Source organism: Erinaceus europaeus, chromosome 17 (genome assembly GCF_950295315.1).
Source record: "Erinaceus europaeus chromosome 17, mEriEur2.1, whole genome shotgun sequence".
In the NCBI taxonomy this organism is placed as follows: domain Eukaryota; kingdom Metazoa; phylum Chordata; class Mammalia; order Eulipotyphla; family Erinaceidae; genus Erinaceus; species Erinaceus europaeus.
The window spans coordinates 51,376,528-51,448,616 of NC_080178.1; the positions used below are offsets into that span (position 1 = coordinate 51,376,528).

At 42.7% G+C, this 72,089-nt stretch overlaps 2 protein-coding genes and 1 long non-coding RNA gene across 3 annotated transcripts in view; all 3 read right to left on the minus strand.

Annotated features, from left to right (window-relative positions):
• Positions 1-18,553: 18,553 nt before the first annotated feature.
• Positions 18,554-21,405, minus strand: LOC132533781 (coiled-coil domain-containing protein 81-like). The gene is made up of 4 exons (XM_060175801.1): positions 21,148-21,405; positions 20,144-20,316; positions 18,930-19,008; positions 18,554-18,724 (listed from the first exon to the last, which is right to left on the minus strand). The coding sequence occupies exons 1-4, from the start codon at positions 21,220-21,222 to the stop codon at positions 18,554-18,556; spliced, it is 498 nt and encodes a 165-aa protein (XP_060031784.1). The 5' UTR covers positions 21,223-21,405.
• A 2,234-nt stretch (positions 21,406-23,639) lies between these two features.
• LOC132533782 (coiled-coil domain-containing protein 81-like) lies at positions 23,640-38,035 on the minus strand. Its single transcript, XM_060175802.1, has 8 exons — positions 37,565-38,035; positions 32,021-32,082; positions 30,887-31,040; positions 30,594-30,774; positions 30,361-30,481; positions 24,873-24,952; positions 24,398-24,495; positions 23,640-23,719 (listed from the first exon to the last, which is right to left on the minus strand). The coding sequence occupies exons 1-8, from the start codon at positions 37,692-37,694 to the stop codon at positions 23,640-23,642; spliced, it is 906 nt and encodes a 301-aa protein (XP_060031785.1). The 5' UTR covers positions 37,695-38,035.
• A 28,288-nt stretch (positions 38,036-66,323) lies between these two features.
• Positions 66,324-72,089, minus strand: part of LOC132534010 (uncharacterized) — an 8,179-nt gene continuing 2,413 nt past the window's right edge. Inside the window, exons 2-3 of the long non-coding RNA XR_009545729.1 lie at positions 66,623-66,769; positions 66,324-66,405 (exon numbers count right to left, since the gene is read on the minus strand). This is a non-coding gene — a long non-coding RNA (uncharacterized LOC132534010). The remainder of the gene's footprint in view (positions 66,406-66,622; positions 66,770-72,089) is intronic.

Consider the following 72,089-nt stretch of genomic DNA (forward strand, 5'->3'; position numbering starts at 1 on the left):
AGGGATGGGCTCTATGAACAAACTGGGATGATGAGGAGGATGCACAGAGTGGGGGGGATGGAGAGTCCTGCCTCACCTCAGAACTCAGAGACAATAAGTGCCACCAGTGGTGAGTGTGTGGAGGGTATGGGGATGGGTGGTTACTGAGGCACATGGGGGAGGGAACCCAGATGAAGTCCTAAGGGAAAACATCCAGGCCTGAGCTGTTCTGACTGGAGGCAAGTGCAGGATGTTATGAGTGGAGGGGAAATGTATCCTTCCTGCAGAAAGTTCTAGCATTCAGGATGTCTCAACCCTTTCTGAGAGTAGAGTATAGTGTAGTACAGCATAGTATAGTATAGTATAGTATAGTACAGTACGGTATAGTATAGTATAGTATAGTTTATACTATCACTGACTTCTCTACTCTGATATGAAAACCACTCACTTGTCCAGATTGAGGACTTTGCCAATGCCAGTGCCTTCCTTCTGATAAATAAGTACTGAAACAAGTACTGCATGTACAGTGATGACATCCAAGGTAGTTTTCTCCCTGGAACTGAGTGTCTGGGACTGGCTCCCTCACACAGGACCAGGTGCTGCCAGCGTGCCACTGGGTATCCACTGCCTTGTGGCTCAGGCTTTCCTGTGACCTGGGAGAGAGTTCAGGGGCTTTGCTAACCCACTGCTCCCTGGTGTATACATTGGAGACCATGGCCACATTCAGGGAAATGATTATTACATTACTGAATATATCTGTGACGGTGTACAAGGATGTATGTTTGAGCCTCTGGAAACCACATGGGAGCACCTACAAGAGGGAAGCTTGTATAGCTTTCTATGTTACCTCTTCTTTCAGTCACAATATTCCAGATGCTAACATGATGCCAACAGGACTTCCCTGGGAAGACAACCCCACCAATTTGTACTAGAGCCCCATTTCCACAGAAACCTGACCCATTAAGGAAAGAAAGAGACATGCTGGGAGTATGGATCAACCTGTCAATGCCCATATTGAGCAGGGAAGCAGTTATACCCCACAATGACGTTGGGTCCATACTCACTCCCACAGGGTTAAAGAATAGGAAAGCTATGAGCAGATGGGATGGGATATGAAGATCTGGCATTGGGAATTGTACCTCTCTTTTTCTATGATCTTGTAAGTGTTTCATTTTATAAATAGTATTTAGAAAAAGAAACAAAAAATAAAGAAAAAAGAGGGAAGTTTCATGAGCAATGGATCAGTGTCATGGTGTCACCCCTCTTTCTGTCTGTCTCACTCATAGTCTCTCTCCATATCTTGATTTCTATCACATATATGCATTCAGCCCTAGAAAGAACACTGGTGAAAAAAAACGAAATTAAACATGTAAAGATCTTTCTAAATAATACAACCAGCAAGTGGAAGATGGAATAGGACAGAACACTTTTGTGAGTCACAGTTTCAGCCTCTCTCCACAGAATAAGCTAACAAAGACCTGGGGCAGATATAGTAAATGTTTAAATTGCAAATGTATGGAGTTCATACATGGTGGCATGGACATTAGATCATACAGGTTATGAGGCTCAAGGACCCAAACATCATGAACAGTGAAGCAGTACAAGAGATTACTCTCTCTCTCTCTCTCTCTCTCTCTCTCTCTCCCCCCCTGCCTCTTTTTCTCTCACTGGGAGCAATACTGTCATGTGGGAAACAAACTCCAGTGATGATCTTGGTGGCAAAATAAGAAGAAAAGGGGGACACTTCTGGAGGTTGGGCTACAGAACAATAGCAACTATGTTTCTCTCCTCTCCTCTCCTGGGTCAACTAGGAATACCACAGGAGACTCCCGGGACCACATGAGGACTAGAATGACTTTAACTTCAGGAACCCACCAAATCACTGGTAAGTACAAACATGTATGGCTCGTGGACAGAGATGAGCCTAAGGAGAGATTAAGTGGCTGGTTTACCAGTTTAAGTGGCAGTTTAACAGTTTAACAGTTTACCAGTTTAACAGGTAAGTGGCAGTTTACCAGTTAAGACAACACCTCCACTCTGTTTCACCAACAAAGAAATGGTTGAAGGGAGGAGAGGACTCTCCTGAGACTCACCAAATGCAAGTGTGTATCTCCATTGTTACTGCCCTCAGAATCTGGAGCAACAGCATAGAGGCAGTGTGCTGACACCAGGGGACAGAGAACTAATGACAAAACTCAGCAGAAGATCTCTACCTTTGTGACTTAGTGGTGGGACTATGAATGTCTCTTTGCAAAACTACTGGATTATCTTTGTCACACCTTGCTTTATCTCTTAATCAGGAGTCAGTGAATAAGCAAAGAAGCCTACTTAAAGTTTAAAAGCACTCAGGCTCCTATAGCCTACAGGGAAGAGAAAGAACAAAAGAGGCTTTTAAGCCACTGAATTCCAACTCAGGGATTAAAATACTATTGAAACAACAGTCAATTTCCACAACTGTGAACCCTATAATTACCTTAATTAGACACAAGTCAATACAGGCAAGAGTGATCAGTAATTTGAAAATTACTGATAGAGGGACATCATAACATATATAAAATGGTAAAACCAACAAGAAGAAATACTGAGGAAATGAATGAGGACAAGAGTCCAACTAAAAGTCCCCCAAAGGTTGGATCACAAAATAATGAGGTCAACATTCAAACACTAGTTAAGGAAATACTCACCCGAGTGAGTAAAGAGTTTGAAAGAATTGTAATCAGAAATGCTGAAACACCAAATGAGACCCTGGAAAAAACACGAATTATCTCAAGGTTATTAGAGAACCAACAACTGAAATAGCTGAGCTAAGAACACAACAAACTGAACAAGCTAAAACAGTATCAGAACAGGGTAACAAAATAAGAGAACTCCAGAAACAGTATAGGGGAGGGGGAATAGAATAAATGAGGCTGAAGACAGAATTTGCAGTATCAAGGAAGAATTAGAGATGACTAAAAAAGAAGTAAGATCTCAAAAAGACATTAAGAGATATTGAAAACAACAACAGAGACCTATGGTATGACTTTTAAGGAAACAATATATGCATTATTGGCTTAGTTAAGGAAGAAAGAGAGAGAGGGGAAGAAAGCATTCTTCAGGACATAATAGGTGAGAACTTCTCTAGTCTAGACAACATCAAAGACATAAAGATTCAAGAAGCCCAGAGGTTCCCAAACAGAATTAACCCAGACATAAAGACACCAGGAAACATCATATTTATAAATGGAAAGGAGGAAGGATAAAGAAAGGATTCTGAAGGCTGCAAGAGAAAAACAGAGTCACCAACAGAGGAAGTCCCATAAGATTAGCAGCTTAATTCTCCACATAAACACTACAGGCCAGAATAGAATGGCAAGATATCTATTAAGTGCTCAAGGAGAAAGGCTTTCAACCAAGACTATTGTATCCTGCTAGACTGTCATTCAAACTAAACAGATGAGATGGAGGCATCAAAATCTTCTCAGACAAGCAACAGTTAAAAGAATCAACTATCACCAAGCCTGCCCTGAAAGAAGTTCTGCAAGGCCTCCTATAAACATTCAGACCACCATAAATAAGACTTATATCAGAACACTCTGAAACTCTACAAGAATGGCATTACAATACCTTCAATCTTTGATATCAGTAAATGTCAATTGCCTGAATTCACCTATGAAAAGACACAGAGTAGGAAGATGGATCAGAAAATACAACCCAGCAATTTGCTGTCTAACTCAACAAGACAAACACAGACTTAAAGTGAAAGGATGGATAATTATCATACAAGCCAAGCCAATGGTCCACAAAAAGGGGCAGGAACAGCTATTCTTATATCTGACATGATGGATTTTAAAATAAATAAAATTTAAAAAGATAAGAATGGACACTAATTAATGGTCAGTAGATTGGTCAATCAAGAGTACTGAACAGTTACTAATATCTATGCACCCAATGAGAAGCCATCTAAATACATAAAACATCTACTGAAGGAGCCACAGCAATATATTAACAGCAACACATTCATAGTAGGGGACTTCAGACACGATTCTCTCATCTTAACAGATCACCCAAGCAGAAAACCATAAAGACATAAGGGAGCTAAATGAGGAGATAGATAAAAAAAAATATTGGACATTATCAGAGTCATTCACCCCAAGAAACTGGAGTACACATTTTACTCAAGTCCCCATGTGTCATTCTCAAAGATAGACCATATATTAAGCCACACAGACAGCATCAGCAAATTCAAGAACATTGAAATCTTCCCAAGGATCTTCTCAGACCACAGTGGAATTAAACTAACACTTAACAATCAACATAAGATTAGAAAGTGTCCCAAAGTATGGAATCTCAGCACTACTTAACAAGAGAAAATCAAGGAAGAAATCAAGATGTTTTGAGAGGTCAATAAAATTTAAGACACGAGCTATCAAAATACTTGGAATACAGGTATTGTTATACTGAGTGGAGGTTCTTATCCACACAAGCACATATAAGGTAACAAGAAAAAGCACAAATGAACAACCTGATTGCATATGTTAAAGACCTAGAAGAAGAAAATCAAAGGAACTATAAAGCAAACAAAAGGAAAGAAATCATTAAAATTAGGGCAGAAATAAATAAGATTGAAAATAAGAAAATGACACAAAGATCAATGAAAACAAATGTTGGTTCTTCGAAAGAGTGAACAAAATTGACAAGCCTTTAGCCAGACTCAGAAAACAGAAAAGGGAGAAGAACCAAATAAATCGGATCATAAATGAAAAAGAGATATCACAAAAGACACTGCAGAAATTCAAGATATCATGTGGAGGCGTTTATGAAAAAATATATGCCACCAAGATAGAGAACCTGGAGAAAATGGACAATTTCCTACATACCTACAAACTTCCAAAATTAAATAAATGGAAGTAGACAAAACGAACAGGCCCATCACAGCTAGTGAATTTGAAACAGTTGTCAAAAAACATTCCCAAAAATAAAAGTCCTGGTCCAGATGGTTTTACAAATGAATTCTACAAAACATTCAAAGAAGAACTAACACCTCTACTGTTAAAAGTCTTCCAAAATATTGAAGACACTGGAATACTTTCTTCCAGATTTTATGATTCTAATGTACTATTCAACATAGTGTTGGAAGTTCTGGCCCTATAAATCAGGCATTTTACTATAGTAACAAAAAAAATTCACAAAATATCTAGGAATAAATCTAATGAAAGAAGTGAAAGTCTTGCTTACTAAAAATTATGAGTCACTACTCAAGGAAATAAAAAAAGACACCAAGAAGTGGAAAGACATTCCATGTTCATGGGTTGGAAGAATTCACATCATCAAAATTTATATACTAGCCCCCCAGAGTCATATACAAATTTAATGCTATCCCCATCATGATCCCAAAAACATTTTTAAGAGAATAGAGCAAATGCTATAAATGTTTATCTGGAACCAGAAAAGACCTAGAATTACAAAAACAGTCTTGAGAAGAAAGAACAGGACTGGAGACATCATCCTCCCAGATCTCAAATTGTATTATAGGACCACTATCATAAAAAATTCTTGGTACTGAAACATGAATAGACACACTGACCAGTGGAATAGAATTGAGAGCCCAGATGTAAACCCCCACACTTATGGGCATCTAATCTTTGACAAAGGTTACCAGACTATTAAATTGGGAAAACAGAATCTCTTCAACAAATGGTTTTGGAAAGAATGGGTTGAAACATACAGAAGAATGAAACTGAACTGATATAGTTCACCAAACACAAAAGTAAATTCCAAGTGGATCAAGGACTTGGAGGTTAGACCACAAACTATCAGACAGAGGAAAATATTGGCAGAAATGTTTTTCACATAAATTTTAAAGACATTCTCAGTGAAACTAATCCAACTACAAAGAAGACTAAAGCAAGTATAAACCTAAGGGACTACATCAAATTAAAAAGCTTCCGCACAGCAAAGGAAACCACTACCAAACCAAGAGACCCCTTACAGAATGGGAGAAGATCTTTACAGGCCATACATCAGACAATAGGCTAATAACCAGAATATATAAAGAGCTTTCCAAACTCAAAAACAAGAAAATAAATAACCACATCCAAAAATGGAGGGAGGAAATGGACAGAATATTCACTACAGAAGAGAACCAAAAGGTCCGAGAAACACATGAAAAAATGCTCCAAGTGTTAGATTGTCAGAGAAATGCAAATAAAGACATCAATCAGATACCACTTCACTCCTGTGAGAATGTCATACATCAGAAAAAGTAACAGCACTCCTGTCATGCCCACAGAATGTGAGATCAGATCTAGAGGAATGAAGAGGTCACACAGGCAAATAAGCTAATTATGGGCCCCAGACAACATAACATCACTGGAGTTTGAGTAATATTTATAGCCTTGTCCCATATTAGGGAGGTACTCTCTTCCCTGATCCAGCTTTCTGATCCTTTTACCAGCCATGACATCATCTCTCCAGACAATAATTAGGATCCTCCTGCATATCAGATTTCAGACTCAGGCAAAAACAACAAAAACAAAAAAGAAAACACTAGTATAGCTACAGGCCCTTTGCCCTTTGAAATATAACTAAATTATGCCTACTAGCTATCTACAAAATGGAGGACCCCCCCAACTCTTCATCTGCACTATTCCAGACTTTAGGTCCATGAATGGTCAACAATTTGTTTGGCTTTGTATATTAACTCTCTTTTCAGCCACCAGGTTCCAGATGCCAGGAGGATGTGACCAGACTTCCCTGGACAGACAATCCCACCAATGTATCTTGGAGCTATGCTCCCCCATAACCCTTCCTCGTAGGGAAAGAGAAACAGGCTGGGAGTATGGATTGACTTGTCAATGCCCATGTTCAGCAGGGAATCAACTATAGAACCCAGACCTTTATCCTTCTGCAACCCACAAGGATATTGAGTTTATACTCCCAAGGGGTTAAAGAAGAGGAAAGACATCAGAGGAAGGGATGGGATTCGGAGGTATGGTGGTGGGAACTGTGAAAAGCTGTATCCCTCTTATCCTATGGTTTTGTCAATGTTTCCTTTTATATAAATAATTATTTTTAAAATGACAACGTAACAGCAGCAAATGCTGGAGAGGTTGTAGAGACCAAGGAACATTCCTGCACTGCTGGTGGGAATGTCAATTAGTTCAACCTCTGTAGAGAAGAGTCTAGAGAACTCTTAGAAGGCTAGAAATGGACTTACCCTATGTTACTGCAATTTCTCTCCTGGGGATATATCCTGAGGAACCCAACGCACCTATACAAAAACATCTGTGTTGTTCACAGCAAAAGAAACCACTACCAAACCAAGAGACACCTCACAGAATGGGAGAAGATCTTTACATGCCATACATCAGACAAGAGTTAAATAACCAACATATATAAAGAGCTTGCCAAACTCAACAACAAGACAACAAATAACCCCATCCAAAAATGTGGAGAAGACTTGGACAGAATATTCACCACAGAAGAGATCCAAAAGGTTGAGAAAGACATGAAAAAATGCTCAAAGTCTCTGACTGTCAGAGAAATGTAAATAAAGGCAATAATGAGATGCCACTTCACTCTTGTGAGAATGTCATACATCAGAAAAGGTTACAGCAGCAAATTCTGGAGAGGGTTTGGGGTCAAAGGAACCCTCTTACACTGCTGGTGGGAATGTCAATTGGTTCAACCCCTGTGGAGAACAGTCTGGAGAACTCTCAGAAGGCTAGAAATGGACCTACCCTATGATCCTGCAATTCCTCTCCTGGGGATATATTCTAAGGAAGCCAAAACACCCCTCCAAAGAGAGCTGTGTATGCATATGTTCTTGGCAGCACAATTTGTAATAGCCAAAACCTGGAAACAACCCGGGTGTCCAAAAACAGATGAGCAAGTTGTATATATAGACAACGGAGTACTACTCAGCTATAAAAAATGGTGACTTCACTGTTTTCAGCCAATCTTGGAAGGACCTTGAAAAATTCATGTTAAATGAAATAAATCAGAAACAGAGGGATGAATATGGGATGATCGCACTCTCAGGCAGAAGTTGAAAAACAAGATCGGAAAAAGAAACACAAGTAGAACCTGAACTGGAATTGGTGTATTGCAAAAAGTAAAAGACTCTGGGGGTGGGGTGGGGACAATACAGGTCTAAGAAGGATGACAGAGGACCTGGTGGGGGTTGTATTGTTATATGGGAAAATGGGGAATGTTATGCATGTACAAGCTATTGTATTTACTATTGAAGGTGAAACATTAATTCCCCAAAAATGAAATTTAAAAAATAATGTAAGTAAGTAAATGTTAGAAAGAAATATAAACTACATTTATGTGAAATATATATACACATGAAATATATGTACAAGAAATTTTATATAAATATAAGAAAGAAACAGGGTTAGGGTGGGGGCTTTGAGGGAGACAGGCAAAATAGCTCATTCGGATAGTGCGTTCCTTTCTCCTGTGCACAACCCAGGTTTGAGCCCAGGCCCCACCACACCGGAGGTGCTACAGTCTCTTTCACTACCTGTCTCCCTCCCTCTCTCTGCCATCAGGGTTATCATTGGGGCTCAGTGCCTGCATGACTCCACTGCTCCTAGTGACCATTTATTCCTTGAGATAGAGAATTAAAGACAGCGAGGGAAGGAGAGATACCACAGTACTGTTCCACCACCACAGAAGACCCCACCCCTCTGCAGAAACTCCCTTATGGTAACTGGGGGACTTGAACCCAGGTCCTTATACATGGTAATGTGTACACTCTACCAGGTGAGCCAACTGCTGGTCCTCCTTTCTATTTTTAAGTCCTTAATATGTGATCCAAGAGCCCCTGCTCCATGAAAGTCACTGGTGGAAAAAAAACACCCAAACTTTCTGTTGTAGGGTTCAAGACATGTTGTTCATCATTTGAGGTTCTGGGCTGTAGTGTGTGTGGGTGGTGGGGGTGGGGGGGTAACTTCTCCCTTCAAATGTAGCCTCAGATGGCACCCTAGGGTACCAAAAGGTCTGGAGGCTCTGGAAGTCATATACACTGCTGGAGCAGAGTGCCAAAACTTATTTTAAGATCAGGTGCTGTGCAGAGGCCCAGAGAAAGTATACTTGGTGACCTGGGCGATCAGGCTGAGTGTTAACAGTGCAAGGTGCAAGGTAGCAGTGGATATTATCAGGGTTATTCAGATTCCAGCCACCAAAGAACATGCCACTCACAGTACCAAGGCCCAGCCTTGGAAGCTGTTCTACTGATGGTCTTTGGTGCCATTTGCTGGTCAGAACGCAGTCGCTCATGCAGCAGGCAGAATGCTGTGCTGAAATAGATTCCCAGGCTGAGGAAACTCTGAAAGTCTTCTAGGGCAGATTTATAGGGGCTCAAAATAATCATCAGGGTTGGCAAAAGCACATCTGTGGACTCCAAGAAATTCAGATGAAAGAGGGTTGGGAGGAATACCTACCCAAAAAGATCTCTGCACCCCTAAGTTCGCAGCAACATAGTTTCTTTTTTAAGAAAAGATTTTAAAAATATTTATTTATTTATTCCCTTTTGTTGTCCTTGTTGTTTTATTGTTGTAGTTATTACTGTTGTTGTTGATGATGTCATCATTGTTGGATAGGACAGAGAGAAATGGAGAGGGAGAGAGGAGGGGAAGACAAAGAGAAAGATAGATACTTGGAGACCTGCTTCACCACTTGTGAAGCGACTCCCCTGCAGGTGGGGAGACAGGGGATCAAACCAGGATCCTTAAGCAGGTCCTTGAGCTCTGTTCCACCTGTGCTGAGCCCTCTGCATTATAGCGCATCTCCCAGAAGCATGATTTCTAAGAGCCCAAATAAGAAGTAATCCAGATGTCTACTTATTTCACTAAGCATGGTCACCTCTACTGCATCCATGTTGTCCCAGAGGTCACAATGTCAATGTCATGGTTTTTGGTCAAAGAGTAGTATTCCATGGAATACATATCCCAGAACGTCCTCAGCCTGTCATCTCTTTTTTTTTTTTTTAAGAATTTGTTTATTTATTCATGAGAAAGATAGGCAGAGAGAGAAAGAAACAGACACCACTCTGGCATGTGCTCCTGGGGATTATAATCAGAACCTCATGGTTGATAATCCAATGATTTATCCACTGTGCCACCTCCCAGACAACAGCCTGTCATTTCTTGATGGGCATTTAGGCTGCTTCCACTCTTAGAAGACTCTGTACTGGACGTGCTTCATGCATTCTTTCTGGACAACTCTGGGCATTCATAAGAATGGCTGTATTTCACTAAATATTTATTTTGATGCTGAGGGGGGATTGCAAGGGGACCAGATCTGCTCTGGCACATGCTAGGCACATCCTTGGGGCTGGGAGGCCTGTGCTCATCTGCTGGAGAGTCTCCCTGTTGTAGGGGGTGATGCTCAGTGTATCTGAGAGTTTATTCAGTGCCAGCCTCTCCCCACCCCCACCAAGCAAAGGCTCAGACTTTGGCTTTGGAGGGGAGAATGGTGCAAAGGAAGCTGGGAGTGTGCTGCCTGGACTGTCCCCTCCTTGCTTCCTGTCAGACATGCTCTCACCTAGGGCTCCCACATATGTTTGTGCAAACACAGGTATGTGAGGACATGGCTGCACATGTGTGTACATGTGTGTCTTATACATGCACATATGTGTGAGTGCACACATGTACACACAGAAGACTGTATGGAACCAGAAATGGGACGTGAGAGCCCAGGCCATAAACATAAATCAGAGGGGTCAGGTGGTGGCTCACCTCACAGAGAACATATGTTACCTAGGTTCAAGCCATGGATCCCTATCTGAAGGGGGAGCTTCATGAGCAGTGGAGCAGTGCTGCAGTTGGCTCCCCTTCTGTCTCTCCCTCTAATTCTGTCTCTCACTTCTATCTCCCACTATCTCTGTCTCATTTAAAAAATAATGGCCACAGGGAATAGTGGAATCATACAGGCACTGAGACCTAGAAATATCCCTGGTGGAAAAAACAAATGTGGAGCAATAAAGTTAACTTTGATGATTCTAGGAATGCTAAGGACATTCTTATGTTATTTCTATTAATATACATATACATGTATATCTTACATCTTTATTGTTGATTAAACCAATTTTTTACTGTTTTGTTGGCTGGATAGTGGTTTATAGGACAGTTGCTGACACATGCGTACAATGTCTCATCTGCAGAACATTATCAATCCTAACTTAGGTCCTTCTGTTCCACTGTGCACCAGAAACCATCCCTCCAAACACCAAGCATCCCACAGCCCTTTTGCTGCCTCCTTCCTCAGAATCCTTTGCTGTTTTTGTGCAATGCATGAAATGCAGTTCAAATTTACTTGGCGTTTTCCCTTTCTGTCCTTGACTGTTAATATTTGCCTATGAGTGAGATCATCCAATATTCATTCTTCTCTTTTGGGCTAATCCTTCTCAGTGGACAGCTACACCTGTTCTAGGGAACTCATGAATGTGCAGATGGTCTGATGCCATTTCTGCAGGGCTGGGAGCAGGGGCAAGGGAGGGACACCCACAATACAGATGACCACTGATGGCAGTCCTTGTCATTGTCTATCCCTAAACTCTCTGTGCAAGAGCAGAAGCCCAGAGATATCTTGTCTCACAGGCCCTAAATGCCCATCTTTTTAGAACCTCCCTCCACATCTGGCTTAAGGATTTCTCCAGACTTTCTGTTGCCAGCCCTGAACCTAAGCTTGTGAGAAATCTAAAAGCCCCACCTGGAGCTCAGCCCGGACAGTACCCATGGCTCTGGTGGGAAGAGAAGTATGCCATGTGGGGAGCCACTTGAACAGGAGGAGCGTGGTTCAGGGCATGCAGCTGAGCATTGAGAGAGCAGAGTTGTGGAGCAGTGACTAAAATACACAAGTCACAAGCATGAGATCCTGAGTTCAGTCCTTGACATCGAGTGTGCCAGTGATGTCACTGTGTGACACAGGAAGCAGACACTCAGGAAACCCCTGCTGCCTGCTCTGCCTAGAGCCACACTGCCATCTGTCAGCCACAACAGGCCCCTTTGGTCCAGGTCTTAGTCTCTCCATATCTCCCAGTGTGCTGACACTCAGTGTAGTGTCCCCAAAGCATAGCTCTGTCCCATGACTCCTGGATTTGGGTTGAAAGATTCATGGGGGTTGGGGGGTGTTCCAGAACATTCATTCCTTCAGAAAAGTCCAGGCTTAGGGAGGCATGATAAGATTCACAAGTAACTGTTCTGGAGGAGAGAGGCAGAAAATACCTTTTCATACTAAGGCCCTGAGTTCGAGCCCCTGTACCACATGAGAGCACCATGAATGGTAAATGGCTAGGGAGATTCATGGTCAGGGGACCAGTGCTAGGGTAAAATTAGTATCTCTCTCACTCTGGACACAGTGAAACATTTGAGGCCAGGAGGCCTCTGAGCGATGCAATTACACAAGCACAGGACCTTAGATTTCTTCCCTTTAGCTACAGAAGGTTGTTACACACAGGTACCCAGCAGGGGGCTGTGATAAAGCCTTGATGTAGGAGGCCCCGAGTTGGAGACCTACCATTACATGGGAGCACCCTGGATAAAGGCCAGTGGAGGGTTGGCAGAAAAGCTTCCCTGAACAGAACCCTGCTTGGCCCTATACTCAACCCAGGCTAGAGCCTAGCCCCACCACACTGAAGGAAGCTGTCCTGCTGGTGTCTTTCCTGCTCTCCCTCTGACAGAATTGCCTGGAGTGCTGAAGCCTTGAATGGGGCTCCATGCAAGGTGGGACAGTACTTTGATCTTGTCTTCTCTCTAAAAATACAGACTTACAGATTGTCCAGGAAGGTAGCTCAGTCACAATGAGCAGGCATGAGGCCCCTGGATTCCTCCTGGAACAAGGCACCACATTAGATAAAAAATTATGAACTGGAAAAATAGCTTAGTAGAACAGTGTGCTGCTTTGTCACGTGCATGACCCTGGTTCAAATCTGGCACCCACAGAATTGAGGGAAAGTCAGTGCTGCTTCTCTCTCTTAATAAGTTAGCCCAGTGTGGTTAAGTCTTGATGAACAAAAAAAAAAAAGAAAAGAAAAAAAATATTAAGAACAAGCAGGCACATAGAAACGTTTTATTATTTTAACATCAATTCCAAGAGGAGGTTGCGCTTTTTTAGAAAAGATTGTGGGTGATACACAAGGAGGGTACAGGCACAAGCAGGGATGCACCCCAGGCAAGGTGAGGCTGGGTGCCTCTTCCCCAGCTTCTTTGGCAGCAGATGCTGTGGGGAGCATGGACTGGGTGCCAAGGGCATGAGAATGAAGACAGCACTCCACAGCTCAGGGTAAGACTGGGGTCACCCTCCCCAGCTGCCCTGGAATTCAGTGATAAAGGGTCTAGGGTGAGCTTGGAGGATAGGAGGCTGCACTAAGGGGCCAGAGGGGTTGGCGTGGACTAAGGGGAGGGTGTGGAGTGGGGGAAAGGAGGTTGGTGGAGTGAGATGAAATGGGGAGGGTTGGAGTGGGGGGAGAGAGGTGGAATTGGAAAGGGAGTGGGTTGGGGAGGGGTAGAGTGGGGGAGAATCAGTGGAATGGGGGAGGGGGTAAAGTGGGAAGGAGTGGGATGGGGGAGGGGTAAGGTGGGGGAGGGAATGGAATGGGAGAGGGTTGAAGTGGGGGGGGTAATGGGGAGGGGGTGGGTTCAGGGAGGAGTAGAGTGGGGAGTTGTGGGATTTGAGTGGGGGAGGGGTGGGATGGGGATGGGCTAGAATAGAGGAATGGGGAGGGTTGGGCAAGGGGTTTAGATTGGGCGATAGGGGAGTTGAGTGGGAGGGATGAGAGTGGTCTGGTGTGGGGTGGGGGGTGAGGACAGATGCATAATCCAGAGTTAGTCTGGGAGCACTCTCACCAGCTGTCCTGGTATCCTGAGGTTGACAGTAGACTGGGGGTTTGCTGTGGTGCTGGACTAGTCTGAGGGGATCTGAGGCCAGGAGAGGGGAGGACTGGTGGGTGAAGGGAGTGAGGAGAGTTCACCACATCCAGTCTGACTGGTGCCTTCTCCCCAACTGCCCTGAGGGTGCACTGGGAGTGTGTAAGGTTTGTGGATGGGTTGGGGGTGATGAAAGGGGTAGGGGCAGGTTCAGTGGTGGGAGTAGGGAGTTGGAGTAAGGGGTTGTTGAGTGGGGTGAATCCTCCCTCAACCTCCCCTCCCCCCAGTCTACCCCTAACCCCCAGGCCTTGCTACCAGGACAGCTGAGGAGAAGGCACCCAGCCTAACTGGCTGTGATGTTCAGTCCTGGTCCTCATTGCCCACCTCCCACCACTCCACCCCTCCTACACACTCAACACCCTTTCACCCCAACTACCCTCCTTTCACCACCACCCCATCTCCTGTCCACCTTCAACCCCATGGCCCTGGCTGCCAGGGAAGCTGGGTGCCTCCCAGCTGCTCTGGCAGCAGGTATTGTGGGCCTGGAGGTAGAAGAGAGATGGGGTGGTGGAAGGAGCACAGGAGGGTGGAGGAGTTTTGAGTGGGGGGAGGGGTGCAGTGGTGGGGGCCGGGGTCGAAAACAGCACAGCACAGCCAGTGTTAGGCTGGGTGCCTTGTCCTCAGATGTCCTGGTAGCAGGTGCTGTGGGGTTGAGGGTGGACTGGGGGGTGGGGTGGGCAGAGGGTGGGCTAATGGCAGGAGAGTTGGATGGAGGGGAGGAGGGGTGTGGTTAGAGGAAGGGGATGCACAAGTGGGGGTTGGAGGGAGGGTGGACTAATGTGAGTGCAAGGGGGTCTAATGAGGCAGGGGAGAGGACTGGTGGGAGGAGGAGGCTGAAACATCAGTCAGGGTGAGGCTGGGTGTCTCCTCCCTGGCAGCAGGCACAGTGGATGAGGAGGGACAGGGAAGGTGAAGGGAGGAGGCTGGACTTAGAGAGGGGGTTCCAAAAAGGTGAACTTTGGTTGCACTGGTGGGGGGAGGCAATACACCAAAGCCAAATGGAGGCTAGGTGGCTTTCCCCAGCCATCTGACAGTGCGTACCTTTAGGGCTGAGAAAGGACAGAAAATGAGGGTGGAGGGAGGGTGGAGTAATGGTTGGGTGCTTTGATAGTGGGGAGTCCAGTAGGGGTGAGCTGGATGGACTGGTGTGTGTTGGTGAACTTGGAGGGGAGGGGTGCAATAAGGGAGAGGTGTGGATTTGGAGGGGGATTGGTAGACTGGCGCAGGGGGTAGACTGAGGGTGAGGACAGCACACCACAGCCAGGGTGCTGTGGGGTAAGGGTGGACTGACTGATGGAGGTAGGTAGTGGGCTCTGAGTGGACGTGGACGTGGACTGGGGCAAGGGAGGTGGATTGCAGGGTGGGTGGTGGATGAGGGGAGGGTGGTGGATGGGGGGAAGGGGGTGGACTGCAGGGTGGTTGGTGGATGAGGGGAGGGTGGTGGATGGGGGCAAGGGGGTGGACTGCAGGGTGGGTGGTGGATGAGGGGAGGGTGGTGGATGGGGAAAAGGGAGATAGACTGCAGGCTGGGGTAAGGGTCAACTGGGGTATGAAGGGATGGCCAGGGGAGGGATGAAGTCGACTGTGAGGGAAGGGGCTGTGGGTGGGGGGGTGGGTTTGAGGACAGAGCACCACAGCTCAGGTGAGGCTGGGTGCCTTCTCCCCTGCCACCCTGGCAGCAGGTGCTGTGAGGTTGAGGCTGGACTGGTGTCCGGGGTGGGGGTGGAGGACAGCACTCCACCCTAGGGTGAGGGTACATAACTCCTCCCCACAGCTGTTACATTATGTTCTGGGGTGCAGGTGGACTGGGGTGTGGCTGGGGGTGATCAGGCACACATGGTTTCACAAAAGGAGGGAGGACAGATACAATCTTCTCTGCAAGCTCCCAGGTGGCATCCTGCTGGAGTCCCAAGACAACTGGGAGGCGAGGACAGGACTCTGGCTTCACATGAGCATGAGAGACCCTGGCAAGTGTTTGTTGTAGGGCCAGAAGTGGGTCTTGCCCTTGTTGGACGGGTCTCTCTGACACTCTTTACAGCGTTTGTAGTCATTGCACTGATCCAAAATAAATAGTTTGTCTGGTGCCCTGAAGTGGAAAAAGCACATGTGATGGTGAGAGGCCTTCCTCAAAACTGTGAAAAGGAGACAAGGACAGTGACCCCCCCCAGTACCTGTTCCCCTTGCCCCCAGCCTGCCCTTCTCCTCTCACTCACTGCCACAAATGATGGGCCCTACATGGGAGTGGGGGAGGAAACACCTTCCACTAAAATCAAAACATCTTCTCTAGAACAGATTGTATCCCAGTGGGAAAGCTAGCATGGCAGTTGTGCAAAAGACTTGCATGTCTGAGGCTCTGAGGTCCCAGGCTCAATCATCCATATCATCATTAGCCAGAGTGAAGGAGGAGTAGAGAGAGGAAGAAGAGTAGGAGGAGAAGAAGGAGGAGGAAGACTTATCCATGGGTTAGCCATGATAACAATTCATTCATTGGTCATTTAGAATATTTGGGGCTACCGATATAGCCCAGTCGTTCTGCAAGTGACTTTCATTTCCTTTTAATTTTCAGTTTAATTCCCAGCTCCACTATAAGCCTGACCTAAGGTTCATGAAAAAAAAAAGTTTGTCATATTGAGGCTTTGATAACATCTGAAGGGATAGGCTCCATCTGTTTTGGCAAGTTTTTCACCTTCTCAGTCAGGCACATGTTAACTTTCCCCATTGACAAATGAAAATAAAACAAAAGATCATCAGCCTTTCTCAGGCTAACTGTCAACCTCCATGGACCAGGGCTAGAGGCTCTGCTCCTGGTGGTGAGTAGAGAGAAAGGGCTGAGAACACAGGACAGGCACACTCTGGGAGGATGGTCTGGGCCTGTTCCCTGCTGGGTGTCTCACTTTGTATAGCATCCATTACCCATGACTCCATTCCTAACTGACTGCCCATTTACCCTTGATTCCTCAGCTCTGCTTTTTGAACAGAACATTCCATAAGCCAAGGATGGAAAGTCACTCTCCCTGCTTCAAACTTGTTATTTCCAAAGAGAAATGCCCTGCACCCTCCACAAAATTAAAACGAAGCTCCCTTGAGTAGAGGCAGACCAAAACACAGTTGGCAGACATTTAGCAGGCAGCACAGCTGTCGCCACACTAAGCCCAGACTTCTGTCCCTCCATGGAGTTCTCTTGGCAATCCCCACTCATTTGCATGAAGCTCTATAGACCCACAGATAAGAGTGGAGGAAATGGGGAGAGGAGGCAACTTGCAACCCTAGAAGGCAATTACTTGTCAAAGGCCTTGGCATCTTCATCTCGCTGATGCTTCAGCACAACATCTTTATCCCATTCTTTTCTCAGGTGTTGATTGATGGTGTTCCTTCGATCCTCTTCTGCACATCTTTCTGCTAAATGCCTGGAGGGAAGGCAAGAGTCTGACTCCATCCACTGCCACCGTCTCCCCCCAGTCCTCTCTCCTTTGGATTCAGTGGGAAATCTGGTTTTGCTCTCACTCTTTCGAGTAAGAGGTAAAGTTGGAGGCCAGGTAGTGGTGCACCTAGTTGAAGGCACACATTGCAGTGTGCAAGGACCTGGGTTCAAGCCTCCGGTCCCCAACTTCAATTAGGAAGTACAACAGGTTTCTCTCTGTTTTTCTCCCAATCTCTACCCAAAATAAATAAAAATTTTTCAAAAAAAAAGAAAGAAAAAGAGTCAGTAACATGAGCAGATACAGGGAACCCTAGCTGAGGGGTCCAAGACTGCTTGCTTTTAGCCGAAAGAAACCCTCTTTCTGTCAATGAAAACCCTCTTTCCGTCAAAAGATGTTTGTTTCCTTTAATTAATCTAAAAACTCATCTCATGAACCTACCCTATGATCCTGCAATTCCCCTCCTGGGGATATATCCTAAGGAACCCAACACACACATCCAAAAGGATCTGTGTACACATATGTTCCTAAGCAGCACAATTTGTAATAGCCAGAACCTGGAAGCAACCCAGGTGTCCAACAGATGAGTGGCTGAGCAAGTTGTGGTCTATATACACAATGGAATACTATTCAGTGATAATAAAAAAAAATGGTGACTTCACCATTTTCAGCCCATCTTGGATGGAGTGTGAAGAAATCAGGTTAAATTAAATAAGTCAGAAACAGGATGAATATGGGAAGATCTCACTCCCAGGCAGAAGTTGAAAAACAGTATCAGAAGAGAAAGCACAAGTAGAACCAGAACTGCAGTTTTTGTATTGCACCAAAGTAAAAGACTCTGGGGTGCAGTGGGGGGGGGCAGTGTCCATGTCCAAAAATGATGACAGAGCATCTAGTGCGGTTTGCATTGTTATGTGGAAAACTGAGAAATGCTATGCATGTGCAAACTATTGTATTTATACTCATATTGTATTTATACTCATCCCATAAGGTGGTTTGTGACATGCAACAGCCTCAGAAGTTGACTGGGGAGCAGAGATGAGAAGCAGGCTGGGGTGAGCTAGGGTCAGTCATGACTCTCCACGTGTCCACACATGTTTCTACTAAGGTTGGTGTCAAGGGCTGGGGGAGGAGAGGGAGAGAAAGGAGGAGAGGGTTATGGTGGGGAAGGAAGGGCCAGGCCCCTTACTTTTCTTGGTTTTTCTGGAGCATTTCTTTTTCTTGCTGCAGATTTTTCATTTAGCTGAGGATATGCTGTCTTCTGTGGCCTGCCGCGGCTTCCACCTGCTGCTTCATGTATTCAATATTTCTCTGCCGCTTCTCGGCCTCCAGGGTCTTTTCATTCTGCCCAAAGTTGGTGAAGGTGCCCATGGGCTTGTAGATGGGCAGTCTGGAAGGCCTGTGTTTCAGCTGGAACAGAGAGAGTCAGTGTGAAGGCTGCAGCATTGGGGTACACTGACAGACCCACTGTTTATAGGAAGGAGCCAGGGCACCCAAACTCTCATGAGGAAACCTGGTAGGTGGGTGGGGGCCCAGTATTCTACCCTCCACACACCTACGTTCAGAGTGCTAGGAAGCAGTGTACAGTTCTCAAAATAGCAACCCGTCCACTTACCTGGTATTCCAGTGCTTTCTTATACATTTCTCTCTCCTCAAATTGATGTTTCTCCAGTTCAGCTTTTTGTTCATCAATCCTGATAATTGGAAGAGGAGGAGGTGAGGCCAAGGTTTATTCTAATGGAGACCAACATCATCAAAACACACCTAACAAGTAATAGTGGGAATAAGTTCCAAGAAAATAAAAGCTGGTACTTCCTTCTGGAAGCTTCCATTGCACCTGATTGAGACAGGCCTTGGAGCCTGGTGGTGTCTCATCTAGGAGAGCACACATGCTGCCATGTGCAAAGGCTCACAGTCCTCACCTACAAGGGAGGTGCTTCACAAGCAGTGGAACAGTGCTGCAGGTGTCTCTCCAGTTCTCTCTCTTTCTCTCTCTCTCTATTTCTGTCTCTCTCTCTCTCTCACTGTCTTCTCTCTAGCTCTCATAGTCTATCAAAGGAAGGACTGTCAGGTCTATGGCCATACCACCCTGAACACGCCTGATCTCATCTGATCTCAGAATCTAAGCAGGGTGGGACCTGGTTAGTACTTAGATGGGAGAAAGGACTGTCAGAAATAGTGAAGCATCAGGGCAACAGGCCCCAAATAACCATAGTGGCAAATAAGAAAGGAATGGAGGGAGGGAGGAAAGGAGGGAGCAAGGGAGAGAGAGAGAGAGACTAGCTTTATGGAGGCAGGAATTACCTCCATTTGGGGGAGTCTTCCCCACAGCAGTTTCCTTCACTGCTCTCCTGACATCCTCCCTGGCTCAAATGCTCAGCCTCAGGCCAAGTGCAAGCAAACACTCTCTTTCCTCAGGACTGGGAATTGAGAGAAATGTTCATCCCAGGCTGAGCTACAGGAGAATGGCAGGTATGAGTATGTGGAAGACTTTCCATGATGGCCTGGCCCCTGCTTCTAGTCTGGGCCCCCACACTCCTGACCCTGGGTCCTGGGCTCCCAACAGACTGATGATAAACCTACACTAGGAAGGGTCCCTGCATCAGACTGGCCCCTTCTTCCTCTACTCACACCACTGACCACAAAGCCAAAGGCCATGATCCCAACTGACAACTGTACCTGGCCTCCAAGGCTGTTCTGACACTAAGCATGGTGGCGATGACGGGCTGTGTGGGGATCCTGGTTGGCTGGCTGAGATGTGCTGCAGCACTAGTTGTGCTGCCCAACCCTTCCCCACCGGAGTCTCCCTGCAAGTCCACCAAAACTCACTCTTGTTTGAGTTGCAGCCATTCTAGTTGCTCCAAGACTTTCTGGTTTTCTTTCTTTTTCTTGGCCAGTTTACTATTGACATCTATTTGTTTGAGAAGGTTCTTAGTAAACTCGTTTTTCTTTTCAGTGACAATAGCAGCACTTGCTGGTCGGTTATCAAAATAGTATGGATTCTACGATGAAAGAGGAGCAGTTCATTTCTTTGAGACAAGCAAGAAAACAACTGATGAGCTAGCAAAATATCTGGCTTATACAGTGACTGCTTTGTCATTGGTGAGACCTGGGTTTCAGCCCTACACCCACCACACTGGAGGAAGCCTCAGTGCTGTAGTTGCTTTCTCCATCTATCTAAAAGAAAAAAGTCATTTTTGGATGTGCCAATGAAGCAGCTACATTTTGATCTCACCTGCTCCAAGGTGACTCTGAGCAGAACTGACCAGAGGTCACAGGTATTTTTTTCTTCTCCATGGTATGTGTGTGTGTGTGTGTGTGTGTGTGTGTGTGTGTGTGTGTGTGTGTGTGTGTGTGTATGTGTCAGCAATCAAACCCCAGGGCCACCGGTGTGAAATCTTCTACTAAGCTCTACCCCTGGCCCAAAGCCCTGCATGGTGAACAAAGGCAATACAATGGACTATCTATCAAGTCCAAGAGTTGTCAGGTTAACTACATAATGGTTTGAAAAGAGGATGATTTAGGCAGATAAAAATAGAAGCCAAAGATACTTAAAACATGAAAATGGTGGTGAAGTATGTTCACTACCATCTGAAATGAGGTTTTTTGAAACTTATGCACCTACAGCTCACCTGAGGGTTTTACTGAGGTGGAGACTTCAGTTCTGAGGGTATGGGGAGGGGCCCAAGATTCTATGGAATGAGCTCCCACCCAGAAAGGAAGTATCACTCTTGTAAAGCCAACAGGAATCCCTTCAATATGCCCACCTGAGGGTGGGTTCAAACATTCCCAGAGAGGGTTATATGCAAGAGAGAAGCAGAAACAACTCTTACAGAAAAGTGGCATTTCGGATTCCTCTGTGATTTTATAGCCTCTGCGACACCAAGGTTATAAGCAGCATTCTTCATGCGTTCTTCTTTTTCTGATTTTAGTCTCAACTTTGCAAGGAAAAAGAAAGTAAACACACACTGGAAATGTCATTCTGTTTGTGAAGGCTATTAACCTTTCTCTCTACAAAGACTGTGTTTCAAATGAGTCCAAACTGATTGGGCTTTTCTATGTTTGTTTTGCTCCCCGAGAAAATGTTTCCCAGTCAAGAACTTTCTTTTTTCAAACCCAAGGCCTGGTGGCTCAAGCAAGTCAAGCAGAATGGCACCTGAAAATGGGTGGCTGTCTATGTTCTTCCATGCACTCATGCAACAGAGTAGAGTAAACCCTCCATTCATCCTCCAAACCCCTCCCCAATGCATTTATATAAGCTGTGAGGAGATCAGAAAGTAGCTTCAGCTCCAAAATGTAGTGCACCAAACAAGACTTTAGTCTGTTCCTGAAAACTTGGCCATGACCCAAACTTCATTCTCACATGAAATGCCTGATTGGGCACACTACCAGGCAGACATGCGCAGGACATCTGCAGTGGCCTTGTCTTGTCTGCTGCCCCCACTGCACCCCCTCTCAATCCAAGCATTCCACTACCTGGTCTTTGAATGCAGTGTCCTTGTCTTTCATTATCTGACACTGATGTAGAATTTGGTAGTCCTGTTCTTCTTTTTTTTTTTCTCGACATAAGAATACAGTGCACTGTTGGCCTTCCTGCGTTGCATACACACGTAACAAAGTTCCTACAATGACACCAAAGGTATATTCCTACCTTTTGCTTTCTTATCTTCACACTTCTTCCTGTGCTCCCCAAGACTGGATTTCTCCAGGAGTGTGTTTGATAAAAGGACATATGAACAGCGATCGCACGAAGGATTTGATAGGCTGAGTCCTCGGGTTGCAGGAGTGGCCACAATTCCACTTGATTTGCAAGGTCTATGTTCACTCAGAACCCTTGTTCTACCAGCCCTGTTTGTGTTCAGTGGCACCCACCCCCATCATTTGTTTGTCTGAGGAGACTGGTACCTGTCCTGCTTTCTCATGATCCCTACAAGTTGTAGTCTCAGAGGTCTTAGGTTCTGTTTTGGTGTTCTTTGATGGACTGGGTGGATGTGGCACACTATAAGAAAACAACAATAGGGAGTCATGCTGTAGCACAGCGGGTTAAGTGCACAGGACACAAAGCACAAGGAATGGCATAAGGATCCTGGTTTGAGTTCCTGGCTCCCCACTTGTAGGGGAGTTGCTTCACAAGCAGAGAAGCAGAACTGCAGGTGTCTATCTTTCTCTCCCCTCTTTCTGTCTTCCCCTTCTCTCTCTATTTCTCTATGTCCTATCCAACAATAATGATAACAATAACTACAACAATAAAACAACAAGGGCAGCAAAAAGGGAATAAATAAATATTAAAAAACAACACAATTTCACATCTAGAGTGAACTTAGAGGCAAATATAGCCAATGGAAGATAGCTCAGTGGTTCTCTTCAGAGCTCTGCATTGTAGAGGTGAGCAACCTATGTGTTTGATAAGCCTGGATTTCAATCCCAGCATGCTTGTTTACACCTGACTTTTGAGCATTACTGACTGCATTTTCTCAGGCATGGGAGGTGCAGTGTACACATACACACACACACACACACACACCCTCTGCCTATGGAATCAACATTCTAAAGCAAAGTTACTAAACAAGGTAAGTGAGGTCTCCAGTGTATTTGGCACTGCTAATGACCATGCACACCTAGCTTCCCCCTGATAGACTGTGAGCCCTGGACAATCCTGCAGTCCTCACCATGGAGCACAAATGCAGGGACACCATGTGGTGGCATGGATGGAAACATCTAATATCCCTGAATCAAGATAAGACTCAGACTACAGTTAGTAAAGTGTGATCCCCACCTAACCCCCCACAAAAGACCATCATGTTACCTTTTGGTCCTTGTTTTTGTAAAGACAGTCTTATTAGGTTCCACTGTGGTAGGCAATATTAAGGGTGCAATATTTCCAGATGCTGGAGTGGGTTTTTGACCTGGAAGTCTAGGTAGAAAGTTGACTGTAGAATAAGAGAGTTAAGTTTCCTTTCAGTCTTTTCCTTTAAGGCTTTAATGGTCATATAGATACAATGAAGAGAGAAAAATACAATAGGAACATATAACACATTCTTACTCTACGCCAACTGTGCTAAGTGCTTAATACAATGAATAATGGGCCAGGGAGATAGCATAGTGGTTATGCAAAAGACTTTCTTGTGTCTGATGCTCTTAAATCACAGGTTCAATCCCTGGCAGAGAGACACAGAGACATATACAGAGAGAGAGAGAGAGAGAAGGGAAGAAACTGAAAGGGAAACATTTCTTAAATAACAACTTAAGATAACAAGCAAAATCTCTTTATGAAAGGAACAGTCCTCAAAACATTGTCTGGCAACTTCTAGCTATCTCTAGTAACTTAGAAAGAAAACCTTTGTATTTCTACATATGTTTCAACCAAAGTCACATCAGCTACAGACATGAGAACTCTACTATTTTCTATTAAGGCATACAAGACAGTTGTAAACTCGTACTCAGAATATATATATGGAACATGTTACATGCAGCTCACTTGATGCATTTCTGTTACCTACCTAGGCCACTCCCCTCCCCCGGTAGCCATCTGAACTTTGAGTCTTTTAAGTAGTAGAGAGCCAGCAAGAGTCTTAGTTGAGAATCTCAGGGAGTAGAGTTAAGATGAGATAGAAAATTCTAGAAGAGCTGTTTCTTAGAAGAGTATATTTCTTGGGAGTCAGGCGATAGCGCAGCCGGTTAAATACAGGTGGCACAAAACACAAGGACCGGTGTAAGTTTCCCGGTTCGAGCCCCTGGCTCCCCACCTGCAGAGGAGTCGCTTCACAAGCAGTGAAGCAGGTATGCAGGTGTCTGTCTTTCTCTCCCCCCACTTGCCTTCCCCTCCTCTCTCCATTTCTCTGTCCTATCCAAAAACAACATCATCAATGACAATAACAACTGCAATAACAATAAAAAACAGGCAACAAAAGGGAAAATAAATAATTATAAAATTTAAAAAAAAGAAAATTCTAGAAGATCTGTTTCTTAGAAGGACACATTTCTTATAACTCTAATGGTACTGACTTTGAGCATAGGAGTTGCTCAGCAACAATGCCCTGCTGCTTAGCAGTAAAGAGATGACAGCTAACATCTTTGGCCTACCTTGCACATCGTCTTTGTCCGGCTTCATTTTTAACACAGACTTTCTCAGTTTAGATGTTTCCGTAGTTTCATTATTTTGTTGTAATTTGAATTCGATTCTAGGAATGGACCAAAATGTTTGCCTGCTCACTGGATCTGAATAAGACACTAGGAGAATTCTCAGTTCTGAGCAGCACCCCAGCCAGCCTACTTCTCAACCTACTTCTCTGCCATGAGTGAGTGCTTGGACTTTGTTATGCAGAAATCACAGACTGAAGACTCTTTTCATTTTTAGCCTGAGTCTGACCTTGACCTGCCTCTTCTAAACTGAAGTCTCAAAAGGTACTCATACTGGAGGGGGGGGGAAGGGATGCCTGTGGGTTTTGGTTTCAGTTTGAATGTGACTTTTCTAGTTCTGTCACCAGATTCAATACAGGGCTGTCAGAGTGGTATGTGGTTGGCAGAGAGTTTGGGAGGCCAGGGGTAAGACACTCACCTGGGGAATGAAAGGACACAGTTTGGACTTCTCTTCGAATTTTTGATGTTTGCTAAAGTTGAATTTACACTTTGAGGTTTCTGGAGAAAAAGGAGAGGAGATTTATACCTGGTCTATAGTCCAGGACCCAGACGTCTCACAGGCTCCCTGGAAGCAATGCTACTGGAAGGCTGGCTTGTTGGATGCTCAGTGACTAAAGCCTCAAGTTTACCCCCCCCCCCATCTAATACCGATCTTCCGACTCTTCTTCCAGATCCAGCTTTCTAGTCCCTTTTCCAACTATTACACCATTTCCCCAGACAGTAACCTGTGTCCACTTGCATATCAGCTGTTAGGCTCAGGCAAAAATGGAGCCCTTAGAATAAACCTAAAATAGACTTACCTGCTTTTTTCCAAAACAGAGACCCCAAATGTTCATGTGCAATATTGTTGCCTTTAGGTTCATGATTAGTCAACAATATGTTCAGCTTTCTATATTAACTCTTTTTCAGCCACCAGGTTCCAGATGATACCATGATGCCAACCTGACTTCTCTGGGCAGATGACTCCACCTGGAGCCATACCTATCTCAGATCTCTGCCCCACTAGGGAAAGAGAGAGACAGGCTGGGAATATGGATTGACCAGCCGACGCCAGTGTTCAACAGGGAAACAATTACAGAAGCCAGACCTTCCATCTTCTGCACCCCATAATGAACATGAGTCCATACTCTCAGAGGGATAAAGAATAGGGAAGTTCCTTCCCTATTTCCTATTATACTTACTCCCAAGATATCCTTATCAAAGCAAGGACAGCAAAAGCTCAATAAGGTCAAGAGACTGGCATATTTTAACAATGACTCTTTAGTCAGTATCAGGCCACCACATCAAGCTGGGGCCCTAGTCTGGGAGTCCTGAGACTCCCAAACAGACATTATGGGCCTTGACCTCATAAATCCCTTCTCCATTGTTACCAGTCATCTGTATCAGGAACAGCAAAACAGATCCCTTTGTGGACCCCCACAAGTCCTTGCCCTCAACTTGAATCAACAACAGTAGAGAATGTTCCATCCTCTGAAAGGAGTCTGGACCACATACTCTATGCTACACCTGAGGAAGATGGGTCCTAATTTGGGGGCAATTAGAATGTTCTTACTGATGATCACAGAATGTGAGGTTGGATCTACAGGGATACAGAGGTCAATCAAATAGGATCCGAAGCTGAATTAGGGCAACAGATCAGATCCAATTGATGGGGTTTACAGTCAACAATATTTATATACCTTTCGCATATTTGGAAGCTACTCTCTTCCCTGATCCAGCTTTCTGGTCCTTTTTCCAGCCATGACATCATCTCCCCAGACAATAACCAGGATCCATCTGCATATAACATTTCAGGCTCAGGCCCTTTGGACTTTCCTGCATGCTTCTCTCAATTCATATCAAATAACATTGCATCTGCCGATCACAACCTAATCAACGCAACGAGTACCACCCCAGCATGCTTCACTTCAGACTTTGTCCAGAGACTTCAGGTGTGGAACGACAACCCTTCAGCTTCATCACTCAGGTGAGACCTTTCCTTTCATAGTATTCTCTAATTCCATTCCAGGTGGTCCACTCCCCAATAAAGTCCTCAAACCCAGATATAGACCAGGTTCCCTGAGATAGAGCATATGTTCACATGTGTCCATAAACCAAGGAAAAATATATACCTGAAAGCAGAAGTACACAAGAGTCTGCAGTGAGTACCCCCCCAACACTTCCTCTCCACTATTCCAATCTTAAGGTCCATGATTGTTCAACAATTTGTTTGGCTTTGTATGTTAACTCTCTTATCAGCCACCAGGTTCCGGATGCCAGCATGATGCTGACCAGACTTCCCTGGACTGATGACACCACCAATGTGTCCTGGAGCTCCACTTCCTCAGAGATCCACCCTACTAGGGAAAGAGAGAGGCAGACTGGGAGTATGGATCAACAAGTAAAAGCCCATGTTCAGTGGGGAAGCAATTACAGAAGCCAGACCTTCCACCTTCTGCAACCCAAAATGACCTTGGGTCCATACTCCCAGTTGAATAGAGTATAGGAAAGCTATCAGGAGAGGAGATGGGATATGGAGATCGGGTGGTGGGAATTGTGTGGAGTTGTACCCCTAGTATCCTACAGTTCTGTTATTGTCTCCTTTTGTAAATAAAAAAATAAAGCTAAAAATATGAATATAACGGGGAGTCAGGCTGTAGTGCAGCGGGTTAAGTGCAGGTGGCGCAAAGCACAAGGACCGGCATAAGGATCCCGGTTCGAACCCCAGCTCCCCACCTGCAGGGGAGTCGCTTCACAGGTGGTGAAGCAGGTCTGCAGGTGTCTATCTTTCTCTCCCCCTCTCTGTCTTCCCCTCCTCTCTCCGTTTCTCTCTGTCCTATCCAACAACGACAACAATAGTAACTACAACAATAAAACAAGGGCAAAAAAAAAAGATATCATTTACTTTAAAAAATATGAATATAACTAAAATATGCCATTAGCTATTCGCAGAATGGAGACTACCCCCAACTCTTCATTTGTGCCATTATAGCCTTTAGGTTCATAATTAGTCAAAAACATGTTTGGCTTTACATGTTAACTCTATTTTCAGTCACCAGGATGCAGATGCAAGCACGATGCCAACCAGACTTCCCTGGACAGATAACCTCACCAATGTGTACTGGAGCTCTGATTCCTCAGAACCCTACAGCCAAAATCATACTCAGTGGTGAAAAACTGTAAGCATTTCCACACATATCAGGTACTAGACAGGGTTGCCTACTATCACCATTACTATCCAACATAGGGTTGGAAGTTCTTGCCCAAGCTTTCACGCAGGAGCAAGGAATTAAAGGCATACATATTGTAAGAGAAGTCAAATTCTCCCTATTTGCAGATGATATGATAGTATACATAGATAAACCTAGGAAATCCAGCCAGAAGCTTTAGGAAATCATTAAGCAATACAGTAAGGTGTCAGGCTGCAAAATTAATATTCAAATTCAGTGGCATTCCTCTATGCAAACACTACGTTAGAAGAAGAAAAATCGAGAAATCAATTCCTTTTCCTACAGCTACAACAAGAACAAAAAAAATAAAATATCTACGAATAAACCTAACCAAAGAAGTGAAAGACTTGTATACTAAAATTATGAGTCACTAATCAAGGAAATTGAAAAAGACACAAAGAAGTGGAAAGATAATTCCATGTTCAAGGGTTGGAAGAATTATCATCATTAAAATGAATATACTGCCCAAGGCCATATACAAATTTAATGCTATCCCCATCAAGAATCCATACACATCTTGTAGGAGTATAAAACAAATTCTACAAATTTTCATCTGGAATCAAAAAGACCTAGAATTGTCAAAAATAATCTTGAGAAGATAGAACAGAACTGGAGGATCACACTCCCTGACCTCAAATTGTTTTATGGGGTCCTTGTAATCAAACCTGCTGAGTAATGGAACATGAATAGACACACTCCCCAGTGGAATAGAACCGAGATCCCAGAAGTAAGCCCCCACACACTGGACATCTAATCTTTAACAAAGGTGTCCAGACTATTAAAAGGGGGATAGCAGAGTCTCTTCAACAAATGGTGTTGGAAAAATGGGTTGAAACATGCAGAGGAATGAATGTGAACCACCAAACACAAAAGTAAATTCTAAATGGATCAGGGGCTTGGATGTTAGACCAGAAACTATCAGATACTTAGAGGAAAATATTGGCAGAACTCTTTTCCACATAAATATTAAAGACATCTTCAATGAAATGAATCCAGTTACAAAGTAGACTAAGGCAAATATACACCTATCGAACTTCATCAAATTAAAAGGATTCTGCACAGTAAAAGAAAGCAATACCCAAACCAAGAGACCCCTCACAGAATGGGAGAAGATCGTCACATGCCCTGCATCAAACAAGAGGCTAATAACCAAAATATATAAAGAGCTTACCAACCTCAACCACAAGAAAGCAAATGACGCCATCCAAAAATGGGGAGAGGACATGGACAGAATATTGACCACAGAAGAGATCCAAAAGGATGAAAAACACATGAAAAAATGCTCCAAGTCTTTGACAGAGAAATGCAAATAAAGACAACCATTAGATCCCACTTCACTCCTATGAAAATGTCATACTTCAGAAAAGGTAGCAGCAACAAATGCTACAGAGGTTGTGGGGTCAAAGGTACCCTCCTGCACTGCTGGTGGGAATGTAAATTAGTCCAACCTCTGTGCAGAACAGTCTGGAGTACTCTCAGAAGACTAGAAATGGACCTACCATATGATCCTGCAATTCCTCTCCTGGGGATATATCCTAAGGAACCCAACATGCACATCCAAAAAGATTTGTGTATACCTATGTTCTTGGCAGCACAATTTTTTAAAATCTTTTTTAATATTTATTTTATTTATTTATTCCCTTTTGTTGCCCTTGTTGTTTTATTGTTGTAGTTATTATTATTGCTGTTGTTGTTGTTGGATAGGACAGAGAGAAATGGAGAGAGGGAGGGGAAGACAGAGAGGAGGAGAGAAAGATAGACACCTGCAGACCTGCTACACCGCCTGTGAAGTGACTCCCCTACAGGTGGGGAGCCGGGGTTCGAACCAGGATCCTTATGCCGGTCCTTGTGCTTTGCGCCACCTGCGCTTAGCCCGCTGCACTACAGCCCGATTCCCTGCAGCACAATTTGTAATAGCCAAAAACTGGAAGCAACCCAGGTGTCCAACAACAGTTGAGTGCCTGAGCAAGTTGTGGTCTATATACACAATGGAATACCACTCAGCTATTAAAAATGGTTATTTCACCGTTGTAAACCCATATTGGATGGGGCTTGAAGAAGTCATGTTAACTGGAAGAAGTCAGAAACAGAAGGATGAATATGGATGATCCCACTTTCAGGCAGAAGCTTAAAAACAAGATCAGAAAACACAAGTAGAAACCGAACTGGAGTTGGTGTACTGCCACAACGTAAAACATTCCCTGATGCAGTGGTGGTTAAGTACATGTCTCAAAAGGATGACTGAGAACCTAGTGGGGATTGTATTGTTATGTGGAAAACTGAGAAATGTTATGCATGTACAAATTATTGTATTTATTGTTGAATATAAAACATTAGTTTCCCAATAAAAATAATAAAAAAGAAATTATGTGGGTGAGATACTTTTATCTATTTTTATATTTATTTATTTATTCTCTTTTTGTTGTCCTTGTTGTTTTATTGTTGTAGTTATTGTCCTTATTGAAGTCTTTGTTGTTGGGTAGGACAGAGAGAAATGGAGAGAAGAGGGGAAGACAGAGAGGGGGAGAGAATGATAGACACCTGCAGACTCAAACCACGATCCTTATGCCAGTCTTTGCACTTTGGGCCTACTGTGCTCAACCCGTAGCACTACTTCCCAACTCCCAGTAAGATACTTTTAAACCATATTTTCCCCCTGGACTTGGCTCAGACCTTCAGATGTTTTATCCTTCTGACCATTTTATCTGAGTAAGAATCAAGCCTGTCTTTAGAATCAAGCCTGTCTTTGCCCATGGGGCACTTGTCATCTAACACAGGCCAACAACTGAAGGGTGACAACTCTATAGACAATTCAGAACTGTAAGAAAGAGAAACAATTAGAAGGTCAACATAACCTTTGCAATACCTTTTTCCAGATTGCCACTTGTATCCACTGCAGACAAGAAGTCCTGAAAAAATTTCATTTTTACTTTGCCATTTTCAATTGTAAGGATACCGAGTCCTTGGAAAGTAAATCAACTTTCTTTCGTGTGCAGATTGATCGTGATAAGAGCTGCAGAGTTTCTTTAATGCATCCTTCGACTGTGTCCCTGCTATAATGCCCCGCTATGGCAACCATGATAAAATTCAGTGGTACAACGGGGATATCCCCTGGAAGAGAAAAGGACAGTTGTGTGGGGGAAAGACAATGAGCGGATGGCAGATACTCAAAAATAATTCTCTCTCTTTTAATGGGAAAGGTGTAGCCAGTAGAGCTACTTACCAGGTGTGTGGATCTTAGTTTGTCGTAGTCCATGTAGCTGCAATAGCTTCTCTGACATGATAAAGATCGGTATCTGGATAGAGCTAAACCTGTTCCCAGCATCTAGTTTTTGCCTCATAAAAGTAAATGTCCCAAAAGCAGGTATGTAGACCCCCTAGAAACGAAGCAAACAGAAGGTGGGAAGAAAAGAACCACATGCTGACTTCTCTGAAGGGATGATAAAGATGAATCCTGAGAGAATTTTAGACTCAAAGTTTTCAGATGATGTTTGCATAAAATATAACCAATTCGAAGGCTATATTTTTTCTTTCTTAAAAAATTTCCTTATTGGGGAATTAATGTTTTAAATTCAATAGTAAATTCAATAGTTTGTACATGCATAAAATTTCCCAGTTTCCATATAATAATACAACCCCCCTTAAGTCCTCGGTCATCTTTCTTTGATCTGTATTCTCCCCACCCACCCACCCTAGAGTTTTTTACTTTGGTGCAATACACCCATTCCAGTTCAGGTTCTACTTGTGTTTTCCTTTCTGATCTTGATTTTCAACTTCTGCCTGAGAGTGATATCAACCCATATTCATCCTTCTGTTTCTGACTTATTTCACTTAACATGAATTTTTCAAGGTCCATCCAAGATTGGCTGTAAACGATGAAGTCACCACTTTTATAGTTAAGTAGTACTTTAATATATATATACCACAACTTGCTCAGCCACTCATCTGTTGTTGGACACCTGGGTTGCTTCCAGGTTTTGGCTATTACAACTTGTGCTGCCAAGAACATATGTGTATACAGATCTTTTTGGATGGGTGTGTTGTGTTCCTTAGGATATATCCCCAGGAGAGAAATTACAGGATCATAGATTAGGTCCATTTCTAGCTCGAAGGCTATAATATTAAGAGAAACTATAGGGATGCCATAGATGCATATATATATATATATATATATATATATATATATATATAGAGAGAGAGAGAGAGAGAGAGAGAGAGACAGACAGAGACAGAGAGATGAGAGAGCATGATATCAGAGCACCACTCCAGCACAGTCAGTGCCAGGCTTCACACTCAAGACCTCAGGCATGTGTGCAGGGTCGGTGCTCTACTGCCAAGTCACTTTCTGAAGTCCTACCTTTTGCAGCCTCAGCTGTCGTAGAATAAAGTCAGAAACATGGCTCCATATCATAGAGACTTCTGAAATTTGAAGAAAAAAAAAATACAATTTGATTTATGTAAGTACCCCTGTCACTATCCAAATGCAAATGCAAAAGACTCCTTCAAATAGCAAGTCATTCTTAGCTAGGAACAGATAGAAATAAGGTCCTTCCTGAAAGTCAGTTTCCCTGATTGTTTAACTTTACCCCCGCTAAGCTCTGTAAATATGTAAGAAATAGTACATCATGATATGTGCTTGAAGGAAATCTTTCTGGAATAAAGCAAACTGCTCAATTCACTGGAATATTCCCCCCACCCCCAAACCACTACCCGAGACAGAGATATTACAGTCTTTCACTTCCAGTATGTGGAGGTTATACACAGTTCTTTCTGATGTCCTAGGACTGAAGTACAGGTTGTTGAAGGAGAACTAGTAATTGCTCTTATGGACATTGGAGACAAACTGGGTGGTGAAAACCTACCCCAAAACATATGTTATGGTAAGCCAAGTACTAAAGGTAAGTCAGTCAAAGACTAAGATTTTGCCCTATTCTCTAAACCATGGTCTAAATCATGGCTAATTAATGTATTAAAACTGATCAGGGGATGTGAGGGCAATCTGGCTGTGACATCTGTCACCCCAATGAATGCCAGGTTGATTTGGCTGATCTGCCTGGCTAGGCGGGTGTCCCCTTCCTCCATAATCGCTCCATGTGTGACCCTCCCATAGCCTTGCACTTAGTTGAGGAGGATGGCCTTCCCTAAGTAGAGGTGACTGGTCTTTGGGTGAGGGTGTATGAGTAGCTGTGCTCTCCTGATTGAACCTCCAAACAAACTCTGAATCTGTTCAGGAATTTCCTCTATCCTATCATATTTTCATAAACAAAAGAATTCTCCTGGAAGTTAAGCACAAAAGAAGATTATCCATCCTAGTCCAACTTGTACCCCCCAAGTTAAATTTTCATCACAATCAAATATACACAGGAATAAAATAGAATCTCACTATCTGGATAGAGTGGAGCCCTTTCCAAGTTAGTGTGTCAAACCTACTGTCTTTTAAGTAGATTTGTGGCAGGCAGTTGAGATTTCAGGAAACACATCTATTCAAAAAGGAAATGACGTAGTTGGGACCCAGAGAAACAATATTTCTTGCAACCAAATGCTAGTAGAAAGGTTTGTGAGAGCTAAATTGGAAATATAAAAGTCATGTTTCTTCATCTGGATACTATACAAATCCACTGTGTGGTTTTGCTTTTAAGAATCTAATAGATGTCCTAATAAGAGTAGCATTAAATTCCTTTGACCTGATATTTCCTACTTCTCAATGAAGAGAGAGAACACATGCACAGTATTCACTCCAAGAAGTTTTTTTTTTTTTTCCTCCAGGGCTATGGGAGCTTAGTCCTTGCACTATGGACCCATTGCTCCTGGACACCTTTTTTTCTTTCCTTTTTTTCTTTTTTTGGATAGGACAGAGAGAAATTGAGAGGAGAAAACAGTGCAGAGAAGAGAAAGGCACCTGTAGACCTGCTTTACCACTTGTGAATTGACCCCCCTGCTTGTGGAGAACCAAGGGGTTGAAACAGGATCATTGTGCAGCTCATTGCAGTTTGCACTATGTGCACATAAGCCCGTGGGATACCACCTGGTGCCCTCTAGAACAGTTTCAGTCCTCTGCAGTTCAGTTGGAATAGACTTGGAAACCTTACAGACTTGGTTTCGAACTAGTTTTTCTGATGCCCCAATATGCCAGTGTGTCAGAGAATTGGAATATGACTTTTATATTTAAAAATACTTCTCTGTCCTTCAACCAGTGAGATTTTGCAGGAGTCACTGACACTGTTACCTTGCCGACAAGCTCACCTGTCATGCACCCACTGTGCCCTGGTGATGAGGGCTTGTGGCATCAAAGGCTGGCTTTGTGGCACCATTCTCTCTTGGGCTTCCCTGTGTCTCTCTGCCATTTCTTCTCAGTTCCCTCAGCAGGTTCACTTGCTCAATTTTGGCATCAGTGTTGGAGCTTCTTGAGGTCTAGCTCCACATTCTCTTATTTCCCTCCATCCCCTCTGCTTACATCATGCCCAGGGCCTTGCCAACCATCACTATGCAGATCTCTGCCAAAGGCAAATTCAGAAGCCAAGGTTCCCTCCCTCCAACTCTCTACCACCAACACACTCACACAAAATCACCTTTTTGATCTTATGCATGTGACTTCCCACCTGAATATTCCACAATCAATATGCTTGGACTGGAGAAATAAATAGCACAATGGTTATACAAAAAGACTCAAGCCTGAAGCTCTGAGGTCCAACAGTCAATTCCCAGCACAGCCATAAGACTACAAAAATCAGTGCTCTGGGAAAAACCACACCTAACTCACTCAAAGCCAGAGTCGGGCTTCCTTTAAATCTTGTCTTTGATGTAGGCTTTTGCTCTCGACGAATAGCATCATCACTTGATTCACTTGCATAGATCCAAACTCAAAAGCTGCTTGGAAAGTTCCTTTCTGCTATATCTTGTCATTTACTACATCACCGTAACCAATAGATTTTCACGTCTGTCCTTTAAGTCTGTCCACTCTCTACATTTCATTCTACCAATTCAGGCCAAGTCGCCATCCTTTCTCTCTTAGATAACTCTGAAAGGAAACAATTGTTCCACTTTAGGTCATCCATAGTTGCCTGAGTAGCCCACATGCTTCTCTAGTGCCTGGCCTTTTCATTTTCCTGATTAAAGTTTAAAACACGGGGAGGGGGGTAGGGAGCGGGGAATCCTATGAGGAAAAGAATTAGTAGAGAGAAAGAGACAGAACCAGAGAACCATTTTGGCGCATAGGATGCCATGGAATTATTCTCGAGACCTCAAGCTTGAAAATTCAACAACCTGGGCCAGCAAAATGCTTCCGTGGACACTGAAGTACTTTGCCATGTGTGCTATCCAGGTTCAAGCTGAGCCTCCAACTCCTTAAATGAAACTTTGTTGTTGTGAACTTTTGTACTCTCTATGCAAATATATAACAAATACATGAAACAGAGTCCAACATCTTATCCACTGTGCCACCACCTGAGCTGTCACTTAGATCACTCATAAAGGCACTCCCGACATCCACTTAATTCTCCACACTGCCACCTAAGCCAGTGTTTCCCAGCACAGATCTTAGGGGTTCACTCTTCTTCTACCCCCTCATTGGGATTATCCTCAACGCCAACCTATGTGATGTGACTGACAGTGACTTTTTCCTCTCATTAAGCAGACACTTTGGCTGGGTTAACTGCACATAGGTTTTTGTGCAAGGACCTTAGTTTGAGTCCTGGCTCTCCAACTGCAGTGGGGATGTTTCACAAGCACTGAAGCAGGCCTGCAGGTATCTATCTTTCTCTCTCCCTACTCTTTAAATACTGCTGTCCTATTAAAAAAAGAAAAGGAAAATATGGCTGCCAGGACTTCTGACTTTGTAATACCAACATTACACCCCAACTATAACCTTGGTGGGAAAAAAAAATCACATATTTCCATGACCAGTCAGTCAGGCAGCAGCCATAGTGTTGTCTTTCACCTCCTTCCACAAACTGTCCACCCACCCTCAGTTAAGTGTGTTTGTTCTCCTTGTTCACTCTACCAAAAAAAAAAAACAAAAAACAAATCTTCCCCTCCTGCTCCACTGATCCTGATTCTAACTTCACATCTCCCCCTTCTTTAGTCAGCCTTGAAACATACCCCACCCTCGCCCTCTGTAAAAGTCTTTCTTGTAGTTCAGGTCCTGGAACATGATGGCAGAGGACCTAGTGGGGGTTGTATTGTTATGTGGAAAACTTGAGAAATGTTATTCATCTACAAACTATTGTATTTACTGCTTAATGAAAATATTAATCCCCCAATAAGGAAATAAAAAAAGCATTCCTTGTAACCATACAAATTACTGTTCACACTCACTGTACATATGCGTTTATATCTGTGCTTACTGGGTTTAATTCAAAATGTTTGACTTTGATCAGTTCCCTAGTACCCAGAACACAGCCATACACTTGGTGGTGCTGGGCAATGTCCACCTTTATGACCTGGGACCTGGCATGCAGGCTGACCTTTGTCGGGTACCGGTCTCCCCAACAATGTGCACCTTTATGACCTGGTGACTGGCAGTCACGGTGGCCTTTGTGACATACTCATCTCCCAGGCAACCTGACCTCTAGCCACACCAAGCCACAGGATGGGCTCTCCAAATGGCTTGATGAAAAGAATACTACCAAAAATTAGAAAGAAATCAATAAAAAAACTGAGAAATTTGCCCAGGCATAGATTTCTTAAGACACATAACATCGGGAGTCGGGCGGTAGTGCAGTGGGTTGAAAGGGTGAAGCAGGTCTGCTGCAGGTATCTATCTTTCTCATCTCTCCATTTCTCTCTGTCCTATTCAATAACTATGACATTAATAGCAACAACAATAACAATAAAATAACAAGAGCAACAAAAGGAAATAAGTAAATAAATATTTTTTTAAAAAAGAAGACCCATAAAATCATTACCTGTGATGTTTCATTTCAGAATTTGTTTGTGGGAGAAAAATCAGCTGATGTTTAGTAAGAAATGTTTTAACTATAATTTAATGGAAATGTGAAAGCTGGGAAAGTAATTAAACGTCCCACAGAGGAAGACAACTGACAGTGAACCAAAACACCATAGCTCTCCTGTTCCTGACAGCAGAATAAAGTTCTTATAAAAATATGGAAGTTGAATAGATGCCAGGGAAGGGAAGAGATGCCTCTTCCTGGTTCATCTCACATCATTTAGTGAGAGTCTGGGCAAGAGCCCAGTGACTTAATGGTAATGGTGGTGCCATTCTTGAGGCATCTGTTTTGCCAAGAGATCAGCACCCTCTTTCAAACAAGCCTAGAAAGTCTTCTAGGAGATGCTGCTCTGGTCCTCTCGCAAACATTAAGCAGCTCTTTTTTTTTTTTTTATTTTTATATATTCTTTTTTTTTTATTTAAATTTTTAATTTAAGAAAGGATTAGTGAACAAAAGCATAAGGTAGGAGGGGTACAACTCCACACAATTCCCACCACCCAATCCCCATAACCCACCCTCTCCCATGATAGCCTTCCCATTCTCTAGCCCTCAGCTCTTTTTATGGTTTCCCCCGCCTTACTTTCCAACAGAGGGGGAGAGAGGAAGTGCAAGAGAAACTGAAGAGTTACCTGCAGCACTGCTCTACTGCTCCTAAAAATCTCAACCCTCTGAAGGTGGGAACTGGGGCCTTGAACCTGGGCCCTCCTCACCCCAGTTTCTTAACACAACACAACCCCAGGAATCAGGGACGTCACCAGCTGTCTAGTCCTGGCCAGGAAGCCTGGAGGTGGCTGTGTTGAGAAGCATTAACTGGACACAGACTTGGTGCCACTATACAGATCATATAAGAGTTTGGGGAACCCCAGGCTGTCAGAGTGTGGGTTCCTCCTACCCGCCCCCCAGCCCAGCCAGCCTGCCCACGGAGAGGGACACAGAGGGGTGGGTGGTGTCCTTACCATCCCGGCTCAGCCGAGCTAGGGTGTGCAGCTTGTTATTATTCATGTGCTTTCGCCAGATGGTCAACTCTTCTGCAGTGGCGCCCATGGCGGCAGAAGGGCCGAGGCCTGTCTTGTCCGCAGGGCACATGATGTCCACCCTCCCAAAGGAGGTGGGCAGTGGGGCTCGCCCACCAAGGCAGGCACGGGGGTTGTCTGACTTCTGACTGTGCCTCGAAATTACGCTATAACTGAATGAGCGATTTGATTTTTTTTTTTTTTAATATAAGGGCAAAGGCTCTTCCTAGCCTCCCCTCCACACCCCCTGGGCTCAGTATTTTGGGCAATACTCCCAGAAGGGCAGTGTTACAGAGGAGCTGGGTTCCTGCCCTCCTGCACTCTCAGGATTCAGAGAGAAAATGTGGGCAACCTGGAGAAGGGGCATGGCCAGGCAAGCAAGCAACAAAGGCTCAGAGGTCATCACCTGGGCCCCCTGGCCCCCAGCCCCCACCCCTTTGCTAGAATGTTGCTGCCAGATCTGTTCCACAGGCTGTCACTCTGACTCTCTCTGTTGATGGTTTTTTTCCCTCTTTCATATTTTCTTTTAATTTTTATTTTTATGTTTTTAAATTTACTTATTGGGGATTAATGTTTTACATTCCACAGTAAATACAATAGCTTCTACATGCATAACATTTCTCAGTTTTACACATAACAATAGAACCCCCACTAGGTCCTCTATCATCATTTTCCAGGACTCTACCACACACCCACCCCAGAATCTTTTTCTTTGGTACAATACACCAACTCCAGTTTAGGTTGACTTTTTTTTTTTAATGTTATTTTCTTAAGTAAAAAAAAAATGAGTTTACAGCTGGGATGAACTTTTTTCACTATTATCAGTGATCTGATAGTGGCTGACAAGATGATAAGATTACAAGGGTATGGTTGCACATTACACCCACCACCAGAGTTATGTGACACCCTACCCCCACCACAAAATAACCATAGTTCTCACAAACTTTTTAATTGTTTTTTTGTTTGTTTGTTTGTTTCTGGTGTTATTGCTGGGGATTGGTGCCTCCACCAGTCCTAGAGGTTTTTGTGCCCCCCCCCCTTTTTGTTGCCCTTGTTGTTTTATCATCCTTGTGGTTATTATTGTTGTTATTGAGATCATTGTTGCTGGATAGGAAAGAGAGAAATGGAGAAAGGAGGGGAAGACAGAGAGGAAGAGAGAAAGGTAGACACCTGCAGACCTGCTTCACCACTTGTCAAGCAACCCCCTGTAGGTGAATAGCTTGGGGTTAAAACCAGGATGCTTACACTGGTCCTTGTGCTTCAGGCCATGTGCGCTGCCACCTGACCCACCTCACAAAGTCTTAGAGACAATTTGGCTCCTCTTCCCACCCACCCCCTTCATCTCTCTCCTCCTTTCTTCATTCTCCCTCATTATTTATCATTTCTCCTCCTCTTTTCCCTTTCCCTTCCATCCCTCACCCCCCTGCTTTACTAAGTTTGTGTTTCAACCCTCTATATTCCACACATGAGCAAATCCAAATGGTAGCTGCCTTTCTCTCCCTTATTTCACTCTGCATCATCACCTCCAATGGTCTTTGTTTTTAAATTACAAAGCAGTATTTGTCTCATCTTATTTGACACTTCTCTATCCAGTTGGCCCTCCATTCCCTTACCTGTGCCCCACCATCCTGCACTGTTGTTTTTCCCACTCTTCAACTGCTAGTTGTGAATTCTCACACGTTAAACACAGTCATGTAAACCTTGCCCAAGGCAAGAACTAGAACTCCATCAGTGATAGAAACAGCTGCTCTAGGGAGCTGGGTGGTAGTGCAGCAGTTTAAGTGCACATGGCGCAAAACCCAAGGGCCAGAGTAATGATCTCGACTCGAGCCCTGGCTCCCCACCTGCGGGAGGTTATTTTGTAAGTTTTGGAAGCAGGTCTCCAGGTGTTTATCTTTCTCTCCCTCTCTCTGTATTCCCCTCCTCCCTCCATTTCTCTCTGTCCTATCCAACAACAACAACAGCTGTCCCAACAAAAACAACTACAACAAGCACAACAACAAGGGCAACAAAATGGGAAAAACAGCATCCAGTGGATTCTCAGTGCAGGCAAATAACTCTGGAGGAAAAAAAAAAAGAAAGAAACAACTGCTCCATCCTACTCCCCAGTCTGTCCCAACAGAGATTAGGGACTAGCTGGACTCTACTCAGAGTGCAGACCACACAGCCTTCAGTCCACAGCAATGCCAGGGCACCCTGGCAATACCCCTGCCAACAATCTGCTCTGAAAAAAAAAAAACAGGAGAATAGTGCAGTGGGCACAGGGCCAAACTTATATGCCAGGTGGTACAAAGTTAACTGCTAAGGTTGGTCCCTGGCACAACTATACTTTCCAAACTTGTATCAGTCTTTGAGGACAGATACACAAAAGTGTTGGCTGTGGTTGTTTCGGGACCATGCAACATTTTATGTGAAGGGGAAGAAGAGTTCAGGGAACAATTTTGCTCATTTTTCTCTCTTATTTACTGATCACCAAGAGTATGGGTTACTTTTCAAGTAGTCTAAGAGTTGGCCAAGGTAAGAAACACACAGAGTGAAGTGCAGGGAGGGTATAGGGATTTAAGCAAACAGACAGAAATGAACTGGGTCAGAGTTTTCTAAGCTGCCCCAATGCACATAAGCTTTTCTGCAAGCTCAGACTTGCATTGCAAAACCCACATGACAGTCACTTTTTCATTCAGATCCCTCAGCAGCCACACAACCCAAAGACTCACACTCTGAATAAGGACAGCCTGGGAATGTATCTGAAAGAGAAGACATTTACAATGCACTCACTTTTGTATTATTCAAAACCTGCCAGAAAGTTAACCCATGTCTACTGAGCATATATTAGCTTTTATCAGGCACTTGGCTGGTTGCTAAGAGATAAGAGGTGAGATGGTGGGGCAGAGAGAGAACCCACCATGCAAGAGGTAGGCAATTCATTTATTCCCCATTTAACACATATTTATTGAAGAAAAAAATAATATAATGAAGGAAAAAATGAGAGCACTTAACATCTTAAGGAGTGGTGGGTAAAGCAGGGGAGCACAGGGCCTGCAAACATGTGTTCTGAAGTCAATTACCCAGAAAAGTGATCTTTCTCTTGTTAATAAATATATCTTTAAAAACAAAAGGTGGGGGATGTGGGAGAAAGGCGTTGGCACATACAGTAGAATGCACACATTAATATGCACAAGAACCCAAGTTCAACCCCCAGTCCTTACCTGCAGGAGAATGTAAAACTTTTTAAAAAAAATCTCTTGGGTGGGGTAAATAGCATAATGGTTATGCAAACAGACTCTCAAGACAGAGGCTCCAAAGTCCCAGGTTCATTCTCCACACCACCATAAACCAGAGCTGAGTAGTGCTCTGGTGAAAAATAAATAAATAAAAATTCTCTTCAATATTAGCTAATTTAACTTAAATTTCTTGTCATTCTTTCATGTTAAAATATTTCCAGGATCAATAAATATATTTTCTGTAGCATGTATTTATTAATGAACATCAAATAATATAGCTTTATGAACTTCTGCATTATATTAATCCTTGCATATTAAATGAGTGTATATAGTACAAAGAAAATACATTTAATTAAACTATCTCATATATGGGGCAGAACTTACTTTCAAACCACCCATTAGGAAGTAACTCTTATAACTACCCTTTAGTTTGGTGTTCTTCATAGTCAGGTCTTCTAGTAAAGATCTATTCTAAGCATAATAGTTATGCAAAGAGACTCTCATGCCTGAGGCTTCGAAGTCCCAGGTTCAGTCCCCCATACCACCATAAATTAGAGCTGAGCAGGGCTCTGATTAAATAAATAAATACGTAAAGAAAACAAAAAAAAACAAAATGATCTCTTCTAAATTTGTTTCAACTGCATTTGTTTCAGCTGATCAGGTGATAAGAATATATATGTTGAGAAACATCTTTGGTGCATTGATTTTCCTTTCTCACTCTTTCAACTCATTGATTATTATAAGTAGATAACATCTTAGAGATGAGTTATCAAAACTAAATCAATGGTAGTATATTTTTGAAGTAGGACTTCAAAATGAGACATACCTTTCAAAACCCAGAAACTTCTTGCTTTGTTTTACCTAGTAAGTAAAGTACAACATTGTCAATAAAACCAGTATGTTCTGAATCACTTTGTAAAACAATAACAGTAAGAACAAAAACACCACCACCAACAAAAACTAAGCAATGAATTTAAGCAACCTGTTTTGAGTTTCCAAAAATGTTATGACTTTATATATTAAAATACAATGATATATGTTCTTTATTCCAAACTACTAACTCTATTAGAGATGAAATCTCTTCTGTCCTCATTAAGACTAAATGCGAATTCTAAGAACATGATTTATATTTGATGACAGCAGAAATTGAGAGGGGAGACTGAGTTAGAAAGGAGAGACAGAGAGACAACTGCTGCCATGCCTCACCACTCGTGAAGCATTTCCCCTGCAGGGGGGACCAGGGGCTTGAACCCAGGTCCTTGTGCACTGTACTGTGCGTTCTTAGCCAGGTGCACCACCTGGCCCTAAGATTCACACATGTTGCTTAATTGGTAGGACACTAGTCACCAATAAAGAGAAGATAAGTGACTATTTGTATGTGCCCAAATAAAATCCTGTGTGTAGCCTTCATTTTTTTTATATAGGCAGAAAGAGAGAGAGACAGAGAAATAGACAGAGAAGCCACAGCACCAAATCTTCCTTCAAATCATTGGGGGCCAGACTTGAACATGGGTGCACACTTGGCAAAGCAGCACACTACCCATTAGCTATTTTTGAAAAATAAATAGCTGAATATAAATAACTTATTTTATTGGATAGAGGTATAGAGGTTTACAGACAGAGACACCCGCAGCTCTGCATCACCACCCATGGAAGTTTTCCTCCTGCAGTTGGGAACTGGAGTGCTTGAATTCCTGTACATTTTAATGCACATACTTGGACAGGTGCATGACCACTTGGACCCTCTACTTTACTACTGCACCACCCACCTTCCTACTTTTTAAAAAACAATTACTGGGGGTGGGGGTTGGGTGGTAGCACAGCGGGTTAGGCTCACATGATGTGAAGCACAAGGACCAGCATTAAGGATCCCAGTTCAAGTCCCTGGTTCCCCACATGAAGGATGGGGTCGTTTCATATGCGGTAAAGCGGGTATGCAGGTGTCTCTCTCTCCCTTTCTTCCCCTTCTCTCTAATTTCCCTTCTCCTATCCAACAACAATAACAGCAATAACAACAAGGGTAACAAAAATGGGAAAATGGGAAATATGGCCCCCAGGAGCATCGGATTCATAGTGCAGGCACCGATCCCCAGTGATAACTCTGGAGGCCAAAAAAAAAAAAAAGAAAAAAAAAAACTTACGTATTAACTTGAGAGAGAAGGGGAAATAATCACAGCATCACTCTGGCACACAGAACTCAGAATCTCATGCTTTGGAGTCCAATGTTCTAGCCATTGCCCACCTTCAGGGCCATAAAAATTTATTTTCAGAAAAGGAAGACAGAGACAGAAGTAGAGTTCTGGCACTTTAAAGTCAGGAATCAAACTTCTTTATTTTTTACTTTACATTTTATTTGCTATTGATTGGATAAAGACAGAGAATGTAGAGAGGGAGAGAGAGAGAAGAGAGACCCGAGATACTGCTGTACTACTGCTCAAGCTTCCCTGCTGCATGTGAGGACCGGGGGCTTGAACTGGAGTCCTAGCACATGGTAACATGCAAGCTGAACCAGGTGCTCCACAGCCAAGCCCCACAAGAAGCAAACTTCTTAAGTCCAGAGTTAGAGCACAGTGCCACATTGTGGGCTGTGAAGCCCCCTTAAATGATTCTTGTTTGGTTCTCCTGAGACTTGAATTGATACACATACTCAGTGTATCAGCTGCAAGCTAAGTGAAGGAGCTTCTGAAAGGTGGGAAGATGGTGTGCCAGGAAGATGTGGAGGCAAATTACTTCTAGCTGAGATGACCCACCAGAATGCTAAGTCAGTCACTTCAGGCTTCATTTAAAAGGTGTAGTGATTCCTGAAAGTCCTGGGATAAGAGGATGGTATTAACACTCAGAGACAACTTCTTCAATTGTTTAGCATTGCACTCAAATAGACTTTGCCTTTCATGGCATGGCACAAACATATGACAGGGACAGCCAGAGGAGTTTGAGAGAGATAAAGTGGCATCAAACACCTGAAAGATTAAGTATTCTAAGTTTTGCTATGGTGACAACTGATTATGGCTTTTCAACCAGGTGAATCACCATCGGGCCCCAGAGACCATTCTTTTTTCCTTGGTTAGATAAAGTCCGGGGGTGGGGGGAGAAACAGAAAAGGGAAGACACTACAGCACTGTCCACCACTGATGAAGCTTCCCTGGGTCCTCTAGATGCTCCCATGTGGGACCTAGGACTTGAACGTGAGTCCTCGTGCATGGTAATGTGTGCACTCACAGGAAGCCACCTGCCAGACCCTTACTACCTTTTTGCCATCAGGGTTATCACCAAGGCTCAGTGCCTGCAAGACTCCACCATTTCCAGAGTCCATTCTTTTTATTATTATTATTTTAAATTTTTCTTTATTTACTTTATAGAGACAGTCAGAAATCACAAGGGAAAGGGGAAATAGAGAAGGAGAGAGAAAAATACCTGTAGCACTATTTCACTACTTGCAAAGCTTTCTCTGTGTAGATGGGGACCAAGGGCTCCAATCTGGGTCCTTGTAGGTTGTAACATGTGCACTCAACCAGGTGAATCACCATCTGGCCCTGGAGACCATTCTTTTTTCCTTGGTTAGATAAAGTCTGGGGGTGGGGGGAGAAACAGAAAAGGAAAGACACTACAGCACTGTCCACCACTGATGAAGCTTCCCTTGGTCCTCTAGATGCTCCCATGTGGGACCTAGGACTTGAACGTGAGTCCTCGTGCATGGTAATGTGTGCACTCAGAGGAAGCCACCTGCCAGCCCCTTACTACCTTTTGGTGGATAAAACACAAAGGATGTGATTCAAGTGAAGAAGGGTCAGTTATATAATGTGACCAATGAGGGTGCTGTGAGATGAAGATTTGGTTAGGGTTTGGACACTGGAGCTGTGGCACCCATAGACACTAATTAGTGTTTAAAAAGTTAGCCATCATCAGCCCTGCAGAGTAGTTAGGCCATGGGATGTGCAAACCTGAGGCAGCTACAAACCTGGCATGCTAAGATGCTGTACTTCTTGTGGGGAGGCCTCTTCTCGGGCACAGACTCCCGGCTTACCTGCCCTGCTGTACACCAGATGCAGAGGCCTAGGAGAATGTTCCGTGGCATCAGGAGTGAGCCTACAGGACTAACTCAGCACCTGGTGCTAGTGCCGTGACAAGAGATGACCCGGGGACTTGTGTCTGATAACAATCCGTTTATTGAACAGCACATCAGGGATTATAAGGGGTCATAGGAGGAAGTAAGTTATCCATTCCAGATATGGTTTGGGAGAACAGGGGCAAAGAGAGGTAATGGGTTGGGAACAGATCAGAACATTCCTAGCAAATGTTGAGTAAGGGGTTTAGTTGATCAAAGGAATGAGGAAAGTAAGGTTATCAATAACTGGCAGACAGAAAGGGTCTTAAGGAGGGGCCAGGCGGTGGCGCACCTGATTAAGTGCACACATTACAGTGCACAAGGTCCCAGGTTCAAGCCCCTGGTCCCCACCTGTAGGGGGAAAGCTTCACAAGTGGAGAAGCAGGGCTGCAGGTGTCTCTCTGTCTTCCTCTCCCTCTCTATCTCCCCTACTCCTCTCAATTTCTCTGTGTCTCTATCCAATAAAAAAAAAAAAGTAACAGAAAAAAAAGAAAAAAGAAAGGGTCTTAAGGGCAGAGAGAAGATAGATCATGTAAAATTAAAGGGACCGGAGGGGGTGGAGGAATAAGGAAAATGCTCCTAGTTATTGTTTGACGGAGCCAAACAATAATATATGGGTCATATGTGATCAAGAAAGATGAACTCCCATTTACCTCTGATTAAGTAAACCATCTGGTTTGGGAACAAGGAAATGGGCTGCGTTCAGAGTCTTTGTGAGGCAGGGAGACTGACAGAGGGGACATTTCCTGGTGGTTGTTTTCCTCCATGCTCAATCTCAGGTAGAGAGAGACTAATAGGAAGGTCATGCCATCTAGACCCCCATTTTTCAATAGGAGGTCCCATACCATGCTCAACCATATCCTCACAATTTCCCTACACTAAGATATATACATTTAATCCTACACTGGATCATCAGGTAATTTCACTTTTATTAAAGGATCCTCCAGTCTTCCAAAGGAAGAGTTTACATTCCCATAAGCAGTATAATAAAGTCCCTTTGTCTCCACTACTTTACCCAACATTTGTCATCTCTTGTTTTGTTGATGTAGGTCATTCTCCAGGTTTAATGTGGAATCTCAGTGTAGATTTTAGTTTGTGTGATCAATACTGGGTCACAGGAAATTAGAGGACATAGTTCTACACCACACCCACCACCAAAGTTCTGTGACCCAATCACAACTGTACTCACACAGTATGGGTTTTTTTTTCCTTTTCTTTCTTTTTTTTTCTCTTATTCATGAGTATCAGTTCTCTAGATTCCACAGGATTCTAACTATCTGGTAATTGTCTTTCATCTCCTTACTAATTGTTGAATCATCAAGTAATGGAATCTCAGTGGTAAGGTAAGTGGAATCACAGTGTAGTTTCAACATGCAATTCTCTAATGTTAAGTAATTCTTCACGTGTCTGTGGGCCATGTGAACCTCTTCTTTCAACAACTGTTCAGTTATTTGGCCACATTTTTGTTTTTGTTTTTTTTTTCCTCCAGAGTTATTGCTGTGGCTCAGTACCTGCACCATGAATCCACTGCTCCTATAGGTTATTTTTTCCCCTTTTGTTGCCCTTGTTGTTTTATCATTGTTGGGGTTATTGTTGTTGTTATTGATGTTGTTGTTGTTGGATAGAACCAGGAGAAATGGGTAAAGGAGGGGAAGACAGAGAAGGGGAGGGAAAGATAGACACCTGCAGACCTGAATTAACTCCTGTGAAGTGACTCCCCTGCAGATGGGGAGCTGGGGGCTCAAACTGTGATCTGTGATCCGTACCATGTGCGTTTAATCCACTGTGCCATTGCTCACCTCCCTTGGCCACAATCTTTTTAAAAGTCTTCTTAGTGATTTAATCACGATTAACAAGACTACACAATAATAGAAGGACAACACCACACTTGCCACCACCAGAGTGCCACATCCCATTTCCTATGTTGGAAGATTCCCTATTCTTTATCCCTCTGGGAGTATGGACCAAAATTCTTTACAGGCAATATATAACCCCAGGCTATTCCGATCTTTACCTAATGAGACAAGGTTCTGGGGAGGTGAGGTTCCAGGACACATTAGTGATTCTGTCTGCCCATGGACATCAGGATGGCATCATTGTATAATCTGCAACGTGATGGGTGAAAGGCATTAAGATATAAAGCATGACAAATTGTTTAATGAACAGGAACATGAAAGTAAGAAGAGAACAGATAGTAGTTCGGGAGGTGAGGCAGAGATAAAGCTTTGCACTCGCAAGCATGGGATCCCGAGTTCTATCCCCAGCAGCACATGTGCCAGAATGATGTCTGGTTCTTTCTCTCTCCTCCTATCTTTCTCATAAATAAATAAAATCATTTTTTAAAAAATGATAAAACCAGGGGTCCTCATATGGAAAGAAACTAGGAATGTCTATTTTAGATAGTATCCAAGAGTTGGGTCATATTTTTATTGCTTTTTTCCCCTTGTAATTTGTACCAGTTCCCTATAGATATTTAGGATCAGTCACTTCTACAAGTAGGAAGTGCAAATATCTTCTCCCAGTTACTGTGTCACCTGGTTATCTTTGGATAGCTTTTTCAATGTGTAGAAGCCTTTTAGCTTGATGCAGTACAATTAATTTACTCATTTTCATTCACATCCATAGAGTTGAGTCTCCAAATACATCTTGAAGTGAAGATCCTACAAAATGTTACCAATGAAGTTGACTGTCACAGAGCCCACAGCACACAACTCTGGATACTTGCTTTTATAGAACACATTCTTGACATTAAAGAAAAAAAAAATTATTGAGTTGGGGTAGAAAGAAATTGAGATAGAAGATAGAGATGCAGAGAGAAAGAGACATCTGCAGCAGTGCTTCACCATTTGTGATGCATTCCCCCTGCAGGTGGGGGCAGAAGGCAAGGACCTAGGGCTTGAACTGAGTCTTTGTGTATTGTCATTTCTGCCCTACCAACTGCGCCACTGCCTGGTCCCCATTCTTGACATTAGTAGATCAACACATCTCTCTTTTCTTTTCCTTTTTTGTGGTATCTAGGACTTTGGAGGCTCAGGCATCAGAGTCTCTCTGCATAAACATTATATTATCTATTCTACCTCTCCCCCTTTATTATCTCTTTAACACATTTGTCACATAGTTTATAACCCATATTTATGTCTGTCAGCTAGAGATTATGTGTCATTCTTTGGAAGGCATCAGACCCCAGAAAGAGTGTTAATTTCACTAGAAGGAAGAACAGTTTCTCTTGCCAGCATGACTCTCCATTGAGTTTCCCCAGAGTTCTCACCCCTGCCTTGAGTGCCTGTGCTCCTGGTGAAACCCAACTTCCTGTGTGCCTCCCTGAGGAGAATTCTTGACTCCTAAACCTGTCTCTTCTTCTGTGGATCTGCATGAAAAAGGTCATCATGGGGATTAGGATGTTAGTGCAGCAGGTTAAGCAAAGAGAAGAACCAAGTAAGGATCCTGGTTAGAGCTCCCTGCTCCCCACCTGCAGGGGAGTAGTCTCTTCACAGGCAGTGAAGCAGGTCTGCAGGTGCCTACCTTTTTCTCCCCCTCTCTGCTTTCCCTCCTCTCCATTTCTCTCTGTCCTATTGAGCAATGATGACATCCACAACAAAATAACTACAACAATGTAAAAACAAGGGCAATGAAAGGGAAAATAAAGAATAATAAATAAATAAAACATTATATATGAAAAGAAAAATAAAGTGCATTTTAAAATTGTGAAGAAAAAAGGTTTTGACTGGTTTTTCACGTACTTTTTATTCTTACTTCATTGTCACCAAGGTATCACTGGTGCTCAGTGCCTGCACAAATCCATGAGAGCTTTCTAGACAACCAATTTTTTCAATGCGGATCAACAATGGCAGAGAATCTTCCATCCTCTGAAGGGAGACTAGACAACATACTCTATGCTCCACATGAGGAAGACAGGTCCTGAAACTGGGGTAACTTGGAACCTTCCTACTCATGACCACAGAATGTGAGCTCAGATCTACAGGGATGCTGAGGTCACACAGGATCCTAATTCAAATATAGGCCCCATATCAGATCAAAACGATGGGGTTTACAGTCAACAATATTTATTCAGTTTCCCATATTTGGGAGTACTTTACTCCCACATCCAGCTTTCTGCTCCTTTTTATAGCCATGACAACATCTCCCCAGACAATATCTTGGGCCCACCTGCATGTCAGATGTCAGGCTCAGTAAAACAATAAATAAAGAAAGAAAGAAATAAAAATTAAAAACCAGGAGTATAGTCATAGACCCTTTGAAATATAACTAATATAGGGCTACTATCTACAAAACTAAGACCCTCGAATCTTCATCTGGACTATTCCAGCCATTAGGTTCATGATTAGTCAACAATTTATTTGGTTTTATATGTTAGCTCTTCTTTCAGTCACCAGGTTCCAGATGCTACCACGATGCCAACCGGACTTCCCTGGATAGATGACCCACCAATACACAATGGAGCCCTGCTTCCCCAGAACCCCATCCCACTAGGGAAAGAGAAAGATGGGCTAGGAGTATGGACTGACCTGTCAATGCCCATGTTTGGGGGGAAGCAATTACAGAAGCCAGACCTTCAACCTTTTGCACCACAAAACGATGCAGGGTCCAGATTCCCAGAGGGATAAAGAATAGGGGAGCAGCAGCAGATCTATTTCTCTCCTCTCTTCTCCTCTCCCAGATCAACTAGGAATATCAAAGGGGACCACATGGGACAGAAACCAGACAGGACAAGAATGACTATAGGAACCCACAAAATGACTGGGGAGTACAAACACGTGTGGTTGGTGGCAGAGAGGTGCCTAGGGAAAGACTAAGTGGCTGGTAACAGTCCCTCAGTTGATCAGTTGAAACACCACCTCCAGTCTTTTCCACCTACAAAGGGAGAGCTGAAGGTAGGAGAGGACTTCCCAGAGACTCACCAAGTGCATCTCTGAGTCTTCATTGCTACTGCACTCAGAATCTGGAGCAGGGGCAGGGAGGGACACCAGGAAACAGATATCTAACCGGGAAACCTATACCTCCATGGCAAAGCTGTAGGGCTGTGAAAGTCTCTTTGCATAATCACTGGAGTATCTCTGCCACACCCTGCTTTATCTCTTGGTCAGGAGTCAGTGAATAAGCTAAGAAGCCTATTTGTAGTTTAAAAGCCCTCAGGCTCCCATAGGCAACAGGGAAGAAAAATAAATAGTCTTTTAAACCACTGAGCTCCAACTCAGGGAGTAAAAACTATTGAAACAACAGTTAACTTTCACCACTGTGAATCCTTTAATTACCTTACGTAGACACAAGTCTATCCAGAAAATAGTGATCAGTAATTTGAAAAGTATTGACAGAGGGAACTCATAACATAATATATAAAATGGTTAAACCAACAAGAAGAAATAATGGAGAAACAAACCAGGACAAGAGTCCAGTTAAAAGCTCCCCAAAGAGTTAAGTACAAAATAATGAGTTCAATATCCAAACATTAGCCAGGGAAATAATCACAGCAGTGAGTAAAGAGTTTGAAACAATTGTAATCTGAAATTCAGGAACAACAAATGAGACTCTGGAAGAAAACACTAACTATCTCAAGGTTATTAGAGAGCCAAAAGCTGAAGTAGCTGAGCTAAGAACACAACTAGCTGAACAAGCTAAAACAGTATCAGAAAAGGGTAACAAAATAGATGAACTCCAGAAAAAAGTAGAGGGAAGAGTGAATAGAACAAATGTGGCTGAAGACAGAATTAGCAAGATCAAGGATGAATTAGAGACAACTGCAAAAAAAAAAAAAATAAGAGCTCTCAAAAAGAGATTAAGAGATGCTGAAAACAACAACAGAGTCCTATGGGATGACTTCAAAAGAAACAAAGTACACATTATTGGCTAACCAGAAGAAGAAAGAAAGGGAGAGGAAGAAAACATTTCTCAGGCCATAATAGCAGAAAACTTCTCTATTCTAGACAACATCAAAGACATAAAGATTCAAGAAGCCCAGAGGATCTCAAACAGAATTAACCCAGACTTAAAGACACCAAGAGACATCTTATTTAGAATGGAAAGGAAGAAGGATAAATAAAGGATCCTGAAGGCTGCAAGAGAAAAACAAGGAATCACCTACAGAGGAAAACCCATAAGATTAGCAGCAGACTTCCCCACAGAAACACTACAAGCCAGAAGAGAATGGCAAGATATCTATCGAGTGCTCAATGAGAAAGGCTTTCAACCAAGAATACTATATCCTGCTAGACTGCCATTCAGACTAGATGGATGCATCAAAACCTTCTCAGACGAGCAACAGTTGAAGGAATCAACTATCAACAAGCCTGCCCTGAAAGAAGTTCTAGAAACATTCAGACCACCATAAATAGGTCATTTATCAGAACACTCTAAAACTCTACAAGAATGGCATTAAAATATCATCAATCTTTGAGAAATGCCAATAAAGTTCAATGGACTGAATTCAGCTATTAAAAGACACAGGTTATGAAGATGGATCAGAAAACACAACCCAACAATATGCTGTCGACAGGAAACCCTCCTAACTCAACAAGACACAGACTCAACGTGAAACGATGGAAAACTAACATACAAGCCATTGACCCACAAAAAAAGGGCAGGAACAGCTATTCTCATATCTGACACGATATACTTCAAAATAGATATGATTAAAAAAGATAGGAATGGACACTACTTAATGCTCAGAGGATCAGTCAATCAGTCAATCAAGAGGACTAAATAATTATTAACATCTATGCACCCAATGAGAAGCCATCTAAATACATCAAACATCTACTGAAAGAGCTATAGCAATATATGAACAGTAACACAGTCATAGTAGGTGACTTCAATACCACACTGTCTCAACTACAGATTATCCAGCTATAAAATCAATAAAGACAAAAGGAAGCTAAATGAAGAGATAGATAAACTAGAACTATTGGACATTTTCAGAGTCATTGATCCCAAGAAACTGGAATACACATTTTACTCAAATCCACATGGGTCATTCTCAAGGATAGACCATATATTATGCCACAAAGAAAGCATCAGCCAATTCAAAAGCATTGAAATCATCCCCAGAATCTTCTCAGACCCCAGTGGAATTAAATTAACACTTAACAATCAACAAAAGATTAGTAACATTCCCAAAATTTGGAAGGTCAAAAGTACACTTCTTAACAACTTCTGTGTCAAAGAGGAAATAAAGGAAGAAATCAAACTGCTTCGAGACTTCAATGAAAATGAAGACAAAAGCTATCCAAATATTTGGGACAAAGCTAAGGCAGTAATTAGAGGGAAGTTCATAGCTATACAAGCACACATTAGGAAACAAGACAAAGCACAAATAAACAGCCTGGCTGAACAACTTAAAGACCTAGAAGAAGAAGAACAAAGGAACCCTAAAGCAACCAGAAGGACAGAAGTCACTAAAGTTAGTCAGAAATAAATAACACTGAGAATAAGAAAACCATACAAAAGATCAATGAAAATCAATGAAAGTAAATGTCGGTTCTTCGAAAGAGTGAACAAAATTGACAGTCCTTTAGCCAGACTTACAGAACAAAAAAAGGAGAAGACAAAATAAATTGGACACTAAAAAAGAGACACAGCAGAAATTCAACATATCAGGAAAGGCTTCTATGAACAACTATATGCTACCAAGCTAGAGAACCTAGAAGAAATGGATGATTTCCTAGAAACCTACCAACTTCCAAAACTAAGTAAAGAGGAAGTGGATAACATGAACAGGTCTATCACAGCTAATGAAATTGAAACAGTTATCAAAAGTCTTCCCAAAAATTAAAGTCCTGGGCCAGATGGTTTTGCAAATGAATTCTACAAAACCTTCAAAGAAGAACTAATACCTCTACTTTTAATCGTCTTCCAGAAGATTGAAGACACTAGAATACTCCCTGCCAGCTTCTATGAAGGCAACATAACTCTGATACGAAAAGCAGACAGGGACACATCCAAAAAAGTCACCACAGACCAATATCTCTTATGAACATAGATGCTAAAATATTGAACAAAATTCTAGCCAACCTGATACAGCAGTATATTAAAAAGGTTGTTCATCATGACCAAGTGGGGTTTATCCCAGACATGCAAGGTTGGTTTAATATACATAAGTCAATCAATGTGAGCCAACACATCAACAAAAGCAATACCAAAAATCACATGGTCCTATCAATAGATGCAAAGAAAGCCTTTGACAAAATACAACATCCCTTTATGATCAAAACAGTACAAAAATGGGAATAGATGGGAAATTCCTCAAGATACTATAGTCTATATATAGCAAACCTACAGCCAATATAATACTCAATGGTGAAAAACTGGAAGCATTTCCCCTCAGATCAGGTACTAGACAGGGCTGCCCACTATCACCATTATTATTCAACATAGGGTTGGAAGTTCTTGACATAGCAATCAGGCAGGATCAAGAAATTCAAGGGAGACAGGTTGGAAGAGAAGAAGTCTAAGTCTCCCTATTTGCAGATGGCATGACAATAGAAACAAAAAAACCTAAGGAATCTAGCAATAAGCTTTAGGAAATAATCAGGCAATGCACTAAGGCTTCAGGGTACAACATTAACATACAAAAGTCAGTGGCATTCCTCTTTTAAACGCTAAATTAGAAGAAGAGGAAATCCAGAAATCAATTCATTTTATTATAGCAACAACAACAACAAAAAAGAACAAGAAAACATCTAGGAAAAAACCAAACCAAAGAAGTGAAAGACTTGTATAATGGAAATTATGGGTCATTACTCAAGGAAATAGAAAAAACACAAAGAAGTGTAAAGACATTCCATGTAAAGACATGTTCATTGGTTGGAAGAATTAGCATCATCAAAATGAACATACTACCCCCAGAGCCACAGAAAAAATAATTCTATCCCCATCAAGATCTCAACCACATTTTTTAAGAGAATAGAACAAATGCTAAAAATGCTTATTTGGAACCAGAAAATATCAAGAATTGTCATAACAGTTGTGAGAATACAAGTCCATGAAGGATGATAGAGGACCTAGTGGGGATTGTATTGTTATATGGGAAACTGGGGAATGTTATGCATGTGCAAAGTATTGTATTTACTGTTAAATGTAAAACATTAATTCCCCAATAATGAAATAGAAACAAAAAAGAAAGAACAGAACTGGAGGCATCACACTCCTAGATCTAAATTGTATTATAGAGCCATTGTCATAAAAACTGCTTGGTAATGGAACATGAATAGACACACAGAACAGTGGAATAGTATACTGAGAGCCCAGAAGTTAGGCCCCACATCATGGACATCTAACCTTTGACAAAGGTGCCCAGACTACTAACTGGGGAAAAAATGAGTCTCTTCAATAAATGGAGTTGGAAAAAATGGGTTGAAACATGCAGAAGAATGAAACTGAAATGCTATATTTCACCAAATACAAAAGTAAATTCCATGTGGACCAAGGACTTGGACTTGGATGTTAGACAAGTAACTAGCACAACTTAGAAGAAACTATTGGCAGAACTCTTTTCTGCATAAATTTTAAAGACATCTTCAATGAAACTAATGCAATTAAAAAGAAGACTAAGGCAAGTAAAAACCTATCAGACTTCATCAGATTTAAAAGCTTCTGCACAGCAAAAGGAACCAATGGGGTGCATTGGATCGACCTTCCCGTGGTACACCCCGTGAGTACCCATTCATTGGGGAAACTGAGGATCCTTCCTAGCTGACTAAATCCACATGGATCCCAGTCACTTTCATAGCCATTTAACTGGTTATGGAAGAAGGGCAAATGCTAGAAGAAGAAGGAACCAATAGCCAAAGAAAGACAGCCCTCTTTACATGACAAACATCAGAGTTTAATAACCAAAATATATAAAGAGCTTGCCAAACTCAATCACAAGAAAACATATAACCCCATTCAAAAATGGGGAGTGAACAGGGACAGAATATTCACCACAGAAGAGGTCCAAAAGGCCAAGAAACACATTAAAAAGTGCTCCAAGTCTTTGATTGTCAGAGAAATGCAAATGAATACAACAAAGAGATACCACTTCTCTCCTATAAGAATGTCATACATCAGAAAAGGTAGCAGCAACAAATGCTACAGAGGTTGTGGGGTCAAAGGAACCCTCCTGCACTTCTGGTGGGAATGTGAATGGTCCAACCTCTGTGGAGAACAGTATGCAGAACTCTCAGAAGGCTAGAAATGAACCTATCCTATGATCCTGAAATTCCTCTCCTGGGGATGTATCCTAAGGAACCCAACACACCCAACCAAAAAGATCTGTGTACACATATGTTATTGGCAGCACAATTTTTAATAGCCAAAACATGGAAGCAACCCAGTTGTCCAAGAACAGATGAGTAAATGAGCAAGTTGTAGACTGGAGTTGGTGTATTGCACCAAAGTAAAAGACTCGGGGGGGTGGGGTGGGCGGTTATAGAGTACAGGCTCAAAAAGTATGACAGAGGACCTTGTGGGGTTCTACTGTTATATGGAAAACTGGGAAATGTTATGCATGTACAAACTATTGTATTTACTGTCAAATGTAAAACATTAATTCCCCAATAAAGAAATTAAAAAAAATTAGAACAGAAAGACTACATGCTTGAAGATTGGGGTTCAAGCCATTAGCCCCCAACTGTAGGGGGGAGATTCACAAGTGGTGGATTAGTGTTGCAGGTGTCTCTCCTCCTTCTCTATTTGTCTCATCTTTTATCAAAAAAGGAAAATATGGTGGGTAGGAGTGATAGATTTTCTGTGGAGGCAGCAAGCACCAGCAATAAGCTTAATGGCAAGAAGGAAGAAGAAGAAGAAGAAGAAGAAGAAGAAGAAGAAGAAGAAGAAGAAGAAGAAGAAGAAGAAGAAGAAGAAGAAGAAGAAGAAGAAGAAGAAGAAAAGACAAAGAAAAAAAGGTGTTTTTGGTTTCATAAACACGATTACAAATGGGAGTGAATCATTTTAAGGCCTTCCATTGTAATGCTCCATGACTTACTCCATTACTCTACTTGGTGAGCATATGCTTGGTTTGTGTTTTGTGTAGTGTCAAGCACACTTTACCATCTTTACAAATCACTAAACAGGGGAGGTGGGGCTAAAAAGGGAAAGAGGGGGTCGTGCAGTAGTGCAGTGGGTTAAGTGCACATGGCGCAAAGCACATAAAGACGATGGTACACAGCCCCCAACCACCACCTGCAGGGTAGTCGCTTCATAATTGGTGAAGCAGGTATGCAGGTGTATATCTTTCTCTCCACTTTTCTGCCTTCCCCTCCTTGCTGGGCTAGCTTCACCAAAGAAAGAGACGAGGAACTCGTGGCAGTGTGGTCATACAATTCCTTATTGATCTGGTTATCCCAGAATCAGGAGCGAGCACAGTGAGTTTAGGCCACATGGAGCTAGCAAAATAGCCACCTCCCACTATGCACTCCAGCCCATCTCCTGATCAGAACTTGGAAGAGAAAGAGAGTGAAACCAGAAGAGCAGCAAGCTTTATAGGGTACAAAACAGAAGTGGCAAGCCTGAAATGGAAATTGCTAGGAAAGGAGGTGGGGAGAGTAAAAAGTATGCTGGGAAGATGGAAGCATCCTTAGCAACTGCTGCAATGGTTTTAACTGAATTAGCAATACCCTGTGGGTATAAATTGATGGGGCTGTTTCAGGCAACACAATGATTATGTAAATAGACCATAGTGTCAACAATGGAGCAGGGAGCAGAGCAAGAAGGACTGGCTTTAAGGCCTGACACCTCCTCTCTTGATTGATCTCTGTTCTATCCAACAACAATGAAAACAATAATAATAACAACAATAAACAATAAGGGAAAATAAATATGTTTAAAAAAGCTTGGACATCAGCTGTGTAAAGAACAAAAATAGGATTTTACTGCAACTTTAAATATTTATAACTCATGTAAATTTACAGGTATGAGCTCAAACTTTCAAGAACAGAAAAAAATATACCTCTAGGTCTTAAAAACATTTTAGGACAGGCAGAAATAACTTACTTTCATAGTATGGTTACTTGGCCATGCACTTGGCCCCAGTTTGAGCCTGGACCCCATAGTACTGAAGGAAGCTTCAGTGCTATAATGGCTTTCCCTAATGAGGAGAAATCTTCTGAGGTGGTGCTCATGGGTTTAAGTTTATACTGATATTTGCCACCGGATACTAACCACAAGCATGATAAAAAACTAAAAGGGGGGAATCGGGCTGTAGCGCAGCGGGTTAAGCACAGATGGCGCAAAGCACAAGGACCGGCATAAGGATCCCGGTTCGAACCCCGGCTCCCCACCTGCAGGGGAGTCACTTCACAGGCGGTGAAGCAGGTCTGCAGGTGTCTATCTTTCTCTCCTCCTCTCTGTCTTCCCCTTCTCTCTTCATTTCTCTCTGTCCTATCCAACGACGACAACAACAATAATAACTACAACAATAAAACAACAAGGGCAACAAAAGGGAATAAAAAAAAAAACTAAAGGGGGTAGCTCAGTTCATTAGATCACTAGTCCATACATCTGAAATCCCAGAGGCTGATGGTTCAATTCCTGGTATTTCTTTAGGTCACAGCTGGACAATGCTCTGGTATATCATAACAATTTAAATAGATAAGTGAAACTTTAAAATATTGTTAAAATTTTTAATTTGACAGCACAAAGAAATCAAGAGAGGAGAAGGCATAATGGTTATGCAAAAAGACGTTCATTCCTGAGGTACCAAAATCTCAGCTTTAATTCCCAGCACCACAAGCCTGAGCTGAATACTGCTCAGGGGGGAGGTGCAGGGGGAACTTCCCTAGTGTGGGTGGAAACTATGGGTGTGAACCTGGATCTGCTCATAATAATGTGTACACTTGACAGAACAGTAAAATCTTGGGGAGAAGGTTGAAAGGAAGGGGATCATGCAGATGTATAAGATTCCTATATTAAACCCAAAATACCAGGTGCCTGCCTGACGCCCTAGACTCAATTCATGGCATCATACATGACAAATCTCTGCTCTGCTCTTATGTATTCTTTCTCATGAGAAAATACAGGAAGTATTTTAATTTATTGCCATCACTTTTATGGTCCGGTCTCTCCACCATGTTCAGATAACACAGCTCCCAGAGAATTATTATATTTTTCTTTAGAGACTGGGAGATGGGGAGTGAGAGGCAAACAGCATAATGGTTATGCAATGAATCCCTTATGCCTGATTCTTCCAAGTCCCAGGTTCATTCCCCCACACCACCATAAACAAGAGCTGAGCAGTTTTCTGGTAAAGAGAGACGGACAGAGAGATAGAGATAGAGATAGAGAGAGAGAGAGAGAGAGAGAGAGAGAGAAGAGGATGGGTTAGGGAGGAGAGGGGAAGAGACACCACAGCATTTCTTGACCCTGGTGAAGTCTCCCCCAAACAGATGTTCCCATGTGCTGGTCAGGAGCTTAAATTCTGATTCTCAAGCATGGTACACTGCTGTCTACAAGGTAAGGTGTCTCCCAGCCCCACAAAAAATAAAAAAAATAATTAAATTAAATAGATTTTAAGGAAAAGCCATGGCCCAGAAGGTGGCACAGTGCCAAAAGTGTCGGGTTCAAGACCATCAGGTTATGTGAAAGAATGATGCTCTAGCTCTCTCTTCTCAACTACCCATGTGTAAATAACTACATCTTTAAAAAAGAAAGAAAAGAAAAAGGTGGGGTACATTGTCACTGAGAACCACCAGCAGCAATCTTGATGACAAAAAAGAAAGAAAAAAAAAGGAAATCACAAGGTCAAAGAGTCAATGGAAAAACACATGCCGACCATATGTGAGGCCCTGCATATAAACAAGGAGAAATAGAACAGAAAAAAAAAAATTCAGGCCCAGGTAGTGACACACCTGCTTAGGCACACACACTATAGTGAGAAAGAACTCAGGTCCAAGGCCCTGGTCCCTACCTGCAAAGGGAGAGCTTTACAAGTAATGAAGCAGGGCTGTAGGTGTCTCCCTGCCTCTACCCAATAAAAAATATTTTAAAACTTTGTTTCTTCTTTATTTTAAAGAGGTACTTACTTATTTATGATAGGAGGGGAAAGAAAGAGAGAGAGCGGGAGTTGGTCAGTAGTGCAGCGGGTTAAGCAAGTGGTGCAAAGCCCAAGGACTGACAAAAGGATCCCTGTTTGAGCTCCCGTCTCTCCACCTGCAGGGGAGTCGCTTCACAAGAGGTGAAGCAAGTCTGCAGGTGTCTATATTTCTCTCCCCCTCTCTGTCTTCCCCATCTCTCTCCATTAATCTCTGTCCTATCCAACAACAACAGCAGCAATAACAACAATAACTACAACATAAAAGAAGGACAACAAAAGGGAATAAATATTAAAATATTTAAAATGAAAGAGAGAGAGAGAGAGAGGAAGAACCAGAGAGCATCACTCTGGCACAGGTAATACTAGAATTGAAGGAAGAACCTCAGACTTAAGACTCCAAGACATTACCCACTACACCACCTATGTAGTCAACAGAAAATTTTTAATTGTGGACAGAAGCTACAGTCCTCTAGTCTTGCTCTCATAAAAAAAAAGAAAATAAATAAATAAACCATACCCAAATAAATAGGACTACACGTACTTTTACATTTCTTACCTTTACTTACTGACAGAAGATTTGGATCCCTTGGGTGGAATTTCAGCTCATTAATAGCATTTCCATGACTAACATAGTGCTAGAATAAATTAAACATTTCCAGTTTCACATTTAGACATCAATAAGTTTTCCCTTAGTCTTAAGAGAATGGGGAAATAAGGATGAGGTAGATAGCATAATGGTTACGTGAAGAGACTCTCATGCCTGAGGCTCTGACGTCCCAGGTTCAAGCCCTCACACTACCATAAGCCAGAGCTGAGCAGTGCTCTGGTGTAAAAATAAAAAAAGAAAAAAAGAAAATGAGAAAATAGTTTCACTTTGAACAATAGTTCATAGTCTTGATTATGAACTGAAGTTACCCCTATTCTTAGATGGAAAAAACTCACAAGACTCACCTATAGCCACTCCAGTTCAGGTTAGATTAGCCAAGGCACAAACAAAGATTGAAAAGAGACTCCAATGTGCCCCAGGATGAAACCTTTAGATTGGCAAAAGTTCTTAGCAAGTCCCAAAACCTAGATAGACACCAGTATCTGTGAGAGAGAACATATGTTCAAATGTATCCATAAACTAGTGCAAAATATATACCTGAAAGCAGAAGTACACTAGAGTTTGCAGTAAGTAACCCCCTAACAACACTTCCTCTCCACTATTCCAACCTTTGGGTCCATGATTGCTCAACAATTTGTTTGGCTTTGTATGTTAACACTCTTTTCAGTCACCAGGTTCCAGATGCCATCAGGATGCCGGCCAGGCTTACCTGGACTGAAGACCCCACCAATGTGTCCTGGAGCTCCGTTTCCCCAGAGACCCACCCTGATAGGGAAAGAGAGAGGCAGACTGGGAGTATGGACCAACCAGTCAATGTCCATGTTGAACTGGGAAGCAATTACAGAAGCCAGACCTTCCACCTTCTGCAACCCACAGTGACCCTGGGTCCATGCTCCCAGAGGGATAGAGAATGGGAAAGCTATCAGGAGAGGAGATGGGATATGGATATTGGGTGGTGGGAATTGTGTGGAGTTGTACCCCTCCTACCCTATGGCTTTGTTAATTTATCCTTTCTTAAAAAATAAAAATTAAAAAAATATTCGTAGCAAAGCTTCAAGGCAGTGTAGTTCATGTGAGTATCTTGTAATATGGAATCACTCTTCTGTTACTAGTGATTTACGCTTTCAGAATAAGGCAAGAGTGGTCCAGGAGGTGGCACAGTGGCTAAGGCACTTGACTCTCAAGCATGAGGTCCTGATTTCAATCCCTGGCAGCACATGTACCAGAGTGACGTCTGGTTATTTCTCTCTCTCTTGTATCTTTCTCATAAATAAATAAATAAAATCTTTAAAAAAATAAGGCAAGATAGGAGGGGAAGTGCTTCACAAATAAAAATCTTTGCATTTCCACTTTAATTTTTATTACTCAAAAGTGAAAATTTTTACTAAGGACCTTTCTGAAGGTAGAAATAAGCTGTTTAAACAAAGTCAAATGAGAAATTTTACAGACATTATTCCACTAGCTTTAAATTCAGCACAAGAAGCTTTCTTTCACAGAGATGCATTACAGGGGTGAGGGGGAGGAAGGGGGAGAGAAGAGAGGGAGGGAATGAAAGTGCACTACAACAGAACCAGAAACCTACTTTATGCACTGCATTGTTATGGTCTAGGGAAATTGTGAGATTATGGTTGAGCTTGGTGTGGGACCTCCCATTGAAAGATGGGTGCCTGGATGGCACGACCATCCTGTTTGCCTCTCTCTCTCCACTAGAGACCAAGCAAGGAGGGAAACAACCAACAGGATCTGCCCCCCCCCATCAGTATCCCAGCTTCACAAAGACCCTGCAGCCCCTGACACACAGCCCACTTCCTCGTTTCCAAACCAGATGGTTAGCTCTGGGGTTACTGGAAGTTCATCTCTTTGATCGTATATGACCTATACATCATTGTTCTGCTCTCTGTCAAACAGTAACTTCAGGCCCTCTCCCAACCCACTCCGTTCCTTTGATCATACCTGATCCATCTTCTCTCTGCCCTCAGAACCCGTCTCTGTCTTCTGGTTATTGATAACCCCATTTCCTCATTCCTTCAACCAAATAAAGCCTTGCTCAATAGTCACTAATCAAGCCCTGACCTTTTCTCAACCTCTAACAATTCCCTCGTTCCTTAGATCATTCACTAGAGAAGTCCTGACCCCCTCCAGGCCGCTTGACTTCCTACCATATATGGAATATACATGTTACTTCCTCCTATGATCCCTTAAACCCCTGCTTTGCTGTTCAATAAACGGATCATTCCTAAACACAGTCTCTGGGTCATTTTATGTCATGTCACTAGCAACTGACACTGAGAATCCCGTAAGGTCCTATCCTGGCTGCCTTGATTCACATTTTCCTAAGCACCTGCTCCTGGTGCGCAACAGGGTGGACATGCCAGTAAATCTGTGCCTGAGAGAGGCCTCCCCACAAATGCCCGGCATTATGGTATAATAATCCTAATTATGTCTCTAGATCCAGCCACAGCCAGCAGAGGAAGGCTGGTATTGCTATCATATGTACCATCCTTCTCTCTCTCTCTCTCTGTCTCTCTAAATTTTACATATATTACTATTTATTTATTTATTTACTAATGAACAGGTACAAATTGAGAGGGGAATAAAGAGACACCTGCAGCTCTGCTCCACCACTCATGAAGCTTCCCACTGTAGGCAGGGACCAGGGACTTGAACCTGGCTCCTTGCACACTGTAATGTATGTACTCAAACAGTTGTGCCTGGCTCCCTGAGGCCTTCTACTTGTAGTTACAAGTCACTTCATTCCATAATGACTAAGGAAGACTAAATGGACATCCTTGTCTTTTCTTATTTTGCAAAAAGATATGGAAAAAATATCTTATCAAGCATTATGTGGTATGTCTAACCTTTTTTAAAGAATATTTTTACCCCCTTTAAAATCTCAGTGCAGTAGTGTATGCAAATGAGCACATAAGACCCAGGTTCAAGCCCCATCTCTACCTGTGAGGTGGAAGCTTCCCTAGCAGTGAGCCAGTGGTGCATGTGTGAGTCAATGTGTGTCTCACTCTGTCTCCCCCTTCTCTCAATTTCCATATCTATCCAGTAAGTGTAGAAATACAAAATACATTCTATCCATTCAACACTATTCTGTAGTATTTTTTTCCTAGATGAATTTTTTTTCTCTTAAGTCTTTTGAATTAAATATTTTTAAAGCAGCCCGTTGTCAGGCATTAAGCCAGCCCTCCTGCTCTATCCTGCATTGCTGACAGTATGGCCTATTTACATAATGATTGTTTTGCCAAAATATCCCCACCCATTCCATTGATGTATCTTCTTTTACCTCCAGACATGCCCTGCATGCAGGGTAACATCAATCCCAAAAGTGTGGTTGAGATCTTGATGGGGAGAGCATTAAATTTGTGTATGGCTCTGGATAGTATATTCATTTTGATGATGCTAATTCTTCCAACCCATGAACATGAGATATCTTTCCACATCTTTGTGTCTCTTTCATTATCCTTGAGTAGTGACTCATAATTTTCAGTATACAAGTCTTTTACTTCTTTGGTTAGGTGTATTCCTAGATATTTTTTGTTTTTGTTGCTATAGTAAAAGGAGTTGACTTCTGGATTTCAACTTCTTCTAACGTAGTGTTTCCAAAGAGGGATACCACTGACTTTTGAATGTTAATTTGGTAGCCTGACACCTTACTGTATTGCCTGATGACTTCTGAAAGCTTCTTTTTGGATTCCCTAGGTTTTACGTTTTTTTTAGTATTTTTGATAATATTTATTTATTCCCCTTTGTAGCCCTTGTTGTCTTATTGTTGTAGTTATTATTGTTGTTGTTATTGATGACATTGTTGTTGGATAGGACAGAGAGAAATGGAGAGAGGAGAGGAAGACAAAAGGGAGGGAGAAAGATAGACACCTTCAGACCTGCTTCACCACCTGTGAAGAGTCTCCCCTGCAGGTGTGGAGCCACGGGCTTGAATCAGGATCTGTATGCCAGTCCTTGTGCTTTGCGCCACATGAGCTTAACCCACTTCACTAGTGCCCATCTCCCTGGTTAGATTTTTCTATGTATACTCTCATGTCCTCTGCAAACAGGGAGTTTGACTGCTTCTCTTCCAATATGTGTTGTTTTAACCAGGCTAGCTTCATGGGTGGGTAACAGAGACAACCTGAGACACACGGCTGAGCTAAGAACGCAGTTTAATCTTTTTTCACGAGCGGGCAAACATGTGCTCCCTTGTCTTTCTCATCCAGCAGCAGAGAGAGACTCTTAAACTAATCACCACACAGATCTGTCCTGCATCCTTCTCCTCAGGTGGCTGCAGCAGGAACTCAGGAAGTACCTAGGGTAGGGGGCGGGGAGAAGGGGAGGCAAGAAACTAGCAGGGGCTAAACCACAATCTTCGAGAGGCTGGGTGGGGGAGACCAAAACCAATGTGAAGCATACAACAAATATGTTTGCCTTTAATTCCTTATTCCTGCCTGATTGCCATGACAAGAACTTCCAACACTATGTTGAATAGTAATGGTGATAGTGAGCAGCTTCCCAATCACTTGATGATGACAGGACTTGGGGCCTGGTGGTGTCTCATCTAGAAGAGTACACATTCTGCCATTTGCAAAGAACTGAGTTCTAGGTCCTCACGCGCAATGGAGATGTTTGACAAGTAGTAGAACAGTTTTGTAGGTGCCTCTCCTGCTCTCTGTTTCCCTCTAGTTCATACATTCTATCAAAGAAAGGACTGCCCGAAATAGTGGAGCATCAGGACACCAAGCCCCACATAATATAGTAGTAAATATGGAAGGAATGAAGGGAGGGAAGGAAACAGGGAGCAAGGGAGGAAGAGAGAGAGAGACTAGCTTTATGGAGGAAGGAACTACCTCCATTTGGGGGAGTCTTCCCCACAGCAGTTTCTTTCACTGTTCTCCTAACCTGCTCCCTGACCCAAATGCTCAGCCTCAGGCCAAGAGCAACTAAACACTCTCTTTCCTCAGGAAATGAAAATGAGAGATATGTTCATCCCAGGGTGAGCTGCAGGAGAATGGCAGGTATGAGTACAGGGAAGGCTTTCCATGATGGCCTGGCCCCTGCTTCCAGTTTGGGACCCCACACTCCTGACCCTGGGTCCTGGGCCCCCAACAGACTGATGATAAAACTACACTGGGAGGGGTTCCTGCTTCAGACTGGCCCCTTCTTCCTCTGCTAACAACACTGATCACAAATCCAAAGGACATGGTGCTGATTGACAACTATTCCTGGCCAGCAAGGCTGTCCTGACGCTAAGCATAGTGGCGATGAAGGGCTGCGTGGAGACCCCAGTTGGCTGGCTGAGATGTGCTGAAGCACTAGCTGTGCTGCCCAAACCTTCCCCACTGGAGTCTCCCTGCAAGTCCACCAAAACTCACTCTTGTTTGAGTTGCAGCAGTTCTACTTGCTCCAAGACTTCCTGGCTTTGTTGCTTTTTCTTGGCCAGTTGATGATTGGCATCCATTTGTTTTAGCAAAATCTGAAAATAGTCCTCTTGTTTTTGCAGAGATGACAGCAGCATTGGTGATTGGTCTTCAAAGATGTATGAATTCCAAAATGAAAGAGTGGCAGTTCATTTCTTTTGAGTTGAGCAAGAAAACAACTCATGGGCTAGTAAAATATCTGGCTTATACAGTGGCCGCTTTGTCATTGGAGAATTGGGTTTCACACCTGCCCCCTCCACACTGAAGGAAGATCAGTGCTCTGGTTGCTTTCTCTATCTATCTAAAAGAAAAAATAATAATGTTTAAATGTGCCAATGAAGCTGCCACATGTTGAGCTCACCTGCTCAAATGTGACTCTGAGAAAAACTTAGCAGAGGCAATAGTTCTTTTTTTTTCTTCCCTATGTTGTATGTGTGTGTGTGTGTTTCTCTGTGTGTGTGTGTGTGTGTGTGTGTGTGTGTGTGTGTGTGTGTGTGTGTGTGTGTAATCAAACCCCAGGGCCACAGGTGTGCAACCACAGAGTCTTCCACTAAGCTCTACCACTGGCCTAAAGCCATGCATCTTGAACAAAGGCAATACTCTGGACTATCTTTTATGTCCAGAATTGTCAGTTTAACTAGATAATGGTTTGAAAATAGGACGATTTAGGCAAATAAAAAAAGGAACCATAGTGACTAAAAACATAAAAATGATGGTCAGACATGTTCACTACCATCTGAAATGAGGTTTCTTGAACCTTCTGCACCTATAGTTCACCTGAGGGTCTTACTCAGGTGGAGACCTCAGTTCTGGGGGTGTGGGGAGTGGCCCAAGATTCTATGGAATGAGCTCCCAACCAGAGAGGAAGTGTCACTCTTGTAAAGCCCACTGGCATCCAGAGGGTGGGTTCAAACATTCCCAGACAGGGTTATATGCAAGAGAGAGGCAGAAACAACTCTTACAGAAAAATTGGCATTTCTGGTTCCTGTGTGCCTTCATAGCATCTGTGACTCTAAGGTTATTAGCTGCATTCTTCACGAACTGTGTTTTTTTGTTTTGTTTTTTTCTGATTGTAGGCCAACATTACAGGGAAAAATAAAATAAAATAAATTAATAAATAAAACACATGCTGGAAATGTAGTTCTTTTTGTGGACTACTAGTATTTCTCTCTACAAAGGCTATGTTTCACAGGAGTCCAAATTATGGGCTTTTCTGTTGTTTTTTTCCTAGCTAAGAAGAGTTTTTTCAGTCAAGGCCTTTCTTTGTCAAACTTAAGGTCTGGCTCACGCAAGCCAAGCAGAATGGCACCTGAAAATGTGTGACTGTCTATGTTCTTCCCTGAACTCATGCAACAGAGTAGAGTAAACCCTCCTTCATGCTCCAAACCCCTCCCCAGTGCATTTATATAAGCTGTGAGGAGATCAGAAAGTAGCATCAGCTCCAAAATGTAGTGCACCAAACATGCCTTTAGTATGTTCCTGGAAACCAGGTCATGACCCAAACTTCATTCTCACATGAAATGCATGGTTTGACACATTGCCAGGCAGATATGCGCGGGACATCTGCAGTGACCTTGTCTTGTTTGCTTCCCCCACTGCACCATCTCTCAATCAAAGCATAACACTACCTGGTTCTTGAACACAGTGTCCTTGTCTTTATTATCTGGTATCTCCATAGAATCTGCTTCGTCTCTGGATCCTTTTTTTTATGTTTCCTCTCAGCAGTATAGCAGGCTGTTGGCCTTGGCACAATGCATGCACCCATAGCACAGCTCCTACAATGACACCAAGGGTCTGCTCTTACCTTTTTCTTTCTTACATTCAGAATTATTCCTATGCTCCCCCAAGACTGGATTTCTCCAGGACTGTGTTTGATAAAAAGATGTATGAACAACGATCAGCACAGTGTGTTTGATAGGCTGAGACCTCCGGTTGCAGGAATGGCCACAATTCTGATTGAAGTTCAGGGTCTACATCAACAAAACCCTTGTTCTCCCAGCCCTATTTGTGTTCAGTGGCAGACACCCCATCATTTGCTTGTCTGGGGAGACCAGTGCCTGTCCTGCTTTCTCATGATACCTACAAGTTGTAGTCTCAGAGGTCTGAAGTTCTGTTTTGGTGTTCTTTGATGAACTATGTGGATGTAGTATGCTATAAGAAAATAACAACTACACAATTACACATCTAGAGTAATGAACATCTTAGAGGCAAATATAGCCAGTGGACGTTGTCTCAGTGGTTCTTTTCTGGGATCTGCATTGCAGAGGTTAGGGATCTATGTTTCTAATAAGTCTGGACTTCAATCCCAGCATGCTTGCTTACAACTTGACTTTTGAGCATTACGGACAGCACTGTCTCAGGCATAGAAAATGCAAGTCAGTACACATACATACATACACACACACACACCCACACACACACACACACACACACACACACACACACACACACACACTGCCTGTGGAATTAAAATTTAAAGAAAAGTTACTAAACAATGTAAGTGAAATTTCTAGTGTATTTGGAACTGTGCTGATGACCATGCAGCCCTAGCTTCCTCCTGAGAGACTGTGAGCCTGGGACATCCCTGCTGTCCTCACTATGGAGCACAAATGCTGGGACACTATGTGAAGGCATGAATGAAAATATCTAATGTTCCTGAATCAAGATACAACTCAAAGTACATTAAGTAAAATGTGTGCCACCCCCAAAGACCAGCATGTTACCTTTTGGTTCTTGTTTTTGTAAAGACAGACTTATTAAGCTCCAATGTGATAAGCAATGTTACGGGTACAATATTTCCAGAGGCTGGGATGGGTTTTTAACCTGGAGGTCTAGGTAGAAAGTTGACTGCAGAATTAAGAGAGAGAGTTGGTTTACTTTCAGTCCTTTCCTTTGAGGCTTTAGAGGCCATATAGATATACTGAAGAGAGAAAAATAAGATAGGAACGTATAACACATTCTTTCTCTACACCAACAGTGTTAAGTGCTTAATATAATGCAAAATGGACCAGAGAAATAATATAAGTGGTTATGCAAAATTCTTTTTTGTGTTTGATGCTTTGAGGTGTCAGGTTCAGTCTTTGGCAGAGGGGGAGAGAGAGTGAGAGAGGGAAAGAGAGAAATAGGGGGGGATAGGAGAGAATGAAAGAAGATTGCATAAATAGCAACTTAAGATAACAAAGAAAATCTCTAAATCGAAGGACCACTCCTCAAAAGGTTGTCTGACAACTTCTAAGTATCTCTAGCATTTTTAAAAAAAACTTTAGATTTCTCCATATACTTTAAACAAAGTCACATGAGCCACAGACATGAGGACCCTACTATTTTCTATTAAGGCCCATAGCTCAGTATAAAACTACAACTCAGGATGTATATAATGCAACATGGTACATTCAGCTCACTTGATGCATTTCTTTTACCTACCTAGGCCATCCTCCTTACCCAGCAGACATCTGAACTTTGACTCTTTTAAGTAGTAGAGAGTCAGCAAAGAGTCTTAGTTGAGAATCTCAGGGATTAGAGTTAAGGTGTGATAGAAAATTCTAGAAATCTCCTAGCTGGCTTGTTCGTTATGTCTATTTCATTTTGTACTTCATGGATATATTCCATTGCTTCTTTTTTATGAAGCTGCTTTCTGGGGAGTGACGATTTTGTAGGTAGAACAGAAATATAACAAACTCTGCCAACCATTTTTTCAGAAGAGATCGGAATTGATGGTCAATATCCCAAATTTAGGGGTAACATTTGTCTACAAGTGTCTACACTGCTTGGAGAAGAGGATGAAGAGGCGCTGCATTACTTGACAAGAGTTGAAGTGACAGAATTTGAAAATAGTAAATCAGGTAACAGAATAGTCTTTCATTTTGTTGAAAACCCTTACTTTGAAAATAAAGTTCTCCCCAAATAATTTTATATGAATGAGAGTGGTGATCCTTCTTTTTGAAGGATCCACTGAAATCAAATGGAAATCTGGAAAGGATTTGATCAAATGTTCAAGTCAAACACAAAATCAAACCAACAGAAAGAGACAGCATGAGGAACCAGAGAACTTCTTCACCTGGTTTACTGACCATTCTGGTGCAGTCGCAGGTGAGTTAGGAGAGGTCATTAAAGATGGTATCTGGCCAAATACACTACAATACTACTTGGTTCCTGATATGGATGATGAATAAGGTGAGAGGGAAGATGATAATGATGAAGAGGAAGAAAGATTAGAAGATATGAAGACGTGGGGGCCTGGTGGTGATGCAGATGGTTGAGCTCACATGTTACAATGCGCAAGGACGTGGGTTCGAGCCCCCAGTCCCCACCTGCAGGGGGGAAAGCTTCACAAGTGGTGAAGCAGTCTGTCTCTCACCCTCTCTATTCCTACCTTTCCTCTTGATTTCTGACTGTCTCTATCCAATCAATAAATAAAGATAATATTTTCTTTAAAAAAAAGAAGATATGGGGAGCTGGGCGGTAGCACAGTGGGTTAAGCGCAGGTGGCGCTAAGCACAAGGACCGGCATGAGGATCCCAGTTCGAGCCCCCAGCTCCCCACCTGCAGGGAAGTCACTTCACAGGTGGTGAAGCAGATTTGCAGGTGTCTGTCTTTCTCACCTCCTCTCTGTCTTCCCGTTCTCTTTCCATTTCTCTCTGTCCTATCCAACAACGATGACTACAACAACAATAAATATAACAACAATAAAAAGACAATAAGGGCAACAAAAGGGAAGATAAATAAAATTACAAAAAAAAAGATATGAAGAAGGAGATGAGGATGAAGGAGAAGAAGATGATAATGAGGGGGAGGAAAGAGAGGAAGATGAAGGATATGACTAATGAAACACTGATGAATTCCAGCCTTTTAAAATTTTCTCCTGTCCCTAGGACAAGTTGCAGTCTTTTCCCCCCTTTTTTTCCCTCCCCTTGTGTGCAGTCACCCTGTCTTTGAGGTCTCCTCTCTCCTTTATACCATGGTTATCAACTTATTTTGGGGGGGATACCTTGAGCAGAATAAGTTGAATAGATTATCCTTTTATGTTCCAAACTAATATTTTTTCCATTTAAAACATTTTAAAGAAAACCTGTATCTTTCTGCAGATAGCAGAAAGACAGACAGCTTTGTGGGGGTTTTTTTTGAATTTTTTTATTTATAAAAGCAAACACTGATAAAACCATAGGATAACAGTGGTACAAATCCCCTATCCTCTTTCAACAAAAAATTTGGAATCAATACCACCATGCTCTGTGGGAACAAAGACCAACTTTCTGCTCCCTTAGCTCTGCTAGAATCTGGGGGCTATTAGGCCCCTGTGTAGTAGTGCATAGAATTCTAGCTGTTTTCCTCTTTTCTGTCAGATCTTGAATCTGAGAGGATCATATAGCAAAGCAGACACATTCCCAGTTTTTGTTTGCTTGTTTTTATTTTTGCCTCCAGGGTTATAGCTGGGGCTCAGTGCTGACACTACAAATTGACTGCTCCTGGTGGCCATCTTTTGTCCATTGTTGCTGATGTTATTCTTGTTATGACTGCTGTTAGACAGGACAGAGAAAGATTGAGAGGAGAGGAAGTTAGAGAGGAGGAGAGAAAAACAGACATCTGCAGACCTGGTTCATGGCTTGCAAAATGAACCCCCCCCTGCAGGGAACTGAACTGGGATCATTGTGCAGGTCCTTGTGCTTCACACTATGTGCGCTTAACCCGGTGTGCTAGCGCCGGGCCCTCATCCTAGTTTTGAATCATCATTCCCAGACTATTCCAGTCTGACTATTCCAGTCTATTTTCAGTCTGAAAATGTAATTCAGGAACTAGGTGGTGACACACCAGTAGAGTGCATATGACAGTGCAGAAGGACCTGCGTTCAAGCCTCTGATCCCTAGCTGCTGCAGGGAGGGAAGCGTCATGAGTGATGAAGCAGTGCTGCTGATGCTACTGCTGCAGATGTTAGTGCTGCAGATGTTCCTTCCCTCTCTTCTCTAACTCCCCCTTCCCTCTCAATTTCTGTCTCTATCCAACAAATAAAGAAATGAAATAGTAAAAAAGTGAGTGCGGATGTAAAAATAAAAATGCAATTTCATCAAACTTTGAGCTGTGGGAGTATCATAGACAATGAGCTTTACCAGAGTTTAACTACTGTTAACTGGAAAAGAAAATCATCATAAAATTCCTTTTCAGAATCCAAGTGTTACAAATAGTCTTCTCAGTCAAACTGAAAGTCACAATAGATTCAGAACCTGCTACCAACTGCATTTCTATCAACAGAGCTTCTTGACCCATGACAACTAACACTTTCAGTGCAGGTTAAGAAATGTACACATTGGGAGTCAGGGGTAGTGCAGCGGGTTAAGTGTACATGGCGCACAGCACAAGGACTAGTATAAGGATCCAGGTTCAAGCCCCCGGCTCCCCACCTGCAGGGGAGTTGCTTCACAAGCGGTGAAGCAGGTCTGCAGGTGTCTATCTTCTCTCCCTCTCTCTGTCTCCCACTCCTCTCTCCATTTCTCTCTGTTCTATCCAAATGATGACACCAATAACAACAATAATAACTACAAAAATAAAAACAACAAGGGCAACAAAAAGGGAAAATAAATAAATATTTTTAAAAATCTTTAAAAAATGTACACATTAAGGGCAGGGTGGTGGCACACTTGGATTACACATGACAATGCACAAGGACCCAGGTTCAAGATCTCAGCCCCCAACTGCAGGGGGTGGAGGAGGGGGGAAGCTTCAGGAGTAGTAAGGCAGTAATATTAGCAGGTGTCTTTCTTCCCCCCTCAGAATTTCTCTCTGTCCTATAAAATATAAGAAAACTAAAATAAAGCAAAAGAAAGAAAAAAAAAGCAGACACTGTATTACTGAGTCTCCTTGCATAAAAGTTCCTAAAATACTGGTATCTTCCCTTTAAAAAAAAAGGAAAGAAAATGTATAAATTGTTCAACAGATCCTGACAGTATACCAGAGGCTATGAATACACATGCTCACACATAACATATACTCATGATTTCATATCATTACTTTAAAAGAAGCATTATTCTTGGAGGATGTTAAATGGAAATGAACTCCATTTCTGTACTTTTTTTGAAAACTGAAATTATTTATTTATTAGTA

Coding starts and splice junctions, on each gene's coding strand:
- LOC132533781 (XM_060175801.1), bottom strand. CDS start 21,222: ATGAAGAATGCTGCTTATAACCTTGGTGTCGCAGAGGCTATAAAATCA. Junction 20,317..21,147: donor ATCCGAAATGCCACTTTTCT/GTAAGAGTTGTT, acceptor CTTTCATCGTAG/AATCCATACTATTTTGATAA. Junction 18,725..18,929: donor AGAAAGCACTGGAATACCAG/GTAAGTGGACGG, acceptor TCTCTGTTCCAG/CTGAAACACAGGCCTTCCAG.
- LOC132533782 (XM_060175802.1), bottom strand. CDS start 37,694: ATGTGCCCTGCGGACAAGACAGGCCTCGGCCCTTCTGCCGCCATGGGC. Junction 31,041..32,020: donor GACAGCTGAGGCTGCAAAAG/GTAGGACTTCAG, acceptor CTTCGTTTCTAG/GGGGTCTACATACCTGCTTT. Junction 30,775..30,886: donor AACTAAGATCCACACACCTG/GTAAGTAGCTCT, acceptor TTTCTCTTCCAG/GGGATATCCCCGTTGTACCA.